The sequence below is a fragment of the Leopardus geoffroyi genome, chromosome X, assembly GCF_018350155.1.
Source record: "Leopardus geoffroyi isolate Oge1 chromosome X, O.geoffroyi_Oge1_pat1.0, whole genome shotgun sequence".
Lineage (NCBI taxonomy): Eukaryota > Metazoa > Chordata > Mammalia > Carnivora > Felidae > Leopardus > Leopardus geoffroyi.
In genome coordinates this window covers 13,360,067-13,410,984 of record NC_059343.1, presented here as the reverse complement: position 1 = coordinate 13,410,984, position 50,918 = coordinate 13,360,067, and the positions used below count along the sequence as shown (strand labels likewise).

The 50,918-nt window shown below is 41.1% G+C and overlaps 1 long non-coding RNA gene across 1 annotated transcript; it reads right to left on the bottom strand.

The window, feature by feature from the left end:
• Positions 1–23,666: 23,666 nt before the first annotated feature.
• Positions 23,667–50,027, bottom strand: LOC123594831. Its single transcript, XR_006710896.1, has 2 exons — positions 49,882–50,027; positions 23,667–23,921 (listed from the first exon to the last, which is right to left on the bottom strand). It is a non-coding gene; the product is annotated as an uncharacterized LOC123594831 (long non-coding RNA).
• Between the last annotated feature and the right edge of the window lie 891 nt (positions 50,028–50,918).

The following is a 50,918-nucleotide window of genomic DNA, read 5'->3' as shown; positions in this document are numbered from 1 at the left end:
TGTTTCCAAGTAGCATTTTGAGGACAAGGAGCACATCTTAATCATCTGGTGCTCAATAAATAATTGAATTCAATCAAGGGAGAAATCAGAATTACCAGAAAGTACTAGAATTACGATGGAAAAGTATCCTTGTAAGATTTCCTCTCATGAGAGGCTTCTGTTTCCTTTGCCACTAAATCCTCTCTTAGTTTAAACCTACTTTCAGGGCGCCTGGGTGGCTCAGTCGGTTAAGCGTCCGACTTCGGCTCATGATCTTGAGGTTTGTGAGTTCAAGCCCCGTGTCGGGCTCTGTGCTGACAGCTCAGAGCCTGGAGCCTGTTTCGGATTCTGTGTCTCCCTCTCTCTCTCTGACCCTCCCCCGTTCACGTTCTGTCTCAAAAATAAATAAACGTTAAAAAAATTTTTTTTAAAAAAGAGCAAAATGTTTAAAAAAATAAAAAATAAAAAAAAACCTACTTTTTTTTATTTATTTAAATTTTAGTTTGAGGGTTGATGGGGGGTGGGAGGGAGGGGAGGGTAAGTGATGGGTATTGAGGAGGGCACCTTTTGAGATGAGCACTGGGTGTTGTATGGAAACCAGTTTGACAATAAATTTCATATTAAAAAAATAAAAAATAAATAAAAATAAAAAGATAAATTTTAGTTAGCATACAGTGCAATATTGGTCTCGGAAATAGAATCCAGTGGTTCCTCACTTACATACAACACCCAGTGCTCATCACAAGCTTAGTACCCATCACCCATCTAGCCCATCTCCCACCCACCTCCCTCCATCAATTCTCAGTTTGTTCTCTATCGTTAAGTCTCTTGTGGTTTGTTTTCCTCTCCTCTCTTACCCCACTTCCCATGTGTTCATCTGTATTTTTTCTTTTTTTTAATGTTTATTTATTTTGGAGAGAGAGAGAGAGAGCGAGCACAAGTGGGGGAGGGGCACAGGGAGAGGGAGGCACAGAATCCCAAGCAGACTCCAGGCTCCAGGCTCTGAGCTGTCAGCACAGAGCCCGATGTGGGGCTCAAACCCACAAACTGCAAGATGACCTGAGCTGAAGTCGGATGCTTAACTGACTGAGCCATTCAGGGACCCCACATCTGTCTTGTTTCTTAAATTCCACATGAGTGAAATCATATGCTATTTCTCTTTCTCTGATTGACTTATCTTATTCTAGCTCCATCCACATCATTGCAAATGGCAAGATTTCATTCTTTTTGAAGGTAAACCTAATTTCATAACATGATTTTATTCTCAACTTCATGTCTTATTTACATTTTAACTCATTTCTTTAGCTCTCTTCTCTATGAGTTCCAGTCAGCCACCAAAAACTTGTATTTTAGTTTAGCTATTTCCTGATGACTTCTGCATAAGTACCATCATCTCAATACTGGTTTCCAAAATAACAATGCAGATATGGTCGTGTCTTGGCAGTGTTCCTCTCTACATCTACTCTCATTGACAGATTATATCAGAATCTGGTGGAAAAGATGAGTTTTAAATGTAAGCGGCTGTCCAGACAGCATGATTTCAAGATGCTTAAGATATGAAATTGTATTCGCAATCTATTGCTGCATAATAGTAGCTTGACCAACAAACCTTTATTCCCTCACGATTTCTGCAGGTCAGGAATTCAGGAGTCACTTAAGTAAGTGGTTGTGGCTCAGAGTCTCTCAGGAGGTTGCAGCCAAGCTGTTGGCCAGGACTGGACCATCTGAAGGCTGGACTGGAGCTGAAGGATCCGTTTCCAAGATGGCACACTCACGTGGTTGTTGAGAGGAAGCCTCAGTTCCACCTTATGTGGGCCTTTCCCCAGGGCTGCTGAGTAGTTCAGACCATGGCAGCTGGATTCCCCCAGAGATAGGGATCCAGGACAGAGTACTTCTGCAAGCACACTGTCGTGTACGACCCGATCTTAGAAGTGACACACCACTTCCACCATTCTATTCGCTAGAAGCAAGTCACCAAGTCCAACTCACATTCCCAAGAAGTGGGTACGTGACCTCCAGCTCTTGAAAGGAATGTCAAAAAACTTGTGGACACATTTGACACCTACTACACGACTCTTCTTGGAACCGTTTTTAACTACTCTCTTGTTCTTCACACAGGCCCTCTCAAATTTGCAAAGCACTTTTTAATATGGTTTTGAGTCCAAATTGATATCAATCTATTTATAAGCTCACAATGAGAACAGACAGGATTTTTTTTTAGTTAAAAAAAATGTTTGTTTATTTATTCTGAGAGAATGAGAGAGCATGCAGGGAAGGGGCAGAGACAGAGAGAGGGAGAGAGAGAATCCCAAGCAGGCTCCACACTGGCAGCTCAGAGCCTGATATGGGGCTCAAACTCATGAACCATGGGATCATGACCTGAGTTGAAACCAAGAATTGGACGCTTAACTGACTGAGCCACCCAGGTGTCCTGAGAACAGATGGGATTTTTTTTTAATTCATAGGCATCATTTTAGTTTATTAACTTTTTTTACAGTAATTTCAGAGTCACAGAAAACTGCAAAAATAGTACAAAGAATTCCTGTATACATCTCACTCAAATCACCCAAATGTTTCCACATTTGCTTTATCATTTCTCTCTCTATATATTTTTTCTTAATGATTTGAGAATTCATTGCAGATAGAATCTCCCTTTACCCTTGAATAATTCAGTGTACATTTCCTATAAAACGAGGATATTTTCTTGTATGACCACTGTACAATTATCAAAATCAGAAAAGTAGCTATCATCTAATCTACAAACTTTATTCAAACATCACCAGTTGTCCCACTGATGTCCTTTAGAGGAAAAAGGGAAAATTTTGTTTTTCCTCATCCGGGATCTAGTCCAGGATCACAAGTTGCATTTAACTGTTGTCATGTCTCTCTGTTCTCCTTTATTCTGGAGCAGTTCCTCAGTCTTTGTCTTTCATGACCTTGACTTTCGTGAGCACTTCCACTTATTATCTCAGTTTGGGATCAGATAGTATTCAATTTCCTTACAAACCTGCATCTTCATTCCTATGTAAGCTTAGTAGATCTCTCTAAGAAGCACATAAAAAGAAGCACCGCTAAATATTTGTAGTCTGTCAAAGTCTTGTGAGTCAACTGATAATTTTGAGAACTAATAAAGGGAAAGAATCAAATACTGATCTCGCCTTCCCTACTGAGCTGCACCACTGAGGGACCAAAAAGCAGATAAGGTAGAATTACAAAAGAAAGTAAAGAATTAAAGTGTCAATATTTTGCAAACCCTAAGTAGTAAATAAGTTCAAACATTGATCATCAACCGCTACTAACATCCCAAAGAGTCTGACATTATGTGCTTCCAGCTAGACACACCTAACACGACCTGTGACATACATTTGCCAAGAAAGCAAAACTGAATTTCATCAGGTCTTTCTAATTCAGCACTGTCCAATAGAAACACTGTGCAATCCACTACGTATTTCAAATCTTCCAGTTGCCACATTAAGAGCAACTAAAAAGAAATGTGACATTAATATTACTAACATATTGCTTTAACCCAATATATCCCAAATGTCACCATGTCAACATGAAATCAGTATAAAAATTAGTAGCTTACATTACTTTTTTTTGTAGTAAATCTTTGAAATCTGGTATGTAATTTATACTTATTGCACATCCCAGATTGGAATAGTGTTAAAGAAAATATTCAGACACTTGTTAAAGATGGTAAGGCAAACCTTACTCAAGAGGAGTTACTACAGTGGGGTTTTGCAATAAGGGAGAGAGATTGGGCTCAACTCTGAATGCAAGAAAGACAAATAGAGATTTATAGCCAAGGAGCAGAGTAAGGATTAGTGGATGGAAAATTACAAAGAGAAAATATCAAGGCTAGGGGGATTCTTGTAAGTTGGAGTCAACAGGATTCTTTTATTTATTTATTTTTTTAATGTTTTTTTTTTTTAACGTTTATTTATTTTTGAGACAGAGAGAGACAGAGCATGAACAGGGGAAGGTCAGAGAGAGAGGGAGACACAGAATCTGAAACAGGCTCCAGGCTCTGAGCCATCAGCACAGAGCCTGACGTGGGGCTTGAACTCACAAACTGCGAGATCATGACCTGAGCTGAAGTCGGACGCTTAACCGACTGAGCCACCCAGGCGCCCCAGTGTTTATTTTATTTTTGAGAGACAGAGAGAGAGACAGAGTGTGAGCAGGGGAGAGCAGAAAGAGAGGGAGACACAGAATCCAAAGCAGACTCCAGGCTCTGAGCTGTCAGCACAGAGCCCGATGTAGGGCTCGAACCCACAAACCTTGAGATCATGATCTGAACTGAAGTCAGATGCTTAACCGACTGAGCCACCCAGGCACCCCATGATTCAACAGGACTCTTGCTGAAGGTAGGCCAGGTGATAAGATTTTGAGGGTAGGGGATGAGAAATTTGATCGGACATCAAGAATGAGATATTTTCACGAAACCCACCCAACAAGATTCTTACCGAAACAGGACTAAGCAGGCCAAGGACAAAGCCCAAAACCATACCCCAGTAAGAAAAAGGACTCAGAGGAGTCTGGCTCAAATTTGGTCAAGCAGAGAGAGTCCTTGTTACTAGTCATATCTCAAGTGCTCAATAACCATACATGGTCAGTAGCTACCATACTGGACAGTGCTGCTCTAGACAGAGTTATCAATGTGCAGGAAACTCAGAAGACAGAGGAACATGTTAGATACCGCCACAGAGAAGCAGGCAGCCAAAGCCAGAGAGTGGGATTCCCTACAAGACAGTTCGATTTCTTCAGCAAATAAATTGGAAAGGTGGGAAGGAGACAGAGGAGGAATCTCTACATGAAAAGAGATTTAAGATGCATATATGGACCCTGATTCAAACAAACTAAAACAAACGTATGGCACTTATGATGCAAATGGAAATTTGACCCCAGGCTGGATATTCTGTGATAGTAAGTAATTATTATTTAATCTTTTCAGATGTGTTAAATAGTGTTGTGGTTTTGCTTAAAGACTTTTATCTTTTAAAGACACTGAACTGTTTATGGATGAAATTATATTGTGTGTCAGATTCACTTCAAAATTATAAGGGGTATCCATTTATATGAAATATCCAGAGTAAGCATATCCTTAGAAGCTGAAAGTGGATTAGTGTTTACCAGGACTGGGAAGACAGAGGAATGGGGAGTGACTGCTTAATGGGTATGGGGTTTCCTTTAGGAGGGAATTAGGTAGTCGTGATGGTTGCACAAGATTATGAATTACTACATGCCACTTAACTCTACAATTTAAAATGGTGGGAATGATCAATTTTATGTTAGATGAATATTACCACAATAAAAGAAAGAAAACATTTGAAAGAAAAATGAAACTATAAACAGGAGATTGTAGATGAAAGAATGAGTTAGAATTGATAATTGTTCAAAGTGGGTGATAGGTACATGGGGGTCACTTTATTATTCATTTTATGTTTGTGTATGTCTAAATTTCCCATAATTAAAAAATTTAAAAACAAATTCTTTCAGCCATAAGGGAAATTTGAATATGGACTGAGTATTCAACAATGTTAAAAGATATTGTTGTTTTTTTTTAAGTGTGATAATGACATAATGGTATAGTGGTTATGGAAAAAAACACAACCCTATCATTGATGGATGCATTCTGTATTATCTACAGGTGAAACGACATGGTATCTTGAATTTGCACTAAAATACTCAGGCACAAAAGAAAACCATAGGAAGGGGTTAGTTTAAAACAAGAATTGGAAAACGTTAACTGAGCAATGGGTATGGAGGAAGGGGGATGATATCAATGTTTCTAATATTTTATGTTTGAAATTTTCCAAAACGAAAGATTTTAAAAGTATGTCAACCAGGAACATCTGATTGTCTCAGTTGGTAGAGCATGTGACTCTTGATCTTGGGGTCATGAGTTCAAGCCCCACGTTGGGTGTAGAGATTACTAAAAAAATAAAAATTGTTTTTTCATTTTATCTTACTTTTTATTTAAATTTTAGTTAGTTAATATACAGTGCAATATTGGTCTCAGGAGTATAATTCAGTGATTCATCTCTTACATACAACACCCGGTGCTCATCACAACAGGTGCCCTCCTTAATATGTACCATCCGTCTAGCCCATCTCCCACCCACCTCCTTCCATCAACCCTCAGTTGGCTCTCTATCCTTAAGAGTCTCTTCCGCTTTATTTCCCTCTCTTTTCTTAACTGCCCCCCTTTTCCCATGTGTTCATAAGTTTTATTTCTTAAATTCCACATATGAGAAAAATTTTTAAATAAAAAAAATTGAAGATAATAAAATAAAAGTATGTTAATTCATATTAGCACCGTTTAGCAGTCCCATTTTTCATTCCAATATGTAAGCTCTCACCTGGACTCCTGTATCTATCTAAGTGGTTTTGAACCTTAGCACTAAACAGAAATGTTAAACAAAATAATATTAGCTCATGCTTTTCTCTTTGAAAATAGTGAAATATCTGGCAACTGTTCAGATTTTTTTCTTGTTTTAGCATGTGATGGCATGAGGAAGTCAACACGTCTGGCCTATAATGCCTGCCTTCCTTCTGCCCTGGAGCATGGAAGGGTATGTTCAGTTTGAAGAGGATGTTCATTTCTCAGGTGGCATATTATCTTCACAAGATTCCACTCCTTAACTCAAGTGGGAGCCGGGAACAGGAGCACCCACTAACAAGCTGGATTTTTTTAGCTTCAGAACCTCTTGGGGCAATATGTATTTGCAAACGGTTTCCATATTACTACACATGCCAACTCAGTAACTATGAAAATAACAACATTAAAAAGAAAAAAAGAGCTTATCACCTCCGTAATTATTTCCATGTTGGAACCAGAGTACTGTACTTGCATTGATAGAAAAAGGCTTTAACGCACAATGAGGCTTTAATCCATGACCTTGTGCAACAGAAAAATTGGAAATATTTTTGAGTTCATGAAATTCATTCTCAATTTTGACCTAAACCAGCTGTTTCATTTAATCCAACTGATATTTTTTTTAAAAACACACAACTATTCTTTCAGGAGCCAGATCCCACCTAGGAAAGCCTCAACCGAGTTCTGGTCTTCTAGGAAAACACTAGCAGAGAACTTTTACAAGCTTGTTACGTCCTCAGGGATGGTTCTTAACAACTGGCTTAAAATACATATTGAGCCAAGTGTGTGAGAGTGTATCTGATCCATAGCATGACCCACTGGGATGATTATAATCAAAAAGAGAGTCAATAACAAGTGTTGGTGAGGATGCAAAAACCAGAACCCGCATATACTGCTCATAAGGATGTAAAATGGAGCAGCCACCTTGGAAATAAGTCTGAGCTCCTCAAAAAATTCAACACAGAATTACCATAGGACCCAGCAATTTCACTCCTAGGTATATACCCAAGAGAAATGAAGACATACGTCCACATAAAACTTGTACACGAAGGTTTATAGCAACGCAATTCACGGCATCAATAAACTGGAAACAACCCACCTATACCAACAAATGTGGTATAGGCACACAACTTCGACTCCACTCCAGTGTCTGGATTCAGGTCTGCGTGTCAAAGAATGAAGTACTGATGCATGCTACAGCATGGATGAACCTGGAAAACGTTATGCTAAGTGAAAGAAGCCAGACACAAAGGCCACGTATTATATGATTCTATTTATGTGAAATGTCTAGAATGGGCAAATAGACAGTATGGTTGCCTAGGGCTGGGTGGGGCGAAGTTGCAGAGAAATGGGGAGTGACTGTTCGTGGGTAGGGGTTTCTTTTTGGGACGATGAAAATGTTCTGGAATCAGTAACGATATCTGCCCAACCTTGTGAATATGCTAAAACCTGCTGAATTATACACTTTATTTTTTTCAATGTTTATTTGTTATTATTGAGAGAGAGACAGAGTGTCAGCAGGGGAGGAGCAGAGAAAGAGGGAGACACAGAATCTGAAGCAGGCTCCAGGCTCTGAGCTGTCCACACAGAGCCCGACATGGGGCTCAAAACCACAACAGTGAGATCATGACCTGAGCCGGAGTCAGATGCTCGACCGACTGAGCCACTCAGGCGCCCCTGAACTATGCACCTTAAAAGGGTGAATTTTCTCTTATGTAGATCCTGAGAAACTTAACAGGAACCCATGGGGGAGGGGAAGGAAAAAAAAAAGAGAGGTTAGAGTGGGAGAGAGCCAAAGCATAAGAGACTCTTAAAAACTGAGAACAAACTGAGGGCTGATGGGGGGTGGGAGGGAGGGGAAGGTGGGTGACGGGTATTGAAGAGGGCATCTTTTGGGATGAGCCCTGGGTGTTGTATGGAAACCAGTTTGACAACAAATTTCATATATTTAAAAAATAAATAAATAAAAGGGTGAATCTTATGGTATGTGAAATATGTCTCAATAAAAATGTGTTTGAAAATAATAGCATGTCACTATCGCCTCCCCATTATCAGCTCCTCACATACAATGAAGAACAGTGTGCACCGGGTAAGAGAACAATCTCGTTCCTCTCCTTTGCCTAAATCATGCTTGGAATTTAACCCCCACCCCATACCAATCCACACTGACTCAAACAGGCAACACTTCACGCTGGGAGCTGCCCCTCTTTTGCACTTCATTATATCATGTAGATTCCATGATCACCTTGGACGATGTCAATTAAAAGCAAATGGAAAGGGGCGTCTGGTGGCTCAGTCGGTTAAGCATCCGACTTCAGCTCAGGTCATGATCTTATGGTTCGTGAGTTCATCACGTGGGGCTCTGTGCTGACAGCTCAGAGCCTGGAGCCTGCTTCAGATTCTGTGTCTCCTTCTCTCTCTGTTCTTCCCCCGCTCGCACTCTGTCTCTCTCTCACTCTCAAAAATAAATAAAGATTTTAAAAAATTAAAATAAATAAAATAAGATAAAATAGAATAAAATAAAATAAAATAAAATAAAATAACAAATGGAAAGACTGCAGTGAGAGTGGTGGAGTTTAGTCTTCTCAAATGGTGCCCTTTCTAAATCTTGCCTCTCCCTGCCTCTGTTTTATGGAAGATCACAGTCCCCAACAGAAGTCTGTGGCTCTGGAGAGTAGGGCCATACGAGGCAGCTCCATTTGGGTGTCCAGTTGGAGAAGGCAAGTCTCTAGCCTTTTCCCAAGCTTCCGGAGACAGGCATTTCTCTTTCTCACCCTTGGGGGGAAATAGTTTAATAACTCAGGCATGTCCCATGTGACACAGTGGGTATGTTTTGGATATGTTTCCGAAACTGTATAAACCAGATTTTCATAGGGATAAATGAAATTTAAATAAATTCGGGACAGGCTTGAAAAATAAATTTATGCATCATCTTATTAAATGACTATCTCTGGGGTGCCTGGGTACCTCAGTCAGTTAAGCATCTGACTCTTAATTTCGGCTCAAGTCATGATCTCAGGGTTAGTGAGTTCAAGCCCCGTGTCAGGCTCTGCTCTGAGCATGAAGCCTGCTTGGGATTCTTTGTCTCTCTCCCTTTGCCCTTCACTGCCCCCCACCCCACACTGTCTCTCAAAATAAAGAAAGTTAAAACAAATTTTTTCCCCTGATGAGATCTTCTAACATCTATTCTGTTTGCAACTTTCAAATATGCAATACAGTATTATTAACTGTAGTCACTATGCAACATATTACATCCCCACGACTTATTTATTTTATAACTGGAAGTTTGTACCTTTTGACCTCCTCCACCAATTTCACCCCTACTTCCTCCCTGCACCTCCGGCAACAACCACCAATCTGTTCTCTGTATCTACTTTTCTCTCTCTTTCTCTCTTTTTAGATTTTTCCACATATGAGTGAGATCATACACTATTTTCCCCTTTTTTAATTTTTTTAATTTTTTATTAAATATTTTAAGTTTATTTATTTATTTTGAGAGAGAGAGGCAGAGAGAAAATCCCAAGCGAGCTTCGTGCTGTCAGCACAGAGCCTGACTCAGGGCTTGAATTCACAAACCATGAGATCATGACCTGAGCTGAAATCAAGAGTGGGATGCTTAACCAGTTGAGCCAGTCAAGCTCCCCTCTCTCTTTTTTTAACTAAATGAAAATTCTCCCTCAAATTATTTTATATAAGAATGAGGCAGAGTAGGGGTGCCTGGGTGGGTCAGTTGGTTAGGTGTGTGACTTTGACCAGGGCATGATCTCGCAGTCCGTGAGTTCTAGCCCCATATCGGGTTCTGTGCTGATGGCTCAGAGCCTGGAGCCTGCTTGGGATTCTGTCTCCCTCTCTCTCTGCCCCTTCCCTGCTCACACACTGTCTCTCTCTCACACACACAAGAACAAATAAAAACATTTAAAATTCTTAATAAAAAAAAGAATGAGAGTATAAATATGTAAAATAATAACTAAATTTTCAAAAATAACATCTTGCCTAAATTTCCATCAACAGATGAATGGGTAAAACAAAATGTAGCATATACATATAATGGAATATTATTCACCCATAAATAGGAAATGAATCCTGACATATGCTACAGTATAGGTAGGTCATCCATAAAATAAGTCAGACAGAGGTAAATACTGTATGACCTCACTTGTATGTGGGATCTAAAAACATCAAACTCATAGAAACAGACTAGAATGGCAGTCACCAAGAGTTGATGGGAAGGTGAAATGGGGACTTGTTGATCAAAGGGTACAAACTTTCAGTTATAAGATCAATAAGTTCTAGGTATTTAATGTACAGCATGGTGGGGCGCCTGGGTGGCGCAGTCGGTTGAGCGTCCGACTTCAGCCAGGTCACGATCTCGCGGTCCGTGAGTTCGAGCCCCGCGTCAGGCTCTGGGCTGCTGGCTCAGAGCCTGGACCCTGTTTCCGATTCTGTGTCTCCCTCTCTCTCTCTGCCCCTCCCCCCGTTCGTGCTCTGTCTCTCTCTGTCCCAAAAATAAATAAACGTTGAAAAAAAAAAAAAGAACTAATGTACAGCATGGTGACTATAGTTAACAATACTGTATTGTAGGCTTGAAAGTAGCTAAGAGAGTAGATCTGGAAAGTTCCAACCTGTGTACTGTTGATATTCTGGTAAATCAAACTGTTGATGCCAATGGTTCTCCCTCCTACTCTCGAGGGTTTCCTGTTCCAACCACCTTCTTGGTCATCCTCCCTCCAACAAGTATCCTCTGAGCAGTATTGGCTGAGTGTGATACTCAGATCATTGGTGATTCCTGGAATCCATAAAAGGGATTCACACACAGTTTAGGACTCTCAGAGAAAAAAAATTAAAACGATTGTGTACACATACATCTAATGAATTTGAATTTAAGATAAATTATGATTTTCACAGAAACTTCAATTATTACAACTTTAAAGTTTGTGCATTCACCATAAACACTCAAGTGACCAGCTAACATTCATTTGCCAAGCTGCATTTGAATTTAGCTAATATAATTTTTATGTCATTTGCATATTATCACTTACATTTGTCCAATTTGCATTTTTTGTTAAAACCACAGTGCTTCATCCCAATTTGTAAAAATGGATCAGTGGTCCACTGAAGCATGAAAGCAGTTAAGAAAAAGTTATCTAGGAGCACCTGGGTGGCTCAGTCAGTTAAGTGTCCGACTCTTGATCTTGACTCAGGTCATGATCTCACAGTTCATGAGTTCGAGCCTCACATCAGGCTCTGCACTGGTGGTGCGGAGCCTACTTGGGATTCTCTCCGTCTCCCTCTCTCTCTGCCCCTTCCCTGCTCTCTCTCTCTCTCTCTCTCTCTCTCTCTCTGTAAAAATAAATAAATACACTTTTAAAAAGTTGTCTAACACTGCAGTGCAGAATAACTTCATAAATGCAAAAAGTGCACAGGAAATCAGTACGAACACAGAGCTGACTCTGTATTGCTGGAGCAGGAGAATCTGTGTAATGGGCAGACAAAAGAATCACAGTCATCATATGAAAATTAGATTTTGTCTCTAGATCCCTTTTGCCTGTTGTGAAACTGTCAAATAGTGACTGGAAGCCACCAAAGACTTGAATACTTTTCATAAACAAAGCACAATGACCTCTCTGGGAAACCAACTGAGATTTTCCAGAATAAGCTAAAAATTATGCTTTCCAGGATGCTAAAGGTTCAAGTTGTACTACTGCCAAGACGTTTGTAAATCCACTCATAAACCCAATGGAAATGTTATGCTGTGAAGGAAAATGGAATGGCCTGTTGGCAAAATGCTCTGATCAAATGATGGTGCCGTACAGCCCCTAATATCAATGGCATTCTGTATAAACAAGCACTTACTATGGTGTTGATGTGAGCAGAGATTTCACCTTACAGCTACAGTACGTGTGCTCTCAGCATATGTAATGAGCATAGATGACTGGGAAGTGCGCGGTTTTTTGTTGTTCTTTCTGAACAGCCATGTTACAAAAGCAATTTTTCATTGAGGGCAGAATTACTGTGGGAGCCAGTGCTGGGGTAGCACCAGCTCTGCAAGGTGCAACGCAGGGCTTTGCTAGGTGAGTCAGACTGGTGACAGGGGACAGAAAAATAGTTGAAACTGCCTCAAGACATAGAGCGTTTATATGGCTCACAGCCTAATTCAGGCAATCCCATCCATCACAAGTTGCTTTGCCTCCAGCCTTGCTCTCTGCCTACTGCTCTGTTAGCTTCATCTTCAGGGTCCACGGTGTCTCCCAGCTGCTCCCGCTGCACGTGATCTCGGGTTGAAGTGCAGCTTGACACTCTTCCAAGAGCCCCAACTAACATCTGCTTGAATCTCATTGGCTAAGTCTAACCGGATCACAAGCCCATTCATGAATCAGTGTCTTTGGCCAAAGGGGTGAACCGCTTTGACTGGTTGCACTTGAGTCACCATCCATTCCTGAAAATAGGGATGAACTCAACTGTCACCAAAGCACAGAGCCCACGATGCCAGAAAGGCTGGTCTTTCAAAAGAAAATCAGGGAATTATACCAAGCTAAGGTTGAAAGAAGGATAGGGAGGGGGTGACAATAGACGTTAACCGTAGCATGTGAATAACATGACATTTTTCATGCTCCTTATTCACTCAGGACAGCCGAATGTCAGCAATATGCTTCTTGATTCAGAATGGAAGTAACGTAACTAAACTGTCCCCACCCAGGACATGTGTTTTCAGTATGTGGGGAAACATAATAGACAGCATGTACAAGATGGCTTTTCCATACTGGAGCACATTAAATTTCGAGAAAAAGATGCCGATGTAAGCATAACACTCATAAAACCAGGGGAGACCATTTCTGCATATTCCAGTGCTTGCTGCTTTCCAAGGTGCAATTCAGTGATGCATTTAATACACTGGGTAGTCTGAGGTTATCACTTGAGATCCAACATACTGTGATTTCTAAAGTTTAGCATAAAATATTGAACTTTTTTGGGGCACCTGGGTGGCTCAGTCGGTTAAGCGGCCGACTTCGGCTCAGGTCATGATCTCGCGGTCCGCGAGTTTGAGCCCCGCGTCAGGCTCTGTGCTGACAGCTCAGAGCCTGGAGCCTGTTTCAGATTCTGTGTCTCCCTCTCTCTGACCCTCCCCCGTTCATGCTCTGTCTCTCTCTGTCTCAAAAATAAATAAACGTTAAAAATAAAAATAAAAAAAAATATTGAACTTTTAAAAATCAGCCTCAATCATCAAGACTTTCAAACTCTCTCAACCTTTCATAAGTTTCTTCATTTGATGGAAAAAGAAATCACTGCTGTATCTGGGGGTATATTTTAGAATCAATGCACTTCTAGGCAAAGAAGGCAGATTGACCTCATACATGTATCTTGGGTCCCTCTTGAAACCCCACTAGAAACGCTGAAAAGATATTTTATTTTATTTTATTTTAAATGTAATATAACATTTTATTTCTTTATTTATTTTTAATTTACATCCAAGTTAGTTAGCATATAGTGCAACAATGATTTCAGGAGTAGATTCCTTAGTGCCCCTTACCCGTTTAGCCCATTCCCCTTCCCACAACCCCTCCAGTAACCCTCTGTTTGTTCTCCATATGTAAGAGTCTCTTATGTTTTGTCCCCCTCCCTGTTTTTACATTATTTTTGCTCCCCTTCCCTTGTGTTCATCTGTTCTGTGTCTTAAAGTTCTCATATGAGTGAAGTCATATGATATTTGTCTTTCGCTGACTAATTTTGCTTAGCACAATACCCTCCAGTTCTATCCACGTAGTTGCAAATGGCAAGATTTCATTCTTTTTGATTGCCGAGTAATACTCTATTGTATATATATATACCACATCTTCTTTATCCGTTCATCCATCGATGGGCATTTGGACTCTTTCCATACTTTGGCTATTGTTGATAGTGCTGCTATAAACATTGGGATGCATGTGGCCCTTCGAAACAGCACCCCTGTATCCCTTGGATAAATACCTCGTAGTGCAATTGCTGGGTCATACGGTAGTTCTATTTTTAATTTTTTGAGGAACCTCCATGTTGTGTTCCAGAGCGACTGCACCAGCTTGCATTCCCACCAGCAGCGCAAAAGAGATCCTCTTTCTTCGCATCCTCGCCAATATCTGTTGTTGCCTGAATTGTTCATGTTAGCCATTCTGACAGGTATGAGGTGGTATCTCATTGTGGTTTTGATTTGTATTTCCCTGATGATGAGTGATGTTGAGCCTTTTTTCATGTGTTGGTTGGCCATCTGGATGTCTTCTTTGGAGAAATGTCTATTCATGTCTTTTGCCCATTTCTTCACTGGATTATTGGTTTTTTTGGGTGTTGAGTTTGATAAGTTCTTTATAGATTTTGGATACTAACCCTTTATCTGAGATGTCATTTGCAAATATCTTCTCCCATTCTGTCAGTTGCCTTTTAGTTTTGCTGATGGTTTCCTTCGTTGTGCAGAAGCTTTTTATTTTGGTGAGGTCCCAGTAGTTCATTTTTGCTTTTGTTTCCCTTGCCTCTGGAGATGTGTTGAGTAAGAAGTTGCTGCAGCCGAGGTCAAAGAAGTTTTTGCCTGCTTTCCCCTCGAGGATTTTGATGGCTTCCTGTCTTACCTTTAGGTCTTTCATCCAGTTTGAGTTTATTTTTGTGTATGGTGTAAGAAAGTGTTCCAGGTTCATTTTTCTGCATGTTGCTGTCCAGTTTTCCCAGCACCACTTGCTGAAGAGACTGTCTTTATTCCATTGGATATTCTTTCCTGCTTTGTCAAAGATTAGTTGCCATATGTTTGTGGGTCCATTTCTGGGTTCTCTATTCTGTTCCATTGATCTGAGTGTCTGTTCTCGGGCCAGTACCATACTGTCTTGATGATTACAGCTTTGTAATACAGCTTGAAGTCCGGGATTGTGATGCTTCCTGCTTTGGTTTTCTTTTCAAGATTGCTTTGTCTATTCGGGGTCTTTTCTTGTTCCATACAAATGTTAGGACTGTTTATTCTGGCTCTGTGAAGAATGCTGGTGTTATTTTGATAGGGATTGCATTGAATATGTAGATTGCTTTGGGTAATATTGACATTTTAACAATATTTGTTCTTCCTACTCAGGAGCATGGAATATTTTTCCATTTTTTTGTGTCTTCTTTAATTTCTTTCATAAGCTTTCTATAGTTTTCAGTGTATAGATTTTTCCCCTCTTTGGTTAGATTTATTCCTAGGTATTTTATGGTTTGGGGTGCGTAAATGGGATCGATTCCTTGATTTCTCTTTCTGTCGCTTCATTGTTAGGGTATAGGAATGCAACCGATTTCTGTGCATTGATTTTATATCCTGCAACTTTGCTGAATTCATGAATCAGTTCCAGCAGTTTTTCGGTGGAATGTTTTGGGTTTTTCATATAGAGTATCTTGTCATCTGTGAAGAGTGAAAGTTTGACCTCCTCCTGGCCGATCTGGATGCCTTTTATTTCTTTGTGTTGTCTGATTGTGAAAGGAAATTTTTTTTTTTTTAATTTTTTTTTTTTTCAACGTTTATTTATTTTTGGGACAGAGAGAGACAGAGCATGAACGGGGGAGGGGCAGAGAGAGAGGGAGACACAGAATCGGAAACAGGCTCCAGGCTCTGAGCCATCAGCCCAGAGCCCGACGCGGGGCTCGAACTCACGGACCGCGAGATCGTGACCTGGCTGAAGTCGGACGCTTAACCGACTGCGCCACCCAGGCGCCCCAGGAAATTTTTTAAGGCACAAACTTGCAAGGAAACCAAAAGCCCTAGAGAAGAGACAACAGAAAAGATCTGACAACAAACTTTTTAAAAATTTATGTGGGGAGGCGCCTGGGTGGCTCAGTCAGTTGGGCATCTGATTTCAGCTCAGGTCACGGTCTCATGGTTCATGAGTTCGAGCCCTGTGTTGGGCTCTGTACTGACAGCTCAGAGCCTGGAGCCTGCTTTGGATTCTGTGTCTCCCTCTCTCTCTGCCCCTCCCCTGCTCACACTCTGTCTCTCTTTCTCTCAAAAATAAATAAACATTAAAAATTTTTTTTAATTTATTGTTGGGGCACTGGGTGCCTCACTTGGCTGAGGGTCCAGCTTCAGTTCAGGTCATGATCTCTTGGTTTGTGAGTCTGAGCCACACATCGGGCTCACTACTGTCAGTGCAGAGCCTGCTTCAAATCCTCTGTCCTCCTCTCTCTCTGCCCCTCCCCCCAAAAAATAAATAAGTAAACATTTTTTAACAGTTTAGTGTTGGGGCTCTTGGGTGGCTCAGTCGGTTAAGTGTCCGACTTGGGCTCAGGTCATCTCACCATTTGTGAGCTTGAGCCCTGCATCAGGCTCACTGCTGTCAGTGTAGATCCTGTTTCAAATCCTCTGTCCTTCTCTCTCTCTGCCCCTCCCCTGTGCCCTCTCTCTCTCTTTCTTTCAGAAATGAATAAGTAAATATATTTAAAGGTTTATTGTTGAAGTGTAGTTGATTTTTTATTTTTATTTTATTTTATTTTATTTTATTTTATTTTATTTTATTTACTTTTGAGAGAGAGAGTGGGAGCGGGAAAGAGGGGCAGAGGGGCAGAGGGAAGGAGAGAGAGAGAGACAAAGAGACAGAGAATCTTAAAAAGGCTCTACACTCAGCACAGAGTCTGACTTGGGGCTCAATCCCACAGCCCTGGGATCATGACCTGAGCTGAAATCAAAAGTCAGATGCTCAGCTGACTGAGCCGTCCAGGTGCCCCGAAGAATAGTTGATTTTTTTTAAACACCTTTATTACTGAAATGTAGTTAACATGACAACAAAATTCTGAAAGCTGTAAGGTGGATGGCCAAGTGGCATATGACATAATGAAGCAGAAAAGGCTAAGTGCCTGCAAAGTGGGAAACCAGTAACAGGTAAGCAGGTGCATGTCACAGACCCCCAGGAAAGCTCAGGAACCAGAAGAAGAAGGCCTTCTGAAGGTGGGGTGCGGGATGGAGCCAACAGCTGAGCGAGCGAAAATTCTTTTAAAGGAACAGCTAGATCCCAGATCTTCCCAAATACAGAATGAATGTGTGTGCATGTGGAATTTAAGAAACAAAATGAATGAGAAAGAGACAGACAGACAGACAGAGAGAAAGGCAAACCAAGAAACAGACTCTTAACTACACATAACAAAGTGATGGTTTCCAGAGGGGAGGTGGGTGGGTGGCGGATGGGGGAAATTGGTGATGGGAATTAAGGAGTGCACCTGTTGTGATGAGTGCTGGGTAACGTACAGAATTGCTGAATCACTATATTGTACGCTTGAAACTAATATTACACTGTTAACCAACTAGAATTAAAATAAAAACTTAAAAAAGAAAGAATGAATGTGTGTAAAAAATTTACTTAATTTCTAATGAAGAGACCTGTGACATAGCAAAGCTTGTTCAAAGATCATTTGAGAAACTGAATATATACATATATATATGTATAATATGCATATTATAAATATGTATATTATATGTATAATATACATATTATAAATATGTGTATTAAAATATACATATTTGTATATTTATATAAATGTATATTATATAAATATGTATATTATAAATATGTATATTATATATATAATATATGTAATATGTATAATATATGTAATAATATGTATATATACACTCAAGCAGGAAAAACATGCTGAAATAAGTTTATTTAGCAACAAAACTGCTAATTATAGGACAATGAAACCATAACCTTTGGAGTTGTCATTTCTATTAGGAATCTCTAGTGAACAAAAATCTATAAGATTCCATGTAAATTTACAGACTATGAACACTAATTAATACAAATTAGCGTGACAAACAAGGGCATGTAGTCCCGGAGCAGGTTGGTTGGAGAGGGCTGCTGTATGACATTGAAAATGCAGTCATCTTTTTGCCTGGTTTATATGTTTTGGATCATTTTTCTTGATAAGAGAAATAAATATCTCTGAGAAGCCATAATTTGAATAATTACAAGCATTCTCCATATTATAATAGTAAAATAATTCTCACACGTAATTTTAACTTTTTCACTGTCCTTGCTCTTTCCCTAAGAACATCGGTTCTTTTTTTTAAATAAAGTTTATTCGTTTATTTTGAGAGAGAGAAAGTAAGAAGGGGAGGGGAAGAGAGAGAGGGAGAGAGAGAATCCCAAGCAGGCTCTGTGCTGTCAGTGCAGAGCTCAACGCGGGGCTCGAACTCACGAACCATGAGATCTGGACCTGAGCCAAACACTTAACTGACTGAGCCCCTAGAACACTGTTTCTTAAAAGCAAATGTGTAAAACATAACCTAGGGTGTTTGTTTTTTTAAAAAGGCAGATTCGGGCTCACCAGAGATTCTGACCATATTTTAAGAAAACTTGCCTTAGTACATAAATGTAATAGGTGGGCGGTCACAAGTGCAGATGTGTTTTGCCACTGGACAGGGTCAAGGAACTCAAACAAGACAAGCAGAATGCCTGTGAGGCTCACTGGATCCACCAACAATGACGCTCTAGACCTCCTCTCCGCGTGTATCTCTAGGTCCTCAAAGTCCCACTACCTCTTTCTCGCTTCCTCTTCTCCTTCCGCAGTCCCTCGGCCTGCCCATCTCCTAAACCAGAGCAATCCTAATCCCATTCTCATAGGGGGTCATCTGTTTCTACCTCTTTTCTCTTTAGAAATCACTCTTTATGGGGACACCTGGGTGGCTCAGACGATTAAGCATCTGGCTTCTGCTCAGGTCATGATCAAGTTTGAGCCCCGTGTGGGGCCTTGCCCTGACACCAAGGAGCCTGCTTCAGATCCTCTGTCCCCCTCTCTCTCTGCCCCTCCCTGGCATGTGCTCTTGTGAGCTCTCTCTCCGTCAAAAATAAATAAACATTAAAAAAAAGAAATCACTTTTTGTGAATAAACCTTATTCCCAACTCCTTTGAGGTTCTACACTCTGATTTACAAAAACCTTATCTTTCCTCAAAAACCCTGGCTCATGCAAATCAAAAGCATTGGTTTTTACCCTACGTCCAGTACCAGCTCTCCCAAAATACCATCAGAATAAACTGCTGAGCAAAACTGAGCTTACTGCTTATTGCAGAAGGGAGATCACCACCTGGACAGTCTTATAGCGTCTCTGAAGGGCAAAGGCCAAATAAGGGCATATTTATGAGGTTTTTTTGGCAGGTCTGGTTTAAGGCTGGTCTTTTGATCCAAGGGCTTGATTAGGGTTGAGTATGGATCAGATCGAGGTAATAACCTGATACAGAAGTTTAGGCTTAATGGACACAATGAGGTGCGGGTTTCAATCAAGTTTTAGAGAACAGTGAGGTGTTTGATGCTATCTGTTGAGGTGTTGAGGAGTCTGACATTCCATTAAATCAAAGCTTTCCAAACTAGACAATAGTTATGTAACACTTTTATCTTCCGAAGATAAAGAGTTTCCTGGGGTAGTTAAGTCCTGTTGATGAAAACATTGGAATAGTAAAGGCATATTAAGGTGGGTAGTAAACTGTGTGGGAATAGATTGCTTTCATTCTCAACCACAACCTCTGAAATGGGTTTCAGAGACTATTTTGGTGATTAAAAGCTAGACATTGGCTTTCTCTTTCCAGCTGTAAAAAGATCTTTAAAATCTTCAAGACAATGGCTGCCTCTGGTTTAATGTGGTAAGGTTCAGTTTTATAAAGTAACCCTAAAGCACATTAACATAACTCTAACTTTTCTCTTCCTACATAAATACGTTGAAGCCTCTTGAATTTTTAAAAACCAATCTCCTCGGATAACCTGGAGCCTCCCCGGGCATTCATCATTTTCTGTGATTCCCATTGTGTTGGGCTTGGGCGTCACACTCAGATCCCTGCTTCTGGCGGACAGGGAGGGAGGCCCCTTGTCACCTCTGTGTCCACAGTTCTGGGAACAGCTCCTGCACACGGGGGATGTGCACTTAGGCTGGGAGAACAGCATTAGTAAACTAGACAAGAGAGAGCAAAAAACAAGCAAGCGCAAAAGCCCCAAGCAAACAAAAGTAGTGCCGACCTCCAAGGTTTTTGAAACAGAGACCCACGGTCACTGTCGCTACTCTCCCTCCTCTATCCCTTCTGCCTCCCCTCCCCCCGCACTGTTTTTGCTGAAAAGATGGATGACATCGTAACTACTAACTCAGTGGTCATTTCTCATTCCTTATCTTGCTCGCTTCCCCCTAGAATTCCACCTAGAATTGGGAAGAAGTTACCAGAGAGACTGCGGCCGCTTGAAATTTAACACGTTCCCAGTTTCTCCTTCTCCAGCAGTTTCCACGGGTCTACGGTGGTTTGACCGCAAACGCGAACACGGACCTATTGTCAAATCAAGGATGAAGGATACTCTTGTTGGTTCATTGCTAATTCCAAGAAGCCTGTACTAATAGAACCTTGCTTCAAGTTGCATTTGGAGACGTTCTTGTTTTGTCCTTTCCTCCCACTCTTCATTTCTTATACAGCAATACAAAGTGTATATAGACTTTGTCAAAGCTCCCACCGTATAAACCCACATAAAGTGGGTTCATTAAACTTGTCGAGTAAGGGAGAGGTCCATGTTCACAAAGTTTCAGGGGTGACTTAAAAGAAGGAAGTTAGAGAAGCTACATGCATATGAGGCTTTGGAGGCTGGGCTCAGATGGTTCGAAAGCTGGTCTGGGCAAGGAATGAGGTGAGCATGTGTCAAAATCTGTAACCACATGAGTTGCTGGGCCTTGGAACACATGGGTTTGAATGGGCTGATGTTAAGACAGTTTGATCTTAAGCAGTTTTTGTTGCAAGGGCAACAACTTTTGCAAGGGCAAAAGTTGCCCTTTTGGAATAGACAGTTATGTTACCCATTATAGGACATGACGCTGTAACCATGTTCCAATATGACCTTGAAAGGACGCGCAGCCATCACTTTGTCCATTTCTAAGTTTTGCTTATTTTTTCCCTGACAAAAGTAAGAGCTATGCACTATCAGTCTGGGAGCAACGCAATAATGTGCAGAGATGGCTACCTGTAGATCCAACCCCACGCCATTGGTGGCACAGTTCTCGGTTGAGAAGGATTTTCAAGCTGAGTCTAGGGACTTAAAGAAAGAATCCCACGATCTCTTGCAACATTATTTCAGGGGGTTTCCTGTTCTGTAGAAATTAGAAAATTAAAAACTACATTTTCTGGGTTTCCCTGAGACTAGAGTTTCAGATGTGCTTTCGATTCTGCCAATCATATGTCCTCAAGGAAGCAGGACATGAGGCATCTCTGTGCAGGCATGGATCATGGCCCCAGACCCAAAGCTCCTCTGGCTGTGCCCTTCTGGACCATGGCTGAACTTGTCATCCTTGGACTCCATGAGCCAAACCAAAACCCTGCCATCAAATTCCCTTTGTTACTTAAGTGAATTGTACTTGAACTTCTGCTACTTGTAACCTTTCTCAAAAAGATATCCTGAGTGAGATACCTATTTGTATGTGAACTTTTGTATTCAGTTTTTGGCCCTCACCAAATCTACCCATAAATCCCAGATGAAAAGCACTGCTGTAAAGACCTCATAATTTGTCATTTTACTCTGAGTGTGTCTACACAATACTGAAAATCTAGTAGAAAGCTTATAAAGTCCCTACCCATACACCTACAGTCAAGTGATCATGAATAATACCTTTGAAAGTTTCCGAAAAATATGAAGCTTTTTCTCCTCCCTTGCTTTACCATACTACCTAAAATCCAATCTTTTTTTTTTCTTTTTTTTTTTTTTCCAACGTTTATTTATCTTTGGGACAGAGAGAGACAGAGCATGAACGGGGGAGGGGCAGAGAGAGAGGGAGACACAGAATCGGAAACAGGCTCCAGGCTCTGAGCCATCAGCCCAGAGCCTGACGTGGGGCTCGAACTCACGGACCGCGAGATCGTGACCTGGCTGAAGTCGGACGCTTAACCGACTGTGCCACCCAGGCGCCCCATTTTTCAATTAATTAATTTATGTGTTTGTTCATTTTCATCCAAGTTAGTTAGCGTATAGTGCAATAATGATTTTGGAGTAGATTCCTTAATGCCCCTTACCCATTTAGCCCATCCCTCCCCACAACCCCTCCAGCTACCCTCTGCTTGTTCTCTGTATTTAAGAGTCTCTTATGTTTTGTCACCCTCCCTGTTTTTATATTATGTTTGCTTCCCTTATGTTCATCTGTTTTGTACCTTAAATTCCCCATATGAGTGAAATCATATGATATTTGTCTTTCTCGGACTAATTTTGCTTAGCATAATACCCTCTAGTTCCATCCACGTAGTTGCAAATGGCAAGATTTCATTCTTTTTGATTGCTGAGTAATACTCCATTATATATATATATATATATATATATATATATATATGTATGTGTATATATATATATATATACATATATATATATATATCACATCTTCTTTATCCATTCATCCATCAATGAACACCTTAAATCCACTCTTAAAAATATATTTCTCAGTGTTAACCTATGACATGTTACTTATTTTTTTTTCCTCAACAGATAGGTACTATATCCCTACTGTAGCGGGCCCTACAGTATATGAAGAAGACAGAAAAGATTCATGTCCCTAAGGAGGCATAAGTCAAGTAGGGGAGAAAGACAAGTAAGTAGGAGGGTCTCTGATGTGCCTCCTACTTGTTATTTATTAATAACAAATTAATTAAAGATTATTTATTAAGACTAAATAAGAAACATTTACAAAATGTTCAGTTTGGCATTGTTTTCTAAAGCTAAACATATACTGTCCTGTGACCCAAAAATCCCACTGCTGGATAGAGCCCAGAAAAGTGGTGCATAAGACTACCAAAAGACTTGTATAAGAATATTTAAAGCAGCTTTATTCATAATAGCCAAAAACTGGAAACAGCCAAAAACCCAGCAACTGGATGGTGGATAAATGAAGTATAGTCTATTCATACAAATAGAAAAACTACACGGCAACAACAACAAAAAAAAAAAAAAATGGGGCAAGTTCCTGTTACACTCAACTACATGGATGAATCTTGCAGGCCTAATGGTACGTGAAAAAGCCAGACACTAAAAAATACATACCATATGATTCTGTTTAAATGAAAGTCAAGAATGTATAACAGTAACTGGTGGTGACAGAACTCAGTAGAGTGGTGCCTCTGGTTTGGGGAATGGTGTTGAGTGGGAAGAGGGCATGAGGGAACCTTCTAGGTCACTACAAATATTCTATATATTGATCTGAGTGATGTCTACATATGGATTTACATACATCAACATTCATTGATCCCTATACATAAAATTAGTGCACGTTATGCCCTTCACTGTGGTTTTGGTTACCTATTGCCACGTAATAAACCACCCCAACACTTCGTGGCTTCCAACAATGACAACCTTCTATTACCACCCACAATGCTGTGGGTTGATCAGGAGGCTTCTCCTCGGGGGACTTCAGTCAGATAGTGGCCGAGGCTGGAGTCATCTGGAGGCTCCCCTGGGATCTGGGATACTGGGGTGGCTGGACCTCCACGTAGTCTCAGGATTTCTCCTCTTCACATGGCCTCTCCACAGGGTCTCTTCAGTAGGGTAGCCACATACAGCTGCCATGGAGTATGCCACTCAGACCTCCCTTCAAGAGAGAACCTCTGTGAGGAGCAGTTAGCTAACAGCTTCTAGAGGTTATATATTCAATATCTACCACAACCTTCACATGGAGGCCTTGTGTTCCCTGGGCCTTTCCTAGCCAACGATTGAGTGCATTGGGTACTGCAGCTGGGCCCTTCCTGCCCACTGCAGAACATCTCTAATGTGTGATCTTTTCTCTGGGGATCCCCATCAGGCTAGGCAAGGATTTCTCAGAGCTGCCCCACTTTCCACCTGATCTTCCTGTTTCCCTTGCTCCTTTCCCAACTGTCAGACCTGAAGCACAATCTGAAAGCTTTCTCGGCCAACCCCTGCTCTCTCTCCCTTTTCTCCTTCACTAGCATTTCCCTAATTGCTTCTTGGAGGGTCTGAACTGAGAGGGCTCCCAAAAACAAATATTCCAAGAGAAAGGAAGGAGAATCTGCCAGTGTTCCTAAAGCCCGGCCTAGAAATGGCCCAGGGCCACTTCTGCTATATTCTATTAGGGTTTGTTTGTTTTTTTTTTTTAGTTTATGTATTGAGAGAAAGAGAGAGAGACAGAGGCTTCATGGGGTCAGACACAGGGCTCAAACCCACAAACCATGAGATCATGACCTGAGCTGAAATCAGGAGTCAGATGCTTAACCGACTGAGCCACCCAGGCGCCCCTACCTTCCTATTGTTGAACTCAAGTCACAGACCAGTCAGATTCATTGTGGAAGGGGAATACCAGGGCTTGACTATTCAGATCATTTATGAAGACTGGCTACCACAACCGTGTTTGTGTTATACCTCAATTTAAAAAAGCTTTTTAAAAAGTTTGTCATTTGGAGAGGCTTTGAGCTCTGGAGCTGGAGGCGGATTGTATACCAGGGAGACAGAGCATGAGGGAGAGAGACCTCTCAAGGACAGTGCCGCTGCCCACGTTTTGCTTCATATGTAGGCTTAACTGTGACCTAGATGTATTCCATTAACAGGGGCCATTCATCTGTCACCTCAGCCTTGTATACCTCCCGGTGGTGGAGGCAAGACCCACTAAGCACTGGCTGATTTGGGCTGACTTCGCCTGGGAGCTCTTGTCACGAAATTTTTCAGTTTAATCATTATTTGAGTTTAATATAGACAGTAATCTGATCTAAGTAAGTCATTACATTGCATCACATCTGGCAGTAGAAAAGCCAAACATGATATTGTGCTTCCTTTAAAAAAAGAGAGAGAGAGAAGAAGACTCAAAAAAGACAACAATTTTTTTTTCTTTCTTTTATTTGTATATATTGTATCTTACCAACAAATGCTTGTAGTCAAAGGACCAAGGAAAAGCTATGGAAGGAAATTAAAGTTGAGGAAAGAAGGGCAGGTTTTACTGAAAACACCAAAGTGAGATTGAAGTTAAAACCCAGGGTCATCAGGTTCAGATAAATAATCCATAGAGAGAACCAATTTAGAGCTCTGGTTGGGTTGGTAAAGTACCAGCCTGAAAGAGAAACTTTTGCACTGTAGGTTGTCTGGACAGACATTTTCTTGAATGATGGTGGAGTGGGAAGGGCTTTCACTATTGACTGATTGATTGATTGATGTTTTAAGTAATCTCAACACCCAGGGTGGGGCTTGAGCTCACAACCCCGAAATCAAGAGTCGCACACTCCTCCAACTGAGCCAGCCAGGCCACCCAGCTTTTATTTTTTAAATTAAAGTACATACAATTGACACTAACATGCATAGATCTTAAGTATACAGTTCAGTGGGTTCTCACAATTATATACTGGTGTGACCACCACCCTAATAAAGACATAAAATATATCCTTCATCCCAGAACGTTTTCTTGTGCCTCTTTCCAACTGAGCCCCATTCAATCCCCAATCCCCTGCAACCACTTTCTGATTTTTAGTACTGTAGGTTAGTTTTGCTTGTTCTAGAATTTCATTTATGCGGAATCCAACAGAATGACTTCTTTCATTCAACATAATGTTTTTGAGATTCATCTATATTGCTGTATGTGTCCTATTTATTTCCTTTTTATTACTCAGTAGCATTCCATTGCGTAAGTATACCATTATGTCATAATCCATTTTCCTGCTGATGGATATCTCAGTTTCCAGTTTGGGGCTTCAATGAATAAAGGTGCCACAAACAACTTTAAAAAATTTGTTTTAATGTTTATTTATTTTTGAAAGAGAGAGAGAGAGAGAGAAAGTATGAGCAGGGGAGGGGCAGAGAGAGAGGGAGACAGAGCATCGGAAGCAGGCTCCAGGCTCCGAGCTGTCAGCACAGAGCCCGATGCAGGGCCCGAACCCACAAACCATGAGATCATGACCTGAGCTAAAGTCAGATGCTTAACCAACTAAGCCACCCAGGTGCCCCCCAAAACAACTTTTTGTACATCCGGGGGGGGGGGGCAAATGTTTTCATGACTCATGAGAAAATACCTAAGAGTGGGTTTCTTGGATCCTAGAGTAAATATGTGTTTAACCTTATAAGAAACTGACAAAAAGTTCTCCAAAGTTGTACCATTTTATAGTCCTAACAGCAGTTCGAGAAGATTCCAATTGTTCCACATCCTTGCCAATAGTTGGTGTTATCAGTCTTTTTTATTTTAGTCAGCGTAGTGATATCTCAATTAGGTTTTAATTCCATTTCTGTAATGAATACTGATGTTGAGCACCCATTTGTGTGCTTATGGGACATCCTTATATCTTCTTTGGTGAAGTGTCTGTTTTTAATGCCTTCTGTCTGCCTTTTTTTTTTACTGTCTGCTTTATCCCCTTTAAAGAAGCAGTTATCCAAGTTCAGTCTGAAAGAGCCCTGTGATGAAACAGATCAATTCAAGAAGTACATTTAGCCACTATAGCTTTTTATACTGGTCCAGTTTCACTGTTAAAAAGCGAATACCTTTGCTCAAATAAATTGGTGTGACCTCTCCAAAGTAAAACGCTGACTCTAGTATTTTATTTCCAACTCTGAGGTGTATGTGTGTACTCTAAATAAACAGTTTCACCACAAGCAAGAGAACTGGAGGCTACGGTCTATTATAAATAAATTATGTTTTAAAAAACCAATCTATTTGCTTTAAATGAACTCTGGCCTTGGGGAACATTGCAAATCTTAAGCGTTTCTATTCCCACAAAATGAAGCTGAGGCAACAAGCATCTGTGTATAATCAATTGGTCTTAAAAGGCTTTAGAATGGTTGGCAGGAAGTAAAATGTAGGGTCTCATTAAAGGATGAAGAAGAAAACTTCATTTTCACCCACAATAAAGTGTTTCAATAAAGAATCAGAATCTTTCAGAAAGGAAGCCTTGGATTTCTGAGGCAGGTTTATTCCAGTGCATTTAACTTTAATGTTGGCTATCACGAGTAACACCAGATGTGTTTTTCTGCTGAAGGATGAATCAGCTTGAATGCTTGATTAGTCCATCTTTGTGGGTGAAGACTTATGTTTTTTAAGTTTATCTGTTTTGAAAGAGAGAGCGCATGAGCCAGCAGGGGAAGGGCAGAGAGAGAATCCCAAGCAGGCTCTGCACCGTCAGCACAGAGTCTGATGCGGGGCTCGATCTCACGAACCGTGAGATATGACCTGAGCCGAAACCGAGAGTCGGACGTTTAACCGACTGAGCCACCCAGGCTCCCCAGTAGGTGAAGACTTATTAATTGGTACTTTTATGTGCTGTAAGGAACTGACATTGCTGAATATAATCATAAACGTGATGGTAGGATGTGGTACATCAGTATCAGTCATATCTCATTCCGCTTAGAGTTGACCAACAAAGCTCTTTTTTTTTCCTGTATACCTATTGCATGATGCTTATATGACAACATTTGAAAGTGCTTTGATTTTTGTCTACTAGTCTTATATTCGATCTTGTCATTTTCTGTGCTCATGAGTACTGATACCAACTTGTTCCTGGCTTGCTTTATCTTGAGTAGCTTAGTCATATTATACTGAGTCACCTAGACCAATGCTTCTCAAACCTTAATGTACATGGGAATCTTCTAGTGATCTTGTTCAAAAGCCGATTCTGATTCCGTAGGTCTGGGGTGGAGCCCAAGAGTCTGCATTTCTAATGAGCTCCTTTTCTGCTCGCCCAACTGATCTCACTTTAGTAGCAAGGGGCCACAAAATAATCACAACCTTGTCACTGTTCTGACTCACCTTCAAATGTAATTTACCATTACAAAATTTTAGCTACACAAACATCATATGATGGCACATGATGTACTTTGCCTACCGAATTGCCGTCATCTCTCATTCCCCCAACCTCAGACACGTTCTGTTTGTTAATCAACTCCCGTTTTATTTGGGACAGTGAAACAACCTTGGTTATTCTACTCCCTTTGCTAAATATCCACTTTCTCAGGGTCCCTTGCGGCTAAAAGTGCCCACGTGACCCAACACTGACCAATGGGATGGAAAGGAAAAGTCTTCTAGAGGCTCCTGGGAAAGATTTTATTTTCCTGCTGAAAGAGACTGTGACACGAGGAAAGTCAGCTTCATCTCCTGATCTTGAAAGTAGGGAAACGCTTTTCCCCCTCTCTAAATCAAATTGAAGTTCAACAGCCAAGCATTTTGCTGACACGGGCTATGTTCGTTTCCTAGGGCTGCAGATAACAAATTATCACAAACTTGGTAGCTTCAAACAATAGGATTTATTCTCTCACAGCCTGGAGGCCAGAAGTCCAAAATCAATGCGTTGCCAAGGTTGGCTTCTCTCTCCTAGCTTCTGGAGGCTACAGACAATCCTTGGCTTGAAGATGCATCACTCCACTCTCTGCCTCCAACCTCCTATGGCCTTCTGCTGTGTGTGTCTCTCAGTACATCTTCTCCTTTTCTGTCTTTTGTGAGGATACCTGTCAATGGATTTAGACCCCACCGCAATCCACAATCATCTCATCTTGAGATCCTCACCTCAACCACATCTGCAAAGGCCCTTATTCCAAATAATGTCACATTCTGAAGTTCTAAGTAGACATATCTTTTGAGGGGACTCTATTCAACCCACTATACAGGCCTAATCTGCCTTTTGGAGGGAGACCCTCCTTTAGCTTAGGCTTCAACCCTGGAGCTTGGGAAATCCATAGTCATAATCCAAGCTTTTATGTCCCTACCAAAGCAGGGGATTCCTCTAGTGGATCCATTCATTCCTTGCCAAGCTCAGATCTGGGGGTCCTTACAGTGACTCCTAAGGCACACCATGGTCCATCCTTGAGCACCCCTGTGGCCTCCCTGTCAGAGGAGGAAAACATCCCCACCATTGCCACCCTCACTCCTTGGTCTTCACAGCAGATCTGGCTAGGTAATTTGTGGGGCCCAGTGCAAAATGAAAATATAGGGACCCTTGTTCAAAAACCATGAAGAATTTCAAAAGAGTAACAGCAGGGCATTAAACCAAGCACAGGGCCCTGTGTGACCACACGGGTCACTCACACATAAAGCCAGCCCTGTTTCCTGGTCTCCAAGAAGCCAACTATACCTTTGGGTTTGGCCAAATCCATCAAAATTCTCCCTTCTATTCTCTGTCCCTCTGGGAAGATGAATGGAGCATAAAAGCTCTCACCTCCTTTTTGGGGCCTAGAGACTAGAGCTCAGAAAGCAAGTCCCAGCTGAATATAATAGACATAAGCAGAAGTATTCTTCGTGGTCATCTTTCTGATGAGCCCACAGCATAACAAGAAGATAAGGTAGAATTCAGTACGCAAATTAATGTCTCAATAACTGCTCTGTTACGAAAGTGGCTAAAAAAAATAGCTATCTTGACATGTTCTGAAACTCCTGGAAAACATTAAGGCAGGTCTAGAAGTGAAAACCAAAGAAACAATATAATCAAACGGAACAAAAAACAACCACCTACCCAAATATCATACCACCTGACCTTCTTAGTCCAATTACATGATTTTTTTTTTTTACAAGTTCTTAAATATTCTATGGAATAGGGAAGTTACTAACCAAATACTTCTGGTTTGTTTTAAAAACTGTCACCAAAGAAAATGTTAGCCTCGCAAAGCCAACCACCAGCTGAAATGCAAAATGAAATGAAAACTCAGCCATTTAGGGTATTAAAAATAAAAAATATGACTGTCTCCTGGGTTCTCCATTTTCATTTCTTTCAGGAACACAAGTATGAAAAACATTGTGACTGTTAAAAATTTTTGAGATGATTGATTTTCTGGATTTAAGTGTTGTTATAACTTTTAATGGGTACCCACTTCAAAGGAAATCGACAAAATTTTCATTTTTCCACCTGAGTAATTATTTCTACATTGATTATGTCATGTCAAGCTGAGTTTTGCTTCTGTGAGGGCCCCAGAGCTATAATTTCTGTTTTTAGAGTAAGTGATAGCCGATTTTTCCCCACATAGTTTGCTATGAAGTTTTAAGAATTTCAAGTTTGTTGTTTTACAAAGTAAATAAAATAAAATATACACAATTTGAAAACACGTTTAAATTAGTGTCTTAATATGCACAATCCTGCAATTGAATAAAATTCAATGCAATAAAAGTAAGTTTTTATCCCATGAAAAATGCAAATGTAAATATTGATATGAAAAATAACTAATTCTATTTGTGATTACATTATCACTTGAGAAATATGTGTCAGTAGTAAATAAATATATACATATATGAAAAATGCTTGATTTTACTAGTTTTATTTATTTTTTTAATTTTTAATGTTTATTTATTTTGAGAGAGAGAGAGACAGAGTGCAAGTGGGGGAGGAGAAGAGAGAGAAGGAGACACAGAATCTGAAGCAGGATTGAGGCTCTGAGCTGTCAGCACAGAGCCCGACAAGGGACTTGAACTCACAAACCACAAGATCATGACCTGAGCTGAAGTCAGATGCTTAGCCGACTGAGCCACCCAGGTGCTCCTACTAGTGATTTTATTTTTAAGTTTATTTATTTATTTGAGAGAGTGGGGGAGGGGTACAGAGAGGAGGAGAGAGGGAGAATCTCAAGCAGGCTCCACACTATCAGCTTATCAGCACAGAGCCTGACAGGGGGCTCTAACCCACAAACTGTGAGATCATGACCGGAGCCAAAACCAAAAGTGGGATGCTTAACTGACTGAGCCACCCAGGCACCCCATTTTACTAATGATTTGATTTGATTTGATTTGATTTTAAGAGAGAGACGGCGCAAGTGAGTGAGAGGCAGAGAGAAAGGGAGAGGGAGAATCCCACGAGGGGCAGGGAGGGGGGAGGAGAGAAAGAGAGAGAGAGAAGCAGGATTCACCCAGAGAGGGACTCATGTTTACCTGAAGCAGGACTTGAGCTCACCTGAAGTGGGGCTCAAACTCACAAACTGTGAGATCATGACCTGAGCCAAAGTCAGATGCTTAACCGACTGAGCCACCCAGGCTCCCTAGTGATTTTTAAATGTACATTTTTTTTTCTTTTTTTACCCTTTACTGACCTCTCCCTATTTCCTCCACCCCCTACACCCTGGCAACCACTTTTCTACTCTGTTTCTATGAATTTTTATTTTTTAAAATTTCACACGATACCATGTGGTGTCACTTTCTCTGGCTTATATCACTGAGCATAATGCCCTCAAGGTATATCTTGCTGTCATAAGTGGGCAGGATTTCCTTCTTTCTCATGGCTGAATAATAGTTAATTGTGTGTATACACACCACATCTTCTTTATCCATTCATCCACTACTGGACGCTTAGGTTGTTTCCATATCTTGGCTGTTGTGAATAATGCTGCAGTGAACATAGGAGTGCAGATATCTCCTCAATATCTTGTTTAAGCAAGCATTTCCTTTGGACTTGTGCTCAGAAGTGGGATTGCCGATCATACGGTAGTTCTGCTTTTAACTTTAGAAGAAACTTTCATTCTGTTTTTCGTTGTGGTTGCACCAATTTACATTCCCACCAGTCCATAAGAGTTCCCTTTTCTCCACACTCTCCCCAACACTTGTATTGTATTTAAATTTTTTTTTAATTTTAAATGGTTTTCTTTATTTTTTGAGAGAGAGAAAGAGAGAGTAAGCGGGGGAGGGGCAGAGAGGGGGACAGAGGATCCAAAGCGCGCTCTGCATTGACAGGCAGACAGCAGCGAGCCCTATGTGGGACTCCAACTTCCAAACCGTGAGATCATGACCTGAGCCAAAGTCGGCCACTCAACCAACTAAGCCACCCAGGCACCCCTGTATTCTATTCTTAAATGAACACTTTTAAACATGTAAATATTTTACATTTAATTTTTTAATGTTATTTGAGAGAGAGAGAGCATGCGCATGCACATGTGTGTGCACACAAGCGGGGCTGGGGGGTGGATGGGGGCAGAGGAAGAGAGAGAGTCCTGACGCAGGGCTCAGTCCCACAACCCTGGGATCATGATCTGAGCCAAAATCAAGAGTCGGATGCTCAAACGACTAAGCCACCCAGGTGCCCAGAAAAATTTTATATTTAAATATTGTATTAATATATTCAAATGTTATATCTATATTTTTTCTTTTTTTTTAAAGTAATTTCTATGCTCAACAGGGGGCTCGAACTCATGACCCTGAGATCAAGAGTCGCATGCTATACCAACTAAGCCAGCCAGGTGCCCCTATATCTATATATTTAAAAAAAATTTTTTTAAGTTTATATTTTATTTATTTATTTATTTTAATGTTTATTTTTGAGAGAGAGAGAGAGAGAAAGGGCAAGCAGGGGAGGGGCAGAGAGAAAGGGAGACAGAATGTGAAGCGGGCTCTATGCTGAGCATAGAGCTAGACGTGGGACTTGAACCCATGAACTGTGAGATCATGACCTGAGCCGAAACCAAGAGTCAGACGCTTAACTGACTGAGCCACCCAGGTGCCCCGCCATATCTATATATTTAAAAAATATTTATATTATATATAAAATATAAATATTTTAAATATTTAAATAAATACTTTTATTCTTTATTTTAGGTTTTATCCTCTGTGTCTTTTTTTAATATAATTTATTGTCAAATTGGCTTCCATACTACACCCAGTGCTCACCCCAACAAATGCCCGCCTCAATGCCCGTCATCCACTTTCCCCTCTCCCCCACCCCCTATCAATCCTCAGTTTATTCTCTGTATTTAAGAGTCCCTTATGGTTCGCTTGCCTCCCTCTGTTTTTTTTTTTTAATTTTTTTAATGTTTTTATTTAGTTTTGAGACAGAGAGAGACAGAGCATGAGTATGGGAGGGTCAGAGAGAGAGGGAGACACAGAATCTGAAGCAGACTCCAGGCTCTGAGCTGTCAGCACAGAGCCCGATGAAGGGCTCGACCTCACGGACTGTGAGATCACGACGTGAGCTGAAGTCTGACGCTTAACCCACTGAGCCACCCAGGCCCCCCCTCCGTCTCTGTTTGTAACTATTTTTCCCCCTCCCCTTCCCCCATGGTCTTCTGTTAAGTTTCTCAAGATCCACATATGACTGAAAACATATGATACCTGTCTTTCCCTGACTTATTTCACTTAGCATAATACCTTCTAGTTCTCTCTCTCTCTCTCTCTCAAAATAGATAAATAAACTTTAAAAAAGAAAAGAATAGGGGCGCCTGGGTGCCTCCGTCGGTTAAGCATCCGACTTCAGCTCAGGTCATGATCTCACAGTTTGTCGGTTTGAGCCCCTTGTTGGGCTCTGTGCTGACACCTCAGAGCCCAGAGCCTGTTTCGGATTCTGTGTCTCCCACTCTCTCTCCCCCTCCCCCACTCACGCCCTGTTCTCTGTCTCTCAAAAAAATGAATAAACATTAAAAAATTTTTAATTAGGGGCGCCTGGGTGGCGCAGTCGGTTAAGCGTCCGACTTCAGCCAGGTCACGATCTCGCGGTCCGTGAGTTTGAGCCCCGCGTCAGGCTCTGGGCTGATGGCTCAGAGCCTGGAGTCTGTTTCCGATTCTGTGTCTCCCTCTCTCTCTGCCCCTCCCCCGTTCATGCTCTGTCTCTCTCTGTCCCAAAAATAAAATAAACGTTGAAAAAAAAAAATTAAAAAAAAATTTTTTTTAATTAAAAAAATACTTTGAAATAAATATTTTAAAATAAGCAATCTCTTGTCTTTTTGATGATAGCCATTCTAACAGATGTGAGGTGATATCTCATTGTGGTTTTAATTTGCATTTCCCCGATGATTAGTGAAATTGAGTACCTTTTTATATATCTGTTGGCCATTTGTATACGTCCTAAATATGTACATTAAAACAACTTATCCAAACATTTGTCAATCAAGAAGAGTCTGTAAAGCAGCCAAAGCACTAATTTGAGGCCTTAGGGATTGTAATCCGAAGGACACAGAGGGTCTCCAAATCACTGAAAGCATGCTCTGAACTGTAAATGCAGAGTACAGGCTTCTTTTTTTTTTCTGTTTAAAATATATCTTTTTAATGAAATTGGGCAATTCTCTACTTCTGAGTTTAATACCATAATAGCTAATAAAGTTTTTTTTATTTTTTAATATATGAAATTTATTGTCAAATTGGTTTCCATACAACCCCCAGTGCTCATCCCAAAAGGTGCCCTCCTCAATACCCATCACCCACCCTCCCCTCCCTCCCACCCCCCATCAACCCTCAGTTTGTTCTCAGTTTTTAACAGTCTCTTATGCTTTGGCTCTCTCCCACTCTAACCTCTTTTTTTTTTTTTCCTTCCCCTCCCCCATGGGTTTCTGTTAAGTTTCTCAGGATCCACATAAGAGTGAAACCATATGGTATCTGTCTTTCTCTGTATGGCTTATTTCACTTAGCATCACACTCTCCAGTTCCATCCACGTTGCTACAAAAGGCCATATTTCATTTTTTCTCATTGCCACGTAGTATTCCATTGTGTATATAAACCACAATTTCTTTATCCATTCATCAGTTGATGGACACAGAGTACAGGCTTCTAAAGGCAAAACACACAAGGTTACATAACACACATTTTAAAAGAATTCTGATGGCAGAGTTTACACTATCTAATACATGATTGGCTATTTAGCTAACAGGTATTATATTATGTCTATTTCCAAAGTAGGAGGATGTGTTCCAGGAGTTGCAATTGGTAAAAGTCAAACGTTTATGGTGCTCCGAGAATTGAAACGAGAGGTGCATAGGCCCTGCCCCCTCAATATCCTTTTGACCCTGTTTGAAATGACTCTCTTAGCAAAGCTTACTTCATTTTGAATCCTCTTTTATATTCCCCTCTTTTGATACAGATCTTTCTGATAGGAAAGCATTGATGATAATTTTTAAAACAATTTTTTAAAGTTTATTTATTTTGAGAGAGCACGTGAGGGGGGGAAGGGCAGAGAAACAGGGAGCGGCGGAGAGAAAGAATCCCAAGCCCCTTGTGACTCGGGGCGGGGAGGGCTCGAACTCAGGAACCATGAGCTCATGACCTGAGCCGCAATCAAGAGCCAGACGCTTCACCGACTGAACCACCCAGGTACTCGTAATGATAATTTTTATGATCATGCAGTTCCATTTTGTTACCGGAGTGGTTCAGGTCCGTCAGGTCTCCCAGCAGAGGGGAGTGTCACAAGTGATCGATATTTGATATGCTCAGCAAGCTTACAAGCTTGCTAGGTAAGACTCTTACCCATATTGGAGTAACAAGGAGGTTTGAGGAAATAAGGTCTAGATGTCAGGTTCGCGTTTCTTTTCAGCCAAAAAAGATAGATCTGATGAATGATCTTGAGGCTTTGAGCAGCCATCACTTAGACATTTTGAGTAGAAGTATAACAATGGGATACATAGCATGAGCAATGTGAAAATAGCAAATAGGGCACAAATTAAAATGATAATCCAGCTAAAGTATCAGAAAACTTAACATTAAACCCTCCTGGGGGTAAAGCTTGAATGTCCCTTTAAGGATTTGGCTAGTTTGAATCACTTTGTGGGTTTTAATTCTGCTTGTGAGGTGTTTATCCAAGCGGCAAGAGGTATTAGCTATGGCACAAATTCCTCTTTGGGCTGTAAGTAAATAATCTAAAGCAATCCTGTTGTTGAGGACCACCATAGCTAGGGAATCCGAAGATTTGGGGGAGCCCTGCTGGCTGTGGCAGTGGAGCAAGCTATTCTGTTTACAGTTTTGCTAAGATTTCTCATCATAACGTTTTTTTCGTTTTTATTTAAATCCCAGTTAATTAACATACAGGGTAATATTAGTTTCAGGTGTAGAATTCAGTGATTCATCACTTACATACAACACCCGGTGCTCATCACAACAAGCGCCCTCCTTAATCCCCATCACGTGTTTCCCCATCCCCCCCCCCACCTCCCCTCCAGCAACCCTGTTTGTTCTCTATAGTTAAGAGTCTGTTTTATGGTTTGCCTCTCTCTTTTCTTTTTCCCCTATGTTCATCTGTCTTGTTTCTTAAATTCCACAAATGAGAGAAATCATATGGTATTTGTCTTTCTCTGACTTATTTCATTTAATATAATACTCTCTAGCCCTATCCATGTTATTGTAAATGACAAGATTTCATTCTTTTTTATGTCTAACATTCCACTGTATGTATATATACTATATCTTGTTTATCCATTTATCTGTCGATGGACATTTGGGCTCTTTCCATAATTTGGCTATTGTTGATAATGCTGCTATAAACATTGGGGTGCATGTGTCCCTTCGAATCAGTATTTTTGTGTCCTTTGGGAAAATACCTAGGGGTTCAATTGCTGGATTGTAGGGTAGTTCTAGTTTTAACTTTTTGAGGAACCTCCATACTGTTTTCCAGAGTGGCTACCCCAGTTTACATTCGCACTAACAACTTTTTTTTTTTTAAGTAAGCTCTAGGCCCAATGTGGGGCTTGAACTCATGGCCCCAAGATCAAGTGTTGCATGTTTTACTCACTGAGCCAGCCAGGCACCCCTCTCATCATAATTTCTAAATCTGCTGGGCCTAATCCAAGCCATGAACCTATGATTCTAAAGTATAAGTTAAATTGATCTCCAGAATATCTGACAGGAAGGTCACAGCCTTGGCTGTGGCCACAGCACAGCCATTGTCTTCACACCCAGAAGGGTCCTCATCCAGGTAATCCTCTATTATTGTTTTAATGTTTATTTATCTTTGAGAGAGCGCAAGCAAGCACGAGCAAGCATGGGAGAGAGAGAGAGAGAGGGAGACACAGAGTCTGAAGTAGGCTCCAGTCTCTGAGCAGTCAGCACAGAGCCCAATGTGGGTCTTGAACTTGAACTCGTGAACCATGAGATCATGACCTGAGCCAGTCATTCACCCCAATCCCCTATTATTGATAAGGCTTTCTACTTTCTTAAGTGAGGTTTTGGGGGTAAAATGGCTATACCCATTTTAAGTATAGTAAAAAGGGGATGTTAGATGTCCCAGAAAGCATGTGGCAAGGCCTATCCAACTCTCAAGACATTCATAAGCCCAGGACTAGTGATCATATCCACAAATGAAATATATCTCTCTGGTACACAGAAGACTCCAGACCTGTTATGAGGTTTTATGAATCCATTAATTGGGAGAGATGTGAGAATATACTGAAACCAGGTGTCAGTGAGGGGTAGCGTCCAGGGTTGAGAAGTGAGGTTCATTTGGCAGACCCCTAGCAGCGTGGGAAGGCCGTGGCCACTCCACATGTCGGGTTTTGCCAGGAAGGTGGGGCAAATGGACTCACTCTTATTACTTTGGTTGCTTCGGGACCAGGAGGGGTGAGGATGAGAGGTAGGGAGGAAGAATGACATTGTAGGAGTATTACAAACAGATTGGGAGTTTTGTGTGGTAGGGTTAGAACATTTGCAGGCCTTATTGTTAAAAACACAGTAAGAGTTCTCAATTTGGGGAGTGTTAGGAAAAAGCAGGGGATAGGACATTGGGGATTGTAGATTTGGACTCGCTAAACTATAGAAGATGGTGCTTTACTATGGCTAAGAGTATAAGTGGGTATATTTGTAAAAGTGGAAATAGGAATGACTAGGGGGTCATTGTTTTTTGCAAAGTCTCCAATGGAAGAATGATGACAGGTCCAGCGGATAGGTTGCCAGATGAAGATAAGGATTGGGACAGCTGAACAATAATATTATCTTTCCAGGCAGGAGAGGAGATAGGGCAGGGACAAAAGCTGGTAGAATTACAAATTTCATAATGTTGAACATAGGTAAAGGCAGGGAGGGAACAACAATAGGTATAGAGGAACCTTTGAGATTATGGTTACCACCAACAAAGAAACCCTACTGAGTGTAAAACAGCCAAAATTATAAGAATTCCTACCCAGGGGAACAGTGGTCCAAAGATCTCAGCAAGTTTAGGAATTACCATCAGATTTTGACAGTTAGGAAAGCATTATTGTACTAGCCTGGCCCTGACCCTTGGGAAGGCGGTCTACTCCAATCTTGTCTGCTTCTTCTTCTGGGATATAGTCAGTTTGAGGTCTCTGGTTGGTTTAGTAGTCAAACTGGATGTTGGAACCTTTTTTAAAGTGACAAACCGGGTGGCTCAGTTGGTTGAGCATCTGGCTCTTGATTTCAGCTCAGGTAATGATCCCAGGGTGGTGGGATCGAGCCTCATGTTGGGCTCTGTGCTGAGCATGGAGTCTGCTTAAGATTGTCTCTCTCCCTTTCTACCCCTCCCCTGTGCACATGTGCTCATACTTCGTCTCTCTCTCAAAAATAAATATTTTCAAAATAAGATTCTCTCTCTCCCTCTGCCTCTCTCCCCTGCTCATGCTCTCTCTCTAAAATTAATTAAAAAATGAGAAACATGAGCCCATGAACCTTCTAATTTAGTGGCACAAGGATTGGCTAGCAATACATGGTATGGTCCCTCTCCAGTAAGGCTGGAGGGAGTCTTTGTGGAGGTTTCTCCCAAGTTGAAGGCTGTAACGTTCAATGTTTTTGTCTCCCAGGAGCATACCGTAGACAGACTGTTCGACCAATTTCTCATTTCTTTGAAGGGCTTTATGGTAAAAGTCATCACATCACCTTTAAGTAAGCTGGGTTCATATGCCACTTGAGGTTTTTTTCTGTTTTGATTTTTTTAACAATTACTCATTTTTGAGAGACAGAGAGAAACCGAGCACGAGGAAAGGAGGGGCAGAGAGAGAGGGAGACACAGAATCCAAAGCAGGCTCCAGGCTCTGAGCTGTCAGCACAGAGCCCGACGCGGGGCTCGAACTCACAAACCATGATATCGTGACCTGAGCCGAAGTCAGACGCTCAACCAACTGAGCCACCCAGGTACCCCGAGGTTTTTTTTTTTTTTTTTAATGTTTATTTATTTTCATGAGAGAGAGGGTGGGGGAGGGGCAGAGAGAGAGGATCCAAAGCAGGCTCTGCACTGACAGCAGCGAGCCCAATGCAAGGCTCAAACTCACGAACCATGAGGTCATGACCTGAGCTGAAGTCGGACACTTAACCAACTGAGCTGCCCAGGTGTTCCTTGTTGTTTTTTTTTTTTTAAACGCAGGCTCTGTGCCTAATGTGGGGCTTGAACTCATGACCCTGAGATCAAAGGTCACATGCTCTACCGACTGAGCCAGCCAGGTGCCCCTAATATGCCCATTGATTCAATTTCATTGGCATTTCAGTAATGGTTTCAAAGGGTGATGGTTTCTGTCTCGTATAGGGAATGGATCTAAGATTCAACAGCACTAAGGAAACAGCTTTTGGCCATGGCAGATGAAAGATTCCATGAGTTTTACAGATTGGATTTTTGTAATACCACCGGTTCGTTCCACAAGGACAGAGGATTGGGGGTGGTAGGTACAGGGAAATGTTGCAAAATTGAAGAAATGTGGCAAATGGCCTGTAATATTTGTTCTGTGAGATGAGTCCTTTGGTCATTGTGAAGTTCCGAGGGTGTTCCTCAATTTGGAATTATCTTCTCCAACGATATTTACCTACGGCTGAGACTGTACTATGACCAGGAAAGGATTCTACCCAGTGAGAACACACACAAACTATTACTAAAACCTATTTGTATCTTTGCGATGGTGGTAGCTAGATAAAATCCAACTGCAGTATCTCAGAGGGCCCCGAGAAAGGGTAAGGAAAGACTGTCCTTTCATCACAGGGGACCTAAAGCCTGCTTTAGGCTTTACACAGTGACAGCGTGCAATAGTGACATCTGGGGAGAGAGCGAGAGGATTTCGTAAGATGTTAATCTACTGGAGGATAGGTGCCAAGTATGATGAGAGCTCATTATAATAGAATTGGCAAGAGGGGTTGCTTGTTTTTGTGACATACATTTTAAAATGATGACTGAATTGCTTCTCGGCCTTTTGGCTAAGTGTAAAATGTATCAAGTGTAAAATGATGACCAACACCATTATATCAAGACACATTGAGAGTTCCAGGAATTTCACATAATTTTTGGAACACTATATACCTATACAGATGTAATGTAAACAAGGTTTACTATTATTTCTTATTTGGCAATGCTTCTCATGTGACTTAACATATCAGATAAGCCTAAGTAGTTTAACATATCCTTTGGAATGTTCCAGAGACCCTCTGGAAAAAAAGAATCCTAAAGCTTCTTCCAGATCAAAAAGATTTTATTTAGAATTTGGTTTGGGGAAGTTCGTAAAAACTATCAAAAAGTTTAGACACTGGCTAAATAGGATTACAGAAAATTATGAAATAATAGTTAATTATCCACTTAACCAAGGGGACAAAAGGATTTCAAGAACAGATATAGAGGATCATATAGCTGCAAAAGCCTTAGCTCTTTTTGAATAGAGAGGACTCCATTTTTCTAGGTAATCAAAGACCTGATAAAGCCACAACATAGAATCTTTGTTTCCCTGGAAAATTACATTAAAAGTAAAGAAATTTTATTTACAATTTCTTATTAAGAACCGACCAATAATTGAAGAATTGTTCTTCTAAGAGAGAAAAAAAAACAAATTCTAATTTTGTACCAGTGTACTTTTGATATTAAAACTCATTTTTATTTATTTTTTTTTTTAATTTTTTTTTCAACATTTATTTATTTTTGGGACAGAGAGAGACAGAGCATGAACGGGGGAGGGTCAGAGAGAGGGAGACACAGAATCGGAAACAGGCTCCAGGCTCTGAGCCATCAGCCCAGAGCCCGACGCGGGGCTCGAACTCACGGACCGCGAGATCGTGACCTGGCTGAAGTCGGACGCTTAACCGACTGCGCCACCCAGGCGCCCCTAAAACTCATTTTTAAATAAATAAATTTTCACCTTAGCCAGCTTGATTACACATAAAATTCTTCTCCCAAGATTCCTTTTCTACAAACCTTCTACAACTTTCTATGTCCCTTTTAGTTTGTCCCTGTTCTCTTTCCCTTTCTGAAACAAACAGCTTTACTTTGGGACAAAATTACTTTCACTTCCCTCAAGAAAGCGCATTTCATTTCCTCATACCTTTTTTTTTAATTTTTTAAAGTTTATTTTTTTATTTTGAGAGACAGAGTGCGTGTGAGCAGGGGAGGGGCAGAGAGAGAAGGAGAGAGAGCATCCCAACCAGACTCCACACTGTCAGAACAGAGCCTGATGCAGGGCTCGAACCCACAAACCACGAGATCATGACCTGAGCCAAAACCAAGAGTCTGATGCCTAATCGACTGAAACACCCAGGTGCCCCCTCATACCTTTTTTTTATGAAAAACACACACCCTACTTTCCTTGCCTACTTTCCATTTGGCCAATTTCTTTTATCCTTATTGTTTTTGGTAGTTTTATGTTCACATATACTAATTAGAATTTTTAACCCTTAGAATCCTAAATTCCTAGTGAAAACTAAGAAGGATTTGTGGCTGGGCGACTTTATCAATACATTTTATAATTTCTAGAAATATAGTCCCCCTTTATAGTAATTTTAATTTATTTCTTTGTGGCATAAAACCTGTTTATTAACAGACCTAAATTATTTTTTGTTTCTCTGTGAAAAAATTAAAAAGTCAACAGTAAATAAATTTCTGTTTAGGAATCAATGCCTCAGTATATTATCTTATTTAGGAATGATCTAGATAGCCAAAGAACATTCATTAACTAGTTTAACTTAGCATAAGTGTCTGGGTGTTTGGCTAAACTGACTTAGCAGGGTTCTTGCTAAAACTGGATTTTACAAGGAAGTGCCCAGATGGGCCTAAGAGAAGGTTCAGGAGCCCAACCAGAGTTTGGTCTAGCAAAGAGTCTTTGTCACCATCACCACAAGATTGTTCCGGTTTACAGATGAGTACCCGCAGTCTTGGAGATTTTAAGAAACTTGCTCAAGATTTTCATGGATATTGGGGCACCTGGCTGGCTCAGTTGGAAGAGCATGCGACTCTTGATTTTGAGGTCATGAGTTTGAGCCCCATGTTGGGTTAGAGATTACATAAACAAGCTTAAAAAAAAAATTTCTTGGAGTCCTGGGTGGCTCAGTTGTTCGGGCGTCCGTCTTCGGCTCAAGTCATGATCTTGCTGTCCGTGGGTTCGAGCCCCGCATCGGGCTCTGTGCTGACAGCTTGGAGCCCGGAGCCTGCTTTGGAATCTGTGTCTCCCTCTCTCTCTGTACCTCCCCGCTCACACACTGTCTCTGTCTCTGTCTCTCTCTCTCTCAAAAATAAATAAACATTAAAAACATTTTAAAAAATGTCTTGGATATACAAACATTGGAGAAATGTAAATAGAATATCAATGCGGGGTGGTTGAGTTCTTTAGCTCATGGAACAAAATTCAGATGAAAAAGAAGTATAGTGAATACCTCATCACAAAATCTTTCTTGTATACAACCACTTCTTACGTCTCTACTGCTGCCACCCCAGTCCAAGCCACAGTCACGTTCACCTGGAGGGCCACAATATTCTGCTAACTAGTTCCCCTGATCCCACCCATGCTTCTCTACAGTCTGTGTTCCACATGTTTCCTACGTATTTCAGCAATCTTATGCGCCTTTTATTCATTTGGCAGACAAGGAAACTTGTATAGATAATTCTAGTTCACCTCATCTCACAACCCCTTGGTCCTCCCAACCCCCAACCAAGGGGGAAAAAAAACCTGAAAGTGCATGAGCCTAAGTTGAACCATTCCCCACCGATAGGACTTGGGCCTTGCTCAGGCCTGGATGGGAAAGTCAGCCTGACCATTGTCTCAGCCACCTTCAAGAGTCTCACTCACTTTCTTTGCTCAATTCCCAGCCTGCCAGGTGGAGAAAAAAATGCTTCATTTTGTTTTTTGTTCCATAAATCTTGAGTGTCTCTTTTGGGACAGGTGCTGTCCTATTTACGAGAGACAGGATGGTGACATAAATGGTCCTTGTATTTTGGAGCTTACATTCTAATGAGGGATACTGACAAAGCAAGAAAATAAACAAGTAAAGAGAGAGTTCACACAGTGCAATAAGCACTAGGAAGAAAGAGTGTTGTGTTAGATTAGAAAATAATAGGGAGAAGGGGCACCTGGGTGGCTCAGTCGGTTGAGCGTCTGACTTCGGCTCAGGTCATGATCTCACAGCTCGTGAGTTCGAGCCCCGCGTCGGGCTCTGTGCTGACAGCTCAGAGCCTGGAGCCTGCTTCCGATTCTGTGTCTCCCTCTCTCTCTGCCCCTAACCCACTGGCATTCTGTCTCTGTCTCTCTCAAAAATAAATAAACATTGGGGCGCCTGGGTGGCGCAGTCGGTTAAGCGTCCGACTTCAGCCAGGTCACGATCTCGCGGTCCGGGAGTTCGAGCCCCGCGTCGGGCTCTGGGCTGATGGCTCAGAGCCTGGAGCCTGTTTCCGATTCTGTGTCTCCCTCTCTCTCTGCCCCTCCCCCGTTCATGCTCTGTCTCTCCCTGTCCCAAAAATAAATAAACGTTGAAAAAAAAAAAAATTAAAAAAAAAAAAAATAATAAATAAATAAATAAATAAACATTAAAAAATTAAAAAAAAAAAAAAAGAAAAGAATAGGGAGGGGGCCAACTTAGACGGAGTGGTTGGCAAAGATCTCCCTGGGAAAATGACGTATAAGCTGTGACTCAAAGGAAGAGAAGGAGGGGTGGGGTTGGTGTATGGAGAGGCAGAAAGAGAACAGTAAGTTCAAAGGCCCTGAGGTAGAACAAAAAAATTTGGCAAGTTCAGTAAACTGAAAGAAGAACAGAATGTTCTTGGTATGCAGTGTGCATGAAATGTGCCTGAGAGGTAGTCAGGAATCCGATTATGTAAGGCCTTAGTGACTATGGTAATAAGTTTGTATTTTATTCAAGTTACAATGGGAAGGTATTCAAGACTTAAGTAAGAAAGAGATATAGTCAAATATCTCTACATGGTGTGTGGGAAGTAAATTAGAATGGTTAAGGATGACAGTGGGAGACTGGGTAGGCGCTCTGGTCAGGTATGTGATAATGGTGGTTGGGACTAGGCTGGAAGCCATCAAGATGGGAAGGATTGAAGGGATCTGAAGATATATTTTGAAGGTAGAATCAAAGGAAATTGCTAGAAAAAAATCCACTTTTTAAAAAAATTTTTTTTTAAGTTTATTCATTTTTCAGAGAGAGAGAGACAGAGTATGAGCAGGGGAGGGGTAGAGAGAGAGGGAGACACAGAATCCGAAGTAGGCTCCAGGCTCTGAGCTGTCAGCACAGAGCCTGACGCGGGGCTTGAACTCACAAACTGTGAGATCATGACCTGAGCTGAAGTCGGACACTCAACCGACTGCGCCACCCAGGCACCCCGAAAAAATCCACTTTTATCAAATAGTAATAGACTCATTTGATTCATTAATAATAAAAACCCATGAAATACCCCTAGGTCAAAATGGCAGAAAAATATATGTAAAGTGTATTCTAGAAAGAAAAATTATATTGCTCTCTGTGATTTAAATTTAAAGAAATTTAAAAAAAAATTTTAAATTTTTTTTAATATTTTTATTTATTTTTGAGGCAGAGAGAGACAGAGCATGAACGGGGAGGGGCAGAGAGAGAGGGAGACATAGAATCGGAAGCAGGCTCCAGGCTCTGAGCCATCAGCCCAGAGCCCGACGCGGGGCTCCAACTCACGGACTGCGAGATTGTGACCTGAGCTGAAGTCGGACGCTTAACCGACTGAGCCACCCAGGCGCCCCTAAAACAATTTTTTTTTCAACGTTTATTTATTTTTGGGACAGAGAGAGACAGAGCATGAATGGGGGAGGGGCAGAGAGAGAGGGAGACACAGAATCGGAAGCAGGCTCCAGGCTCTGAGCGGTCAGCCCAGAGCCCGACGCGGGGCTCGAACTCACGGACCGCGAGATCGTGACCTGGCTGAAGTCAGACGCTTTACCGACTGCGCCACCCAGGTGCCCCTAAAACAATTTTTTAATAAAGAAATTATTCTGAAGGGTTTAGATGAAATATGGTATAAAAATCTGTATGAACCCTTGTATAATTGCCATCAGATTTGGAAAGAGACATCATTCTAATTCCTCTGAAATGAGAAAAAAGTTATATTCAGGCACTTACAATTAGAAAACTGATGACTCACAAACAAAATCAGTCAAATGTTTGATCACTTCAAACATTTTTTCATTTAAAACATTTTTTTAAGTAGACTCTACCCTCACTCCCCCCTCCAAAATGTGGGGCTCAAACTCACGGAGATCAAGAGTCCCATGCCCTACTGACTGAGCCAGCTATGCTCCTCCATTTAACACATTTTTAAAGAAATTGCTGATGGATTAGATGTAGAAAGAATCACAAATGATTTCAAAGTTTCTGGTTAGACAATCAGTTGGTTGGTACTAACTTTTTTAAAAAAAGTTTATTTATTGGGGTGCCTGAGTGGCTCAGTCGGTTTAACGGCCAACTTTGGCTCAGGTCACGATCTCACGGTTCCTGAGTTTGAGCCCCACATGGGGCTCGCTGCTGTCAGCACAGAGCCTGCTTGTGATCTTCTGTCCCTCTCTCTTTCTTCCCTCCCCCTGCTTTCTCTCAAAAATAAATAAACATTAAAAAATTATATCTACAGGGGCACCTGGGTGGCTCAGTCGGTTAAGCACCAACTTTGGCTCAGGTCATGATCTCGCGTTTTGTGAGTTCGAGCCCCACATCGGGCTCTGTGCTGACATCTCAGAGCCTGGAGCCTGCTTCAGATTCTGTGTCTCCCTCTGTCTCTGCTCCTTCCCCACTCGTGTTCTGTTTCTCTCTGCCTCTCAAAAATAAAAAAAAAAAAACATTAAAAAAATACATATCTACAAAAAAATGTTTATTTATGTGTTTTGAGAGAGAGAGAGAGCAGGGGAAGGGCAGAAAGGGAGAAAGAGAATCCCAAGTAGGCTCTGCACTGTCAGCACAGAGCCTGGCATGAGGCTTGATCCCACGAACCATGAGATTGTGACCTGAGCTGAAATCAAGAGTCGGCTGCTTAACCGACTGAGGCACCCAGGTGCCCCCCCGCCCCAGTATTGACTTTTAATGAGATCAAGACAGCTGAACAGGACGTGAGGTAAAGGTTGTATACCAGGATTAAAAGTTCAGTTCTGGACATGGTAAGTTTCAGATGGGCTTAACCTTCTTGACTCTGGATAAGGTAAGCACAAGATGGTTCTCTGTGAAAATATACATGACCTAAATTGGCACAACAACAAATTGGGAACCAATAAGAGGAGGGGGGAGAAGGAGGGAAATTTGTAAAAGACTTTCAGAAAATAAAATCACCCAGAACTGTTGTGGTGCTTAGAGTTTATCTGAAACTTTCAAATAAGACTATGAGGTAGGTACAGAATTATTGCTCTCCTATGTATGAGTAAACAAAAGGAATAGAAGCTTAAGAAAACTCATCCAAACCACACAGCTAATAAGGGGAAAGAGTTAGTATTATATAAATTGTAATAATTTATGGTAAATGCAGGAAAAGATTACCTTATTTTTCTATGACCTTGTATCAAACAGTAAGTTATTGTCCCCAGCTCCAAACCAATCCTTCTATATTCTGGCTTATGATGCCAGGCCTTGGGACTCTGTAAACCACACATCTGCCAGCGAGGGGAGTGAGAGAGAGAGAAAGAGAGACAGAGACAAAAACAGAGATAGAGACAGAGACAGAGACTGTAAGGCTGGAAAAGGAGGAAGAGACTCGCCCTCCCTATCTGCTCCCTACAGCTTGGCAGCCCGAGTTCCTTCCTACAGGAGCATCTGAATTCACCTGGAAACTCTTCCAACATTTGCAGAACTAGCTTCATTGTTGCTGCCTCTCACTTCCAGAGATAGCAGCCCCGGTTAGCAGCACCCCTCCCCTGAAGTCTGGGTCCCTGTCCCCTCCTCTAAGTTTCTAAGTTGTTTTTTAAAAAATATTTTATTTATTTATTTATTTTAAGTAAACTCTACACCCAACGTGGGGCTTGAACTCATGACCCTGAGATCAAGAGTCCCAGGCTCCACCAACTGAACTGGCCAGGCGCCCCTCTAAGTTTTAATAATTCCAACTTCTTCCTTTGTTCACTCAGCCATGACACCTTAGAGTGTCTTTACCGTTTCATAGTTAACATTTATGTTAAATGTTTTTTTTTTCAAATTCTAACCTATTATTTATTTTAGAATGGAAAATGGAATTATAGGATGTCCCTTTAACAGTGATTTTCCCAGGTTCTCTTAAAGCTAAAGAGATAATTACAAGTTTTCAAGAAAATGTATTGGATAAAAGCTTTTTTTGCCCAACTGATTTAACATGACTCAGTTTGGATTCCAAAGGAGAGCCCTCTTCCAGAGACAGGTTTTTCCCTCCACAACTTATTTATTTTGCATGAGTTCTTTGTACCCTTTGACCAACACCTCCCGGTGTCCCCCTCCTCCTAGCCCCTGGCAACGACCCTTTTGCTCTCCGCTTCTACATGTTTGGCTGTTTTAGATTGTACATATAAGTCAGACCATGCAGTCTTTTGTTTAAACAACCAGTGTGGTTTCTGTCTCCTAAATGACCCTGGTTGACACAGGCTTGAAAAATGAACATTACCAGCCAATGTCACTTATGAATACAGATGCTAAATCTTAAATAAGATTTTAGTAAACTCAGAAGGAAAAACGGTTAGAGGAACAGCCTGTGGGCGTGAAATGGATCATCCTGCTGATGCAGGCCTAATTGGCTAACCCGTTGATTTTGATACATTCTTATGGAGAACCACCTATAGGCAAGATGCCATCAGGAACAGGCCACAGGACTGGGAGAAAATGTTTGCAAATCATATGTCAGATGAAGAATTTGTATCTAGAATATATAAATAACTCCTACAACTCAGTAGTAAGAAGCGAAATAACCCAATTTAAAAACGGGCAGAGGATCTGAATAGACATTTCAGCAAAGAAGATAAATGAATGACCAATAAGCACATGAAAAGATGCTTAACCTCATTAGGGAAGTAGAAATTAAAACCACAGGGATATATCACTTCAACCCATCAAAATGGCTGTAATCAAAAAGACAGACAATAACAAGTGTTGGCGAGATTGCGGAGAAACTGGAACCCTCATGGAATCCTGGTGGGAGTGTAAAATGGTGCAGCTGCTTTGGAAAATAATATGGCAGTTGATTAAAACGTTAAACATAAATGTACCATATGACCCACCGATTCCATTCCTACGTGAATACCCAATAGAAATTAAAATATGTCTATACCAAGACTTGCATTTGACTATTCAGAGCAGCATTTTTTTAAAGATTTTCTTTTTAAGTAATCCCTGCACCCAACATAGAGCTCAAACTCACAACCCCGAGATAGAATTGCACACTCTAACAACCGAACCAGCCAGGCACTCCTATTTACCAGTTTTTAAAACACTCATTTAATTTTCTAACATGCACTAAAGATGACCAACGAGTTTTTCAGTGTTATATTTTTTTCAAGTAATCATGATGAATTTATTAATTGATGAATGTATGATGTGTTTAGTTTCTATTCTTTTTTTAAGTTTATTTATCTTGAGAGGGAGAAAGAGAGTGGGGAAAGGAACAGAGAGAGACAGGGAGAGAGAGAATCCCAAGCAGGCTCCATGCTATCAGTGCAGAGCCCAATGAGGGGCTCAAACCCACACACCATGAGATCATGACTTGAGCCGAAACCAAGAGTCTGAAAATGCTCAATGGACTGAGCCACCCAGGCACCCCTGGCTTCTATTCTTAATAGCTTTCAAGTTGATACATACGCATGTAAAATACAGAAAAAAAGAAAAAAGTCATCCATAATCATATGCACAGAGGCAACCACTTAACATTTTGATTCATTTCCTTCCAGTCTTTTTTCTATGCGTGTAGTTTTATTGGGTGTGAATATACTAGATTTCAAATACTTTAGCATTTATTCAACACAAATATGAACACTGCCTCATGCCAGTAGCACTAGAGAAAGGGCTAAAGACCGGTTTCTGGCCTTCTAAGAGCTCAGCACAGTGGTCCTGTTGTCTTGACAACAGTACAGTCATTTTCCCATGAATCCTGTGATCCAGGAGTCTGCAGCCTAGCAAGGAAGAAAATATACAACTAACTATAATTCAAGGTAAAAACTATTCAGTGGCATGAAATGAAAATCATATGGGAGTTGAGAGGAAGGAGAGATGACTTCTACTGACCATGTCTCCTTCCCATGACACTGCCTTCCCAAGTGGAGCCACCTCTGCTCTGCGGCTGGCATCCCTTAAGATGTTACTATGATTATCCAGAAAAGAAACGAAGGACTCTAGATCAGTTCTTAGAGCTCTTAGGGTGCACCACAAAACCAATTATGTCAAATTCTGAGCGGGGGAGAGACCCAAGCTTCAGCATTTTAAAAAAACTCCCAGGATGAGGGGCGCCTGGGTGGCTCAGTCCGTTGAGCGTCCAACTCTTGATTTCAGCTCAGGTCATGAGCTCATAGTTTGTGGGTTTGAGTTCCACGTCGTCGGGTTCTGTGCTGACAGCAAGGTGCCTGCTTGGGATTCTCTCTCCTTCTGCCCCTTACCCCCCTCCGCTGCCCTGCTTGCGTGCTCTCTCTCTCTCTCTCAAAATAAATAAATAAACATTTACAAAAAAACTTCCCCAGATGATTCTCCAGATGCAAAGCCCTATGCCAAAGCCCTATGCCAAATTCCGTGCAGTGCTGTAGAAAAATACAAAATACATACCTGTAAATGAAGGCACTTTGCTCTTTAATAACAGGCTGCTGTTACATGAAGTTATTTTCCTTGTGCATTTCTGTCCATTCAAGCAATTAAAGAGAAATACTTTAGCCATCGGAATTCATAACTATGTGTACCTTATTAATTGCCCACTCTGACAGAACTAGTGGACTTAAGACACAAACGGGAACTGCAAGTTCAAAGCTATCAAAAAGTTAATGATTTATCCTTCCCCCTGTTGCAGAAAGATGACTCCTTGATTACACGTGTTTATTTTGAAAGCAATACCTGCTATAAAGGGGCGCCTGGGTGGCTCAGTCAGTTTCAGCGTCCGACTTCGGCTCAGGTCACGATCTCGCGGTCTGTGAGTTCGAGCCCGGTGTCGGGCTCTGTGCTGACTGCTCAGAGCCTGGAGCCTGTTTCAGATTCTGTGTCTCCCTCTCTCTCTGACCCCCCCTCGTTCATGCTCTGTCTCTCTCTGTCTCAAAAATAAATAAACGTTAAAAAAAATTAAAAAAAAAAAAAAAAAAAAGAACGATTCCTGGGGCGCCTGGGTGGCTCAGTCGGTTGAGCGTCCGACTTCGGCTCAGGTCATGATCTCACAGCTCGTGACTTCGAGCCCCGCGTCGGGCTCTGTGCTGACAGCTCAGAGCCTGGAGCCTGCTTCGGATTCTGTGTCTCCCTCTCTCTCTGCCCCAACCCACTCGCATTCTGTCTCTGTCTCTCTCAAAAATAAACATTAAAAAAAAATTTTTTTTTTAAAAAGAATGATTCCTATCTCCATTCCCTTCATCTAGAAGCCTAAAATTGTAGCCACCTTTTAAAAATGGTTTTATTGTGAAATAATTTCAAACTTACAGAAAAGTTGCAAAAACAGTACAAAGAAATCCCATATTCACCCCAATTGATCAATTGTTAACATTTTACCACATTTCCTTTATGATTGTCTCGATAGATAGATAGATAGATAGATAGTAGTAGATGGTAGATTGATGTAGATAGAAAACAAAATTTTTGACCCTTCGTAGAATAAATTTATCGTG